Raw genomic sequence first — 72089 nt, 5'->3', positions numbered from 1 at the left:
ACTTTGTTAGTGTAGAAGAGCAAATAGTAGGTAAAAAAGATGATGTAACAAAGGATAGAGAAACTGTACTACCTCCAAATAAGAAGGATAAGAAAGATGGGTATGAACCACCTCTGAGGTGGTCTATGGAGAAATAAAAGGAAAGCAAAAAGAAAGAAAAGGTGGTTGATTCTAGTGTAAAGATTGCCAAATCATATTCTACTAGGGGGTCAAAAAAAGTAGTTAGCAGATGCTATGAAGTCTAGCAAGTCTTCTACTACTAAGAGAAGAAGACTCAAGATAGTTGATGTAGTGGAGGAAATATAGCATTTATTCTTTTTAGTGTTATAAGTTACTTTTGTTAGTCGTAATGTAATTTACTTTATTTTTTATTTTTATTTTGAATATATGATAATCAAAGTATTTACGACATAATGATTCAGAATAGTATCAATACTGTTACCTTCGACGGACATCTTGAGGATGAAAATCACTTAGGAGATGTTGGAAGGGATAGTGTAATCTGCATCCCACCCGTGGAAGAGAAAAATGTTAAAGTTATAGAGGTTGGAGAGGGTGATTACATTGATCCTAATATTGCTTTTGCAACTAAGAAAAGAAGAAAAGAAATCCATGTTGTAAGAAGGACCAGGTCCTCTCGTTGAAAGTTTGATAGCCCTTTAGGAATAAAACAGAAGCATATTGTTGTTAAGAAGGAGAAAGTATCTGAGGGACCTGATCCCAAGAAGAGAAATTCCATTGAAATAGAATCAAGCAATGATTCCAAGAGAAGAAGAAAGGATGAAGAAAAAAAGGATGGGTCTAGAGAGCAAAGGAATGAAATTTTGAAAACTCAGAAAGTATTATCTAGTAGACTGTTTGATCCTAAGATTTATAAGAAACCTGGCATGGTAGAGTTGGTGGAATATATCAAACACCAAGGATGGTTAAACCTCCTAGATAAACCATATCCCATTGTTTTTTAAGAGGGCATTAAAGAATTCTATTATATAATAAATTTCTCAGATGATGGGTTGAGCTTGCCTAGGTATAAGGAAAGGAAATAAAATCGAATAAAGAGGCACTGGGAAAGATTTTGGATGTGCCTATTATAGGTGTAAGGATTTTCGTTAAATAACAGGCATCAACTGAGTTCATAATTAACGTCTCAAAGGTGGGAGGTACATTAATGGCTGGTGTAAGAAAGAAGTTTCTCACAAGTGAGTTCCAATTAATGTTTGAATTTATGAACAAGGTCCTTTTTCCTTGGTCAAAGAAAAGAACCATTACTTTTGTTCTTGATTTGTTTTTGATTGGTATTTGAGCATATTTGAGTTTATAAGTTTGTCTACTCTAATGTTAGAGCATATGCATAAGGAAACCATAGAATGCTATATAGGTACTTCCTTAATAAGGTTTTTGATCACTTTGGAGTGATTTGGACTAATGGGACTCCTGGTCAAGTCAAACAAAAGTTTAGTCTAACAACATTGGTAAAAAATGAATGCATAGAAGAAAAGGTGGGAATTATGTCCCAAGTGTTAGAACTGTGTTAATTAAGGAAATGAAGGAGATGGGAATTAAGTTAGCTACTAAAGATGCTGAGATAGTGCACTTTAAGATGCAGAATCAGAAGTTATCCTTAAAGAAACCTGGTGCTATTAAGGAACTAACTACAGTAAATACAAAGCTCCAAACCAAGGTTGCAGAACTCGATAAGAAGGTTCAAGGGATGAATGCTGAAGTTAAAGAGCTCACTAAGCAATTGCTAAATGCTCATGCTGCAGAGAGTTCTAGAATGAAGTTGTTGCTTATATCTTTCTCCCCTAAGCCCCCCTCTACCTAAGTCCTGTCATCCTTGTATCAGTTTTAAGTTCTTATTTCTATTGTGTCTTTTGAAGATATTTGTTTTATGTTTATTTTAGTATGACTGTACTGGTAGTGATCCTACTTAACAATGAATGAATCTTTTGTTTGCGTGTCTCATCTGTCTCTTCTTTACTATAAAGTTGTTCTTTATGTTAGTGTTGCCCTAGTGGCCATGGGTTAAATAACTTGTGCTTATTTTACTCTTGGTTTACTATTAGTACTTTTTAATGATGCCAAAAGGGAAAAATAGTATTCATGTAGTAGGGACCAGGTTATGTGTGTGTTGCATGATATGTTAGGGACCAGGTACCAGGTTCATATATGGTGAAGTATGATGGCATATTAATAGGGGGAAATGTTTGGAGGATGGCATGCTGACATGGATAAGAATGTTGGTTCATGATGATAGGGGAATTATGGTGCATAATGATAGGGGAATATTCATCGATAGTAGTGGTGATCACTCTGAGTAAATGAGATAAAGAAAGATTAATGCTAAAAAATCTATGGTTACTTTATCATCATTAAAAATGGGGAAATTGCTATATCTTGATTTGGTGATGATCTGCTGACAACAAGGGACCAGGTCCTTGGATTTTCATGAATTCAGTACACCTGTCACTGTCCTGCATAATTTTTTTTATTAGTGTAACAACTGCGCAGGTGAGCTTGTACCTTTCAGGATACCTGGCCCAATCATATTTCTACCCTATTCATTATATAACTACAAATAGAAAATAATTCTCCTTAAATAACCAATTTTTGCAATCGCATTGTTCAAAGAAAGAAATCAACAAAAACTCTAATATTGCTCAAGTCTCAATCTTTATGTACTGAGAGAGTGTGGATTCTTGAGTCAAGTCTTGGTCTGTAATTGAATTACTCATGTTATAAGAGTAATGTCTTTTCTTTATGTTCTTGAGAGAGCTTAGGTAGAGTTGCCTGAATTTGATATTGGTTAGAGTTAATCAATATTGAGGTGAGTTCTTGGCAGAGTTGTCAAGTATGGTTTGTAATAGAGCTATTGCAAATTGGTAGAACTTAGAGTTAAGTTCTTATTGAGTCTGTAATCAAGAGTTTGATTATAGAGGATTGTTGAGTGCTTCTGAGGGCAAGACGTGGTTTTTCCTTCCTTGAGCAAGGGAGTTTCCACGTTAAATCCTTGTGTTTTTTAATTTCCTACAAAGTTTTAGTTTTCTACTGCTTTATTATTTGATTTCTTGTGTCTGACTCTAAGGGAAATGGTCCTTTATAGTGTATTACAACCCCTTACGTTTCAATAAGTCTCCTCTCAATTTGTTCACTCTTCTAACCCTAAAAAACAAACATCTTCTACCACCACCTCTTTCTGAAAGAAACCTAAATCACACTTTGTGGAAACACTTTCTCCAAAAGATATACATAACTTCTTGATCATCTACCTTCTAGAAATGACATTTTTGGAAACGCTCAATTGTGCTGGGGAGGGTTATAAATCTTTAACAGCTAAAAGAATCTTACTGCAACTTAAGCCTATTGTTTAAGGCTTAGGATTTGTACTTGGTATTGCGTCATTATGGAGTAAAAGTTTATGAGGATCTAGTACGAATGTTTTATGCTAATATTTTCCTTTCAAAAGACAGTAGTGAAGTTAAGACCATTGTATTAAGAACACGAATTATTCTTAAGGATTTTTTGTTTGAAAAGGTTTTTGATATTAAGTTGTCTTGAATGGTCCTTTTTTTAGTAGAACTTGGCCTAAAAATTTGAAGTCAGCTTTGAGAAGGCCAAAGCTGTTATTGTTGAACCTGAGGCAAACCTATCTAATTTTGGTCCCCTGTCTTTATGCTTTAAGCATAGGATTTTGTCCCACATCATTCCTACTACTTCCTCGAAAAAATCTTTGAGCAATGTCACTACTTGAGACGTGTTTGTTTTGTACTATTTTGTGTAAAGATACAAAATTAACTAGGTGTTGTGGTTTCGACAATACATGTTAGAAAGTGTGGCTAGCCCTCATGCATCAGTCAATTTTCCTTATAGTTTGTTAATTACTTGCATTTTGAAATTTTGCTCAATTGATCTCTTAGGTTTTCCTATTTTTGAAGTATCTTCCACTTATGACTCAAAAACCTTCGCTAGCATGGGCTATAATTTTGTTGGCAGTGAGTGGTGAAAAAAACTTTATTAAATCAAGTTCCTATTTCCCCAAAGTAAGTAAGTCTGTTTCTAACCATCCCTCTCTAGTATTAAAGGAAATAAAGGATCTAATGCAACGTCTGTATAGCATTGAGGAGATTTTGATGAGCCTCCAGGAGTCAATGTCCAAACTAGTACAACTTGGGAAGGATACGAGAATGGATGTTGGAAAAGTGCATGTTGTACTAGACAATCTGAAGCAGGAAGGTCAAAATCTACAAAAAAGTATTTAAGCAAATTGACTCCATAAATACTTAAGCCAACTCTTCCCACAATGAGATCATTATTTTAGTGTATAACCTATTCAAACTTCTTGTGTGCATGATTTTTATTATGCCATAGAGGGAGAAAATTTCCATCATTTAAGAAGCTAGCTACAAGACACGGGAGCTTTCTGCAAGTGCAAATGAGCTAGGTACAAGCCAGGGGGATCTTCCATAATAGGGAAGTTAACTGATGTTTATTTTGTTATTATCCAAAAAGGTAGATTATTTGCCTCCTACAATTACTTAATATTTTAATAATGACAAACTAGAATAAGTTCAACATGTAGGACCGAATCAAGAAGTCTTCGTGATGGAGAAAATCATGGACTAAACATGGAATGAATCAGTTAAGGCGACTCCAGATGATCTGGAATATCTCTCAAGTAAGGAACCGAAAGACATTCATATAAGAAAAAGACCTCTGCGAGTAATTATATAAGAAGATTTGGGTGATGTTATATTATGTGAAGACCAGATATAGAAAAGGGTCATATTCCTTACATGCACATATCTGACATGGACAGGTATGAATATGGAATACTAAGTCAGCAAAGGAAAAGCATAGCTCACTCACGAACATATCTGATATGGACGTGCCAAAAAATATGAATACGCAATCAAGTAATCCCTCCACATCATTGATTGAACGAGAATACCTTGAGTTTTAATTTTAGAGAAAGAAGGCAATCAAAGAAGAAGACTATGTAAAGGCATTGAAGACAGAAAAATTACTACACAACTTCACTGAAAACTATCCATCTGTCTTATCTTTTAGTTTTCACAAACCTTTGTAACTTTAGGTTTACAATATTTAAGAAAAGTAAAAGATATAGTCAGCTTAATTATACTAGTCGAGGTTTTGTCACAAGATGTGAATAAAAAAATAAAATTCAGAAACCGTTTCACTACTTTAACTCCTTTATCAACATTAAAGATCTAAAAGAAACCCTGAAACCCAAGGGAACTGGAGTCGGCACTTAACTGGTGATCGGAACTAGGATAAATCTTTGTGTTCTTCCCTACTATTTTATTTATGCTTTTGGTTAATTCTATTTTATTAAGTTTACTAACCTATAGGTGAGTTGACTGTCAAGGATGATCAGTCGGCTAAGGAAAAGTTTTCAATTCACCCTCCTCCTCTTGAATTTCACTAAGCATATAATACCACTGGAATTTGATTTATTGAGGCTTAAGTTTGTACAATACCGATAATCATCTATGTTTACTTATAAAGGGACCTTCTTCTCCCTCTTTCTCACGCTCTGCATCAATATAAATGATTGTTATTTAAGTTTCTCTTAACTGTGGTAGCTAATGGCTTTCTAGTTTTACTAAACCCTCACTAATAGGCCTGGGTCTTAGCTCTCGATAGCATTCTCAGAAGATTGTGGCTCACACAAACTTGTTCATTATTGTCTCATTTATATAGTTAGTTTTCCTCAATTAAAAAATACCCTAAATGCTAACAAATCTAACACCAAGCAAGGAATCAAAATATGTGCTCTTGCTCACCTACAAATTCAACTGTATGAAATCCACCATAAATAGTATGGCGCCCAATATGAGGCTAGAGCAATTGTGTGAGTTTAATCTTGCTTGTTATTTTTAAGCTTATTTACTTTATGTTTTACATATCCGGACCAATCCAATGGCCAATGATGGTAAGCAGACTAAAGGGGTACTTACAACACAAAATGCATGATGGACTTAACCCCTTGGCCCGACTGACTTTAGCAGAAAAACAACCCTTGATCATGAAGGGAGCCCACATATATGGATTGAAAACCCAAACACTTAAAAGAGGGGTCACAACCTACTCAACAAAGGAGAAGAAATAAAAATAGCAGTTGACAAAAAAAGCCTTCAATTGGTCCTTACAAGTTACAAGCCTCATGGTAGGCCAGAAGAAGCTGATGGAAAAGATGAAAAGCCAGGATCGACGGATGGATGATTTCCAACAAGATCCAGCTTAATGAAATCCAAACTCTTTTATAGAAAATAAGGAGCAAGATGATAATGAGGAATTTGAAGACAGGTTTGTAGGACACAAAGTACAAAAATCGGGATCAGATCTTGAAGCGTCAACCCCTTTACTAGCGCCTATGGTAAATATGTTAAGGGAAAAGATGAATCTGCAGGGCATAAATCCCACACCTGTAGGAACCACATTCGTAAAGTTCCTCCCACAGCCAAAATATCAGACCTAAAGAGCTATTCAAAGGTGCCTTACAAGTCTAGTGCATCATCCGGAATCATTCCAATAAGGTTCAGGATGCCGGACATCATCAAATATGATAGAACCACTGACCCTTAATAATATTTCTTATTTTTTGCATTATCTGTAAATAGAAATGACTTGATAATGGAGAAAAGTGAGTCGGTGATAATAGAGAAATTTAGTAAAACCCTCTCGGGCGATGCTCTGGTCAGGTATTCTCTCCTACTTCAAAATTCCATTAAATATTTTAATATACTGGAAGGTAGATTTCTCAAAGCCCGCACTAGAGCTTTGAAAGTGTGACCCCATAAAGTGGATTTCCTTAATATAGATCAAGGAGACACCTCCATGAGTTCATTGACAAGTTCTATAAGGAGCGTATGCAATTGTCGATGGTGTCAGATGAATGGGCTACAAGAACCTTCACTATGGGACTAAATTTTGATTGCTCGATTATTTCATTCAAATTAAAGTAGAACTTGGTTGAATTCAAGGACACAATATGGGTTGAAGTGCACAACTTATATGAATCCAAGATTCAGATTAAGGACGATTGTAGGTGAGTCAAAGGAAATAATCCCCTAGTGTGGAATGACACAAAGGTTGAAAAAAAACCTTTAGCATCAAGGGGATAAACCATCTCAGAATGGCTCATTTTTGGGTAATCCGAAGGACACAGCCCATGGAAGGTATATCCCATACAAATTAGGTTCAAAAGCTTATTTAAGTTAATACACCGTCCCTCACTCTACAGTTACATCTCATTCCAAAACAATTCATCAAATGGGCCTCTAGGCTGGGGAAACTTAAAGACCTATAGTATAACTATCGACAATGCTCCCCCACTTTCAAAATAATGTTTCATAATCAACCTAAGAAATCTATTGTTAATCATTCGAGACATTAAAGGGACCAAGCTCCCGAGACCTTTTCACTCTAACCTTGATCCTCACAATCAAAATGCATGGTGAATATTTCTTAGGACGTACATGAATGATATCAGGGACTGCCACCATTTAAGAGAATCGGTAGATGAGCTACTCAAGGATGGACACCTTAGGGAATTCCTAAGTGACCGAACTAAGGCCAACTATAGTAAATAAGCCAAAAGGAATAAACAAAGCTAACTGGTGGCCCTTTGGAAGATGATAAATTAAACAACCTTGACCGAAGCAATAGGTACATCCTTTTCCTTTTTTCAATTATTTGTAACTGTCTATATTTCATGTTTTTCATGGTTTGATAGCTTTTTAGAAATAAATTTCACTCTCAAAAGGGATGATAACCCCTTGATGGAAGCCTAAACTCAACGCCAATGACCTGGAGTAAACAAACCCCTCAAAGGCATTAAGAAAAAGGGAAACCATCAAATAATAAGCATGAAGGCTTAAAAGTACGAGCTTATTTTTTCTTTAAATCTAGCTTTTTATCCCCCAAGAAGTTTTTTACTGGGAAGATTTTTAATAAGGTAGAAGTAAGGGCTTGGGGAGGATACTAGGACCAAAATTTTCTTGAAATCATGTATTTGACATAACGGTCTCAAAAGCTCAAAGTTATGAATGATAAATATTTTTGGAATATCAACTAGTGTACGAAAATCTTAAACCAAACTTTCTATAACATTTGGTCAAGGGGAATAGATCCCCAAACTTAAGTTCATAACAGCATGAGAGCTCGGTCATGGGTATCTGAACTAACAAGATAAAATTGCTCTCAAGCACTCACTTACTCTCGAGCACTTATGGAAAAAATGGAACCATGTTAGGGACTCTCAGCCCCCACAATGCAGCACCCCAAGACCCTAAAAGTAATGGGTAAGTCACCACTTAAAACTTCTCTAAACAAGATTACTAGGGACTGCTGCAAAGGTCACAAGACAACAATAAAAAATATTATACTTGGGACACAATATTTAGTTGAGACGAAATCAATTTGTCACCTCACTAGAAGGTCTCAATTTACAATTAACACACAAACTGATCATCCAAATGTGAGAATTTGAGTTTGTGTCCTACACACCCTTGGGGAAGACTCATGCATACGAAAACCTTAAGTCATTAAAGAAATGAAAATCATCACTAGGAAAGACTCCAAAGTCAAAAACTGACTAAAATAAGAGAACTCATCTCACAATGCTAAGCTTTACAGCTCTCGAACACTTCTAGGCTTGGCAGCATAGACATAAAAAAAATGACTATCCCTCCTTGATCATGAGGTTTAAATAAGTTGACTTATAACAGTCTAGTTTGATTAAGATCCAAATATACCTTGACCTAATACATGATTTTACAAGATATGCTGAAAATAAAATACTAGTTAGACTTTATCTTTGATCATTGATAACAATAACTCAACACTTACTAACCCGACCACAAACTCTACTCAAAAAAATTTTATAATGAAACATGCTTAGGGTGTGACCTACTGGGGATGCTCATGAAAAAGGCAGCTACTACCACATCGCGTAGAAATCATCCTTTAGAAAAGTATACTAAAATGAGTGCTAGAGTTCACAAGTTTGAGTGTATTAATTACAAAAGGAACATACAAAAATTCTTTCGTACAAGAATATATCGAATTTACTCACCTAAATTATAAAAGCATAAAAAATATAGTAGTTGCACATCAAAGTGTAACACAAATTCCTTTTTCACTTGTACCTAAAAAGGGGGATACAAGCATTCAGGCAACTTCAATCACTGATGATCTCCTCAGTGGGAAAGCTATAACAAAACATCATTATATTCAACCATGGATTTCCACAGAAAAATAACTTTACTTGGAGTGAACATAGCCTCGTGAAGGAAGAACTACCAAGGAAGGAGACTCCAGGGAGAGAACTGATAACGCTCAACTTACACTATTATTTTGATGCAAGGTGATCGCTGTCGTTATAATTACCCAACTATGAGTCAGGGTTACAATATGAATGGTGATAGTAAGTTTGAAATGAAAGTTACTAGATAAATTCAAAGATGGGATACAAATATTTGGAGGTTTGTTTGAATGTTTTCCAAGATATAACAATTTCATAACTTTATGAATACTAACTCGAGGTTAAGAATAATTAGAGTGTAATCATTAGGAGTGGATCTTGGAGTTATGCCATTCTAGATGCGAACTCATGCATGAGTAATTGAGAATTTATCCAAATTTAGCTAGAGTCATGGGTAGGCTAAATTTTGAGGTATAAGTGTCAGTCTCCCAATTAAACACTAAATCTCATTCGTGGATTATTTTGAATACCTCACAAGCGTGTCAAATCTACCAATATACTATCTCAATGAACACCCATATATCTAAGATAGTGCTATCAAATGATCTACCTCAAATAACACCCTTATTTCTAAGATGATACTAAATAAGCTAACTCAAGTTATTGTTCACAAATACTCCTCACCCAATAACCCTCTTTCAAGGATGGTATAAGATCTAAAACAATTGGGGTTTTCACTTCAAACTTTTATTTTAACATGGAGTAAAAGCAAAACCTATAATAATTAGCTAATTAGGTAGATAAATAAACAACAGCCATCTACTAATCACAAACTATTGAAGCATAACAGCAAGAGAAAGAATTAGCTACTCATAAAGATAGAAGTAAAAATATACCAAAATTTTCACCAAATTAATCCATGAAAGTTAAAGAGAACGCAAATTCAAACTTTAAATTTCAATAAATCTTCAATGGAAATTGCTAATCCTTCACTTAGGAATTACTCTAATGTATTCTTTTCTCTAGAGTAGTATAATAGTGTTCCCCAAATGGAAGATAAATGATGAGAGGATAGATCCCCCAAACTATGAAAAGGTTTAGCCTTTTGTGATTTGGGATTCTGCTCTATGAATTTCCAATTTTCCCCTTGAAACTTTTCCGCACTATTGAGATCGCCATCTCTTGCCTTCAATCGCATATCGCGATCGCAGTTGCCATCTCATGTTGGCACTCCAGTTGACTTGTTGATTGTCGCAATCGCGACCTTCAGTCTGCGATCACAACTTCTAGGGTCGACCCCTAGGCTTGATTTCCAGCTTTAATTCTTCTTGCTCATATTTCTTCTCTTCCACCTTTGCCATAGCTCATTTTCATCAAGTTTCCTACACAAATCACAAATACTGGAAATTAATGCATGTTGATACCTTATTTACACAATTATTTCATCATATTGTTCTAGAATTTTGATATAAATGAGTGGAAAACTTGCCACTCATCAACACCCCCAACTTACAACTTTGTTTGTCCTCAAGCAACACTATTCTATACTTAATGAGACTATTCAACTTATGAGCCCACTCTCACAACCAAATGACCACCATGATTTCGAACATGATTAGCACTAACAATTAACCAACAGTCATGGGATGAACAATTTGCATAGCTTCCCTCAAAATCAATCACACTTTCAAGGATGCAAAAGACTTTAAAGAACAATCAAGAAATAACTACTAACTCTCTAGAATTGACTCTCTATCAATAGTGAGTCAACTACACTGCTCCGCCTCATTTTTGGAATATGACAACTTTACCAACCTTAATTAATTTATATACCTCCTCACGAAAGAAAGTCACAACATACCGTAATCTTTTATCATGCATTAAGTGACTAAAGTGCCAGCACTCACGCTCATAAAGAATTTCTCAATGCAAACAAGTATCATGTCATATGCTTACCCTTATTTTTGCAATCTCCACTAACTCAAAGACTCTTGGTTAGAGATCTCGAAGGACTTTTTCAAGCTTTTAATGCAGGCTCAGTGAAGGGTAGGATAGATATTTGGGATACAAGTGACTACACCCTCCTTGAACTCTACATAATACACTATTAAACCAAACTTTGGGTCATGGGCAACTTTATTCATTCTCAATCCACACAAGTGCCTAATTTTACCATATCGTCTCACCCATTTATTGAAAACTTTTTTTCATTTCTTTACATTGTTCATTCTCATGATTTTCTTTATTTTTTTGGCTCCTTTCTTTTTCTCAATCATTTTCCCTCATTACTAAACTTTTAGGCACCCGATTATAATACTATAACCGAAGATAACTTCTCTAAAGATTCACAACCCCCAACTTAGGATTTTAGCCTCAAGTTGCATTTTTAAGCACAAGGAGGATAGGGTTTAAAAGATGGATAAAGTTCATATGGTCCATGGCTTGTAATGTGGTTCCCATAGAAAAATTCAAAGGCTCAAGAGGGATGACTAGGAATAACATCTATGCACAGGTAAACTTTTTAGGCTAGAGTGGATTTTCATGTTCACAAAAAAGACTTAAGATCATTTCACTAACCATGCACAATTAAGATTAGCTTTCAAAGAACAATGGGGAAAGTTCTAGATGACACCAGTAAGCATGAGAATCAATCAACTAAGCCCACCACACATGGAATGCAAACTTTTAAAGGAGACTCAATTGCATTTCCTACAAGAGACAAAAGAAGTTATTTACCACACACTACCTACTAAAGAATTTAGAGTCACAAAAAGAGGTAAAGCATTGTCACAAAATTGTTCAAGTCCATTCCCTCAATTTATATAAAAAAAAAAATTGGGATGAAGGGGGATGTTTGTTTCATATTTCACCACGCAATATGACTATCTTTAGCACCAAATCAAGTTGTCATCTCATATTTTGACTCTCGCAATGGCAAACCATATGGCTACTCAAAGACAATCCCAAACCAATAAAGCCATGGGTGCTAAGGATTCCCCTGTATCTATAGCTCCAAACCCCAAACACAATAATTTTCCCTGAAGAATGTTGTCACTCAATCTATCATAGAAAAAGGCTTGTCCAACATCATTATTAAAATAACATAAAAATATAAAATGGAAAATAAAAGTAACTAATCCACAAAATATAGGCACCATAATGGTACCCAATATAAACAACAAAAACATCAAGTCATCAAAATAGTCCTACAACACAAATATCAAATAAAGGTCAAATTACAAACCAAATGTGAAATGGGTTTAGAGATAGGTACCCCAAATGAAAAAGATATAGTGTCCTTATTGCATAACATAAAAGCATAAAAAAGTTAAGAAGGGCTCCCTGAAACCACATCATTTTTTACCAGTATTACGATTGTTGTTACATTATCATAATTGCGATGTGCACGATCACGAAAGCCCTCAACGATTTTGATAACCTGGCACAACTTAAACCAGGGCCTGACTGTGTTGGGTATCTCAAGTCCAACTACGACCAGAAACCACCCCCAATACCCAAACCTTTGACCACCCTTCACCCGATGTCGGATGAATTCCGAACATATAACAAGATAAGACAACATCAAATTAAAGACATTGTAATGATTCTATAGACAAAATAAAAATCCATAACCAATTAATCATCAAATACCAATGCCAATACCAATACCAATGCTAATACCAATACCAATAGCGCCCATGTCCATTATAGTCCAACAAAGACTCTAGTCAGAACTAAAGAATATCCAGTCGGGACATGCCCCCGGCCATAGCCATAACCTAAAACAAAGAAACAATAATGACATAAAGAAATCCACAGTATGAAATGAGGTCTTCACGAGTATGGAAGTTCACCACTTCAGTCTGACTCAGAAAGTTATCCCCGAATCACTGAGTCACTGGGCAAGAAAGAGTGTAAGTATGGTTGGTTCCTATATCGCGTGGGGATACAAAGGTCGAAGATAGTTAGTGGAGTGACCATTAGCATGTAACTCAAGGATAAAGATAAAGTAATGCCATTAATTCAAAACTAAATCAAACCAATGCGAATAACCATACACTAGTACATATATACATATATATATATATATATATATATGTATCGTCCAGGGATAGAAAACAAGGTTTGGCATGCATTTTAAAAAATTAGCATGGGTTTCATAGTTTTACCATCATAAATCCACCCACGAGCTATATGGGTTCAGTGTTACCCCTTAAATGGGACCCAGTGCGTGCAACCGCACGAACCAGAGATATCATGGATAGATAGGGATTCCTTTGTACCCTTCGCCCTCTATGATACATATATACATGTATAGTATTAGGGGATTCCCTTGTACCCCACAAGCACATGGTCATCAAGACCAACCCTCATGTCAGCAAACATGAGTTTCCAGTGTCCATCCTTTGGACTCACACCTTCACGGCTAGCTATCACAACCCCCATTATTGCCCAATTAAAACATTTAACACATAACCAAACCACCGATTCCAGGAGTCAATGTTAAGGCATTATTAAGTGGAATTGTTACCGACTATAGCTTGCAAGAAATGTCATTAAACCAACACTTAGGGATTCCCGTGCACCCCGCAGACTTTATTATGAAAACCACTCGGGGGATTCCCATGAACCCCACAGGGTTTTCAAAACTATCCTTAACCATTTAACTATTTATTCCATGCATTAGTTTCAAGAAAGAAGTCAAACCAAAAAATTTACGGATTCAATTGTAACCCTAATTCAAATTCCCACCTTTCTCATAACTACAAACCAATTTTACAATACAAGGTTGGGGTCATTACCACTTCAAAAGTCATAAGTTTAGAGGAAATTACCATTCTCAAGTTCAAGCAGCATACCCATGCACTCACATGTTCAAAACCATGTTTAAAACATGGAAAACCATAATTAAACCATGGAAAAACATTATTCAATGATAAGCATTCAAAACCCCTAACCTTTATTTCTTAACCATAACAATACCATGAGAGCCATACATTAAATCATCTGATTTTAATAAAATAATAATGAGGGAGGAGCATCATGCCTAAAATATCAAGAAATTTGGAAGAGATAGAACCCTTAGAACCCTAGATGGTCACTTTATTTGAAACCCTAACCTTAGCCTGAACAAAAAGTTTGAGAGAGAATTTTGGGAGTATTTTAATGGGAATGATGTGATAACAAAGTCTTAAAGAAGGTTTTAAGTCATGGGGTCCAAGGGTTTAAAGTGGAAAATGTCCAAAGTGGCCCCAACTAAAGAGCTAAAAAAAAGTCACCTTTGACTACGAGTCAACCATTAACTTGTAACCACTCCTTATGACTCGTAACCACGAGTCTTAACCAAGACAGTGACCAAGACCTCTATACACTGTCAACCTTATGACTCGACCACCCAACTCGTAACCAGGCCTTACGACTCATAAGGTATAGTTATAAACAACATAGAACTCGAAGTGGTTAGACTCTAGACAACCTATAATTTCACCTCACGACTGGTAACCTATCCTCACGGCTCTTAGTGAGCCACTCGTACTCAAAGCAAAGTCAAGCCATAAACTTATAGATTTGGTTATGGCTCATCCTAACGACCTGTCACCAGTCCTTACGACTCATATCCCCAAAGTCGTAACCAAGGAAAAAACCCAAACACCATCCACTAGACTCCCTACAAATAGGGCCACCTGACTCATCAAGACATAATACAACTCGTATAGTCAAGTTGTAATCAAAGAAGTAAGCCCGAAGCTCAAGAAACTTGAAGGGCCAAAAATCTGGGGCATTACATTCTCCCTCACTTGGATCATTAATCCTTAAATTATAGGTCAAGGCAACACAAACACTATTAGCCTCTATATACCTCTACTCTTACCTTTAACTACGTTAAAAAACAACGATGTTAAGAATAGAACATAACTTAGGCACGATTATTCGAGGCGAAGAACAAGAATGGATACTTGGATTTCATGTCCTCTTCGTCTTACTAGGTAGCCTCTTCAACCTTGTGATTCCTCCATAGAACCTTTACCAAAAATACGTCCTTCGTCCATAACCGAAGAACTTGCCGATCCAAAATTTCAATGGGGATTTTCTCATAAGATAAGGAATCCAAAATACCAATATCCTTGATAGGCACAATCAGCGATGAATCACCCACACACTTTCTCAACATTGACAAATGGAACACCGGGTGAATGGAACTCAAACTAGGAGGAAATTTTAGCTCATAAGAAACACTACCAACCCTCTTCAAAACCAAGTATGGACCAACATAATAAGGACTGATCTTTCCCTTCTTACAAAATCGCATCACCCCCTTTATTGGAGACACCTTTAAGAACACCCAATCACCAACCCAAACTCTAACTCCTTATACCTCACATCTTCATAGGACTTTTGGTGAATTTGGGTGGTCTTAAGCCGAACCCAAATCACATTCACCTTCTCCGTGGCCTTGTAAACTAAGTCAAGACCAAAAAACTTATTTTTACCAACATCATTCCACCCAATAGGAGAACAACACCTCCTACCATACAGTGCCTCAAAAGTAGTCATACGAATGCCAGAGTGATAACTATTATTATACACAAACTCTATAAAAGGCAAATGATCAACCCAACTACCACTATAGTCAATCATGCTAGCCCAAAGCATATCTTCAAAGGCTTGAACTGTCCTTTCCACTTACCCATCCATCTGTGGTGAAAAGCAATACTAAGGCTCACCATAGTTGTCAAACCTCTCTAAAATGATTGCCAATAGTGAGATGAGAACTAAGTACCATGATCTAAAATGATAGAATCTGGAGCACTATGTAACTTCACGATATCTCCTAGAAATAACTTGGCATAATCTTCAGCTAAATAATTAGTCATCACTAGCAAGAAGTGAGCAAGCTTAGTTATCCTATCCACGATAACCCAAATTGAATCAAACTAATTTTGAGATCGGGGAAGACCAGTAAAGAAATCCATATTGATTTCCTCCTATTTTCCATACAGGCAACTCAATCTCTTAAGACAACCCTCCAGGACTCAAGTGTTCAATCTTTCCTTGTTGACACACCATGCATTTAGCCATAAAACTGGCCACATCTCACATTATATTATTCCACCGATAAATCTCCTTAAGATCATGATAATCTTTGTCAAACTAGGATGAATAGTATAACTCGACCCATAAGCCTCAGCAAAAATTCTTTCTTGCAATCCATCCACATTGGGAATACATAGTCTACCTTAGTACCTCAAGATACCATCTCCACCAATCTCAAAAGTCATTACCCTTTTTCAACCTACAACTCCCATAATCTTTATCAAGTTAAGATCCAATACTTATTGCTCTAATATTTTAGTACCAAGAGATAATTGTGCAACCTTTTGGACAAACACACCACTATCCTCAGAGTCCAAGAGGCTAACTCCAAGGTTACCCAAATGGTGAATATCTTTCACCATTTCTTTCTTCTCCTCATCCACATGAGCTAGACTTTCTATGGATAACCTGCTAAGAGCATTAACAACCACATTAGCTTTACCTGGGTGATAGTGAAGGCTTATTTCATAATCCTTAAGTAGCTCAAGCCATCTCCTCTACCTGAGATTAAACTCTTTCTGGGTGAAAATATATTGCAAGCTATTATGGTCTGAAAAGATATCCACATGAACTCTATATAAATAGTGATACCAAATTTTTAACCTAAACACCATAGCCAAAATCTCCAGTTTATGAGTCGGGTAATTCTTTCCATGCACCTTCAACTGCCTAGAGGCATAAGCTATAATCTTGCTATGCTGCATAAAAATGCAACAAAGCCCCACACGGGATGCATCACAATAGAACATAAATCCATCAATGCGTTTAGGCAAAGTCAAGACCGGGGTCGAAATCCGCTTATCCTTCAGCTTCTCAAAACTACTCTCACAAGCATCAGACCACAAGAACTTTACCTTCTTCTGAGTTAACTTAGTTAATGGGGTAGCTATAGTCAAAAAAACTTTCCACAAACCTCCTATAGTAATTGGATAGACATAAGAAGATCTGAATATCAATTAGAGTCATGGGCCTAGGCCACTTCTTAACCACTGCTACTTTCTACAAATCCACCATGATCCCTTCACTAGAAATTAAATAACCCAAAAAAGAAACAGCCTTCAACCAGAATTCGTATTTTGAGAATTTGACAATATAACAGCTGATCTTTCAGGGTTTGTAATACGATGCGAAGATGATCAACATAATCTACCTTGATCTTGGAGTACACCAGAATATCTTAAATGAATACAATGACAAACTAATCCAAAAACTAACAAAAGATCCTATTTATTAAATCCATACTACCGTTGGGGCATTAGTCAAACCAAAAGACATTACTAAGAACTCATAATGACCATACCAGGTTTGAGGGAAGTCTTAGGAATATCCACTTCCTTAATCTTTAATTGGTGATACCCAGACTGAAGATCGATCTTTGAGAAAAACTTAGCACCCTGAAGCTATTAAACAAATCATATATCCTTGGAAGGGGGTATTTATTCTTTACCATCACCTTATTCAATTATTTATAATCAATACACATCCCAAGAGAACCATCCTTCTTGCGCATGAATAAAACAGGCGCACCCAAGGAAGACACACTAGGACAGATGAAACCCTTATCTAAAAAATCCTTTCGTTGCTTCTTGAGCTTCTTTAACTTGGCTAGAGCCATTTTATATGGGGGAATACTAATAGAATGACTGTCCAAACCAAGATCAATCACAAAATGAATATCCCTATCAGGAGGGACACTAGGAAGTTCATTAGGTAAGACCTCAGGAAATTTATTCACCACCAGAATGGAATGTAAAGAAGGGCTCTCCGAGTTAGAATCTTTAACTTGGATATAAATCTCTAGGCTCTAAGATATAATATGAACCTGTCTTTTTGTGCTAGAGAAGCACCCTCCCACTCAATAACTAGATCATTAGGGAATTTAAAAATGATCTTATGGGTCCAACAGTCTAGAGAAGCATAGCACGAGTGCAATCAATCCATCCCTAATATGATATCAAAATCAACCATGTCTAATTCAAACAAATCCACCAAAGTCTCCCAACCACCCACAGATATCACACAATAGACACTTTTATCAACCATAGAGTCACCCATAGGGGAAGAAACAAAGAAGGGGTCCAAAACACACTCGGGACCAAAACCAAAATGCACAGCCACAAATGGGGTCACATACTAAAAAAGGGGCCCCAGATCAAGTAAGTAGTACACATCATGGGAAAAGAGTTTCAACATACCAGTAATGATATCAGGTGATGCCTCAGACTCCTGACAAGTAGTAAGAGCATAGAGTTGTTTCTGACCAGTGCCGAAGCCAAATGGTGCACCCTTTTGTGTAGGAGTTGATGAAGAGGCAACCGAAACCTTGTTTGTCCTAAAATTAATCTTACCAATAAGACAGTCTAAGAATATGCCCTAGCTGACCTCAGTCGAAGCACTTATCCCTTCTCTCATCATAGAAACCCTAATATAATCAACCATAAAATTTGTAGAGAGCATATAATGGAGCTTATTAGGCCCCACTAGCTTGATATTAGGCACCCTAGGCCTTAGAACTGTCGTCACCCTTAAAGTTCCTATCACTAGATGGCTTTGGGTAGGAAGAATTAGCCATCGAGTATGACCCGGAATTGCCCCACTTCTTCTTGGACCACTTTTCACCATCCCTACCACTCTGATGTTGACCTCCACCTTACTCGAAAAATCTAAACTTTTTACGCTACCTCTCCTCTATTTTTTTCTGCTTCTTCTTTTTCCCAACCTACTGCATGTACACAACCAACCTGGAGATATCCATGTCCTTATTTAACAAAGCAAATTTACTCTCCCAAATTAAGTCTTAGGATAATCTGAAAGCAAACTTTCATATTCTAACTCTCATGCTAGATATCAATTTCAGAGCATACCAAGATAACTGGTGAAACTTCAAGGCATACTCCTTGGCTAACATCTTCCCTTACTTCAGGTTAACAAACTCTTCCATCTTCACCTACCTCAGCTCTTGAGGAAAGAAGCAATCCAGGAAAGCATTAGAAAAATTATCCTACAGGGCTGACTCAGGATCATCACCCCTTAACGGGTCTCATTCATCGTGCCACTGATAAACCACATCTTTCAATTAGTAGGCGGAGAATTCAGTGCCCTCCACATTAGTGGCATATATTACATGGAAGATTTTTTCCATCTCATCAAGAAAACTTTGAGGATCCTTCTCGACCTTAACACTAGTAAAGGTTGGAAGGTTCAACCTCATAAACTAGCCAACCCTTATGGCCTCAGAAGGTGGAGTAGAAAAAGTACCACACTCAGTCTGAGAAGCTACCAATTGAGCCAACTTATCTAATAGATTAATGAAACTCAATATTCGTTATATCAGCCTGAGGATCTCGAGAAGGAATATAGGGTTTTGGTGGATCTCTAGAGGGAAAATCAGGAATTGAACCCCTAGATTGGGTTGGGACCCCATAAGCAGGGTGTGTCCCATCAATGTTATCCTTGGGTGGGATAGAAGAGTTTCCATGAGCTTCAAATTGTCTGAGAGGCATGATCTGAAAAAAAAACAAATGGGAACTAGAGAAGATTTCAGTACTTTAGCCTCTACATCTTAAAAATAGAACACAAGAAAGAGAAACATACCTAAATACCTTGTAGCGTCTTGCTTATGAGTGTTGCATATTACACACCCTTAAAAGAGACTCTACTCGACACAATTTTGTGGATACCCAATTGAACATGAACCCAGGCTCTGATACCAATCTGACACGACTCAAAACTAGGGCTTGTTCATGTTAGGTATCTTAAGTCCAACCAGGATCGACGACCGCCCCCAATACCCAAATTGGTTACCACCCTTCACCCGATGTCGGATGAATTCTGAATATATAACAAGATAAGATAACATTAAATTACACATATTATAATGAGTCTATAACCAAAACTAAAATCCATAACTAATTAAACATCCAATACCAATATCAATGTTAATACTAATACCGACACCATTAATGCCCATAGAATTCCAACAAGCCTCTAGTTAGATTTAAAGAATATCTAATCAGGATATGTCCCTGACCATAGCCAAAACCAAAACTAAAGAAATAATAATGACATAAAGAAATCCATAGCATAAAATGGGGTCTTTCATATTATGAAAGCCCACTACTTCAGTCTGACTCAACAAGCTGTCCCCGAATCACTAAGTCATTGAGTAGAAAAAGTGGAAGCATGGTTGGTCCCTACATTGCGTGGGGATACACCACTCGAAGACGATTAGTAGGGTGAACTCTAGCATGTAAAATACAGATAAAGATAAATTAATTCCATTAATTCAAAACCAAATCAAACCAATGTGAATAACCATATGCAAGTGTGTGTATATATATATATATATATATAATGATGTTTAGCATACATTTTAAAATATTATTCTAGGTTGTGTATCTTTACTATCATAAATCCACCCACGAGCTATATGGATCCAATGTTACCCCCTGAACTGGCCCTAGTGTGTGTAGCCACAGGAACCAAAGATATCATAAATGGTCTAGGATTCCCTTGTACCCTTCGCCCTCCATGATACATAGATACGTATATGGTGTTGGGGGATTCCCTTGTACCTCACAGGCACATATTCATAAAGAACAACCCTCATGTTGGCAAACATGAGTTTTCAGTGTCCTTGCTTCGGACTCACACCTTCATGGTTAGCTATCACAATACCCATTATTGCGCAATTAAAACATTTAACACATAGCCAAACCACTAATTATAGGAGTCAATTATTAAGGCATTATTAAGTCGTATCGTCATACTGAATATAGCTTATAAGCAATGTCATTAAGCCAAAACTTAGGTAATTCTCATGTACCCTGCAAACTCCACTATTAAACCCACTTAGGGGATTCCCGTATACCTCAGACCATTTATTCCATACAATAGTTTCAAGAAACAAGTCAAACCAAACACTTTGTGGATTCCATTGTACCCCTAATTCAAATTCCCATATTTTTCATAACTACAAACCAAGTTTACAATACAAGGTTGGGGTCATAATCACTTTGAAAGTCACAAGTTCAGAGAACATTACCATTCTTATGTTCAACTACATACCCATGCACCCACATGTTCAAAACTATATTTAAAACATGGAAAACCATAATTAAACCATGGGAAAATATTATTCAATGATAAGCATTAAGAAACCCCAACCTTTATCTCTAAACCATAACAATACCATGAAAGCCATACATTAAAACATGTGTTTATAATAAAATAACAATGAGGGAGGAACAACATGCCTGAAATGTCAAAAAATTTGGAAGAGATCCCTTAGAACCCTAGGTGATCACTTTCTTTGAAAACCTAGCCTTAGCTTGAACAGAGAGTTTGAGAGAGAACTTTGGGAGTGTTTTATTAGGAATGGTGTGATAATAAAGTCCCAAGGAAGGTTTTAAGTCATGGGGTCCAAGGGTTTAAAGTGGGAAATGTCCAAACCCCTAACTTAAAAGATGAAAAAGTGTCGCCTTTGACCACGAGTAAAACATTGACTCATAACCACTCCTTATGACTCATGACCACGAGTCATAACCAAGACCCCCACACACTATCAACCTTATAACTCTACCACCCATCTCGTAATCAGACCTACGACTTGTAAGGTCCAATCGTATGCAACACAAAACTCAAAGGGGTTAGATACTGGACAACCTACGATTTCACCTCATGACTCATAACCTATCCTTAAGTCTCTAGTGTCATGTTCTTAATTTTGGCATCCTTCATTATTTTTGGTTCGATTAGTTGGAAATTCACCAAGAATTCTTAAACATCAAACACACTCTCATCTTCATTGGAAACCTTTTTAACACAATCATGCATATTGATTTGACTTTGTCCATCACATGTTTCAATTCTTACATTCAATTCAGTTCTCAATTTTTGAGTGGCTATTTTAAATTTATTCATACTGGACATTACTCAATATGTAACTTTAGGTATTCATCCACCATTAGTAACACACTATCAAGTTAAACCTTATGGACTTTATGTTGTGTTTGGTTATTATCCATTATTGTCTCACAATTTCTTCTTTGTCAAGTTTTTATTTATTTTGGTGACTTTTATTTGAGTCTTCACACATTTTTGGATCAACCACATGGCTTGATATCTCTTTTTTATCAACCTCATTAAGAAGATTGGGCATGGTAATCGCACTTGAAAGATCGGCCTCCTCACCTACTTTTTCTTCCTTTTTACTTTTCTTTCTAAATGCCACCATGGATCGATGCAAGAGATGCATGTCCTCTCCCAATGTATTCACCCAATATACTATTAGTTAGAAGCATTGCTTCAACACCATTGTATCCGACATGTTGTTCTTTCTTTATCACATCATGAGACATATCAAACTAATAAAAAGAACCAGTACTTTTGTTAGCATAACTAGGGGAGAGGGCATAAAGAACAATCATACTCCTAATAGGATTGAGATAGTGCACACACCACTTTTTAGGGAGCATATTTATAATTTTGCTAAAAGTGGGATCTACCAGAATATAGACATAGATCATCGAGATTAGATTTGCAACCACCAAACTCATATTCATTCCAAGATGCCATAGTGAAAAGTAAGAAAAAAATAAAAAAATACCTAACACAAGAAAAAAAATAAAATCACAAACAAATATTCTTAAGTTTGAATCCAAGCAAGTAAGCTAAAATTTCAAACTAACACAATATGACAAAATGCTCTCCGGCAACGGCACCATTTTTTATAACACTCAACTTACACCATTATTTTGATGCAAGGCAGACATTGTTAATATAATTACCTAACTACGCGTTAGGGTTGAACCCATGAGGAACATTGTGAATGGTGAACGAGTAAGTTCAAAATGAGAGTTACTTGATAAATTCAAATGTGGGATAAAAATATTTGGGGTTTGTTTTAATGTATTCAAAGATATAATAATTTTTTAACATTATGAATACTAAGTAGTCAATTAGGAGTGGATCTTGGTGTTATGCCATTCTAGATGCGAACTCATGTATGGATAATTAAAAATTTATCCAAAATTAGCTAGGGTCATGGATAGGCTAGATTTAGAGGTATTAGTGTCAATATTTCAATAAAACACCAGATCTCACTCATGGATTTTTTTGAACACCTCATGAGAGTGTCAAATCTATCAATCTACTACCTCAACTAACACTCTTATTTCTAAGATAGTGCTATCAAATGAGCCACCTCAAATAACACCCTTATTTATGAGATGATGCTACTCAATAATCTAACTCAAGTTATTGTTCACAAACAATCCTTTCCCTATACCCCCTGTTAAGGATAGTATGGGATCCAAAATAATTGGGGTTTTCATTTTCAATTTTTAGTTCAACATGGAGTAAAACCAAAACCCACAATAATTAGCTATTTAGGTAGATAAATAAATGACACACATACACTAATCATAAACTATTCAAGAATGACCGCAAGAGCAAGAATTAGCTACTCAAAAAGATAGAAAGCAAAGATATACCAAAATTTCCACCAAATTGATCCATGAAAGTTAAACAGAACGCAAATTCAAACTTAAAATTTCAATTAATCTTTAATAGAAATTGCTAATAGTTCACTTAGGAATTACTCTAATGTATTCTTTTCTAAAGAGTAGGATAATAGTATTCCCCAAATGGAAGATAGATGATGGGTGGATAGATCCCAAAAATATGAAAGGGTTTAGCCTTTTGTGATTTGGGATTCAACTCTGTGAATTTCCAATTTTTACTTTGAAACTTTTCCACCCTATCATAATCGCTATCTCTTGCCTGCAATTGTGATACCACAATTGTGGTTATCATCTTGCATTCGCACTCCGGATGACTTGTTGACTGTTGCAACCGTGACCATCATGCTGCAATCGCAGCATTTGAGGGTCGATCCCTGGGCTTGATTTATAACTTCAAATCTTCTTTCTCACTTTTCTTCTCTTCCATCTTAACATTAGCTCATTTTCATTAAATTTCATGCACAAATCACAAATACTCGAAATCAATGCATTTTGATAAATAATTACCCTTATGTACATAATTATTTCATCATAATATGGTTAAATTTGGATATAAATGAGTTACAAACATACCACTCATCAAGAACTATCACTATAACATGCCATTATGAGATAGGTCCTGAAACTTAGTGAATTTGAATCAACTCCCTACTAGTCTATAAGGCATATTAGACGAGAGAGGCCTGAAATTTTAAAATGGTAAGGCAAAAAATGGCATAGTATGTTAACACAAGCTATCTCTATTCTTGGCCATGAATACAATTCTTATAATCTGAGTGTCTCGAGTAATCATGTCTATAATCTTGTCCCTAAGTCTGACTTTTATGACTAAAACCCTGATCTTTCTTGCAAGCACTAGATTTTATTTTGGGATGTCTCCTGGAAAGATGAAGCTGGAGACCAAAGATTAGGGTCAACCTTTGAAGATTTAATGTACTATTCTAATATAAATTTCTCCTTATGAGCCCCTCGATCACACCAGCTTGCTCAGTGTTCCCTTATTTTAATCTTTTGACCAATAAAGTTCATTGTGGTCATACTTTTCTTTCTCGATCAAAATCATCTCTCTCTCTCTCAGTTCATAACACCTTGATCTTGGAGGCTCATTGATTAATGACTTGTGCCAAAACAAAACTGTTTCCTATAATACTCAAAGTCTTTCTAAGGAGAGAGTACCATGATAAGAGATCTTTTCTCTTTTTCAATACCCATCGACAACTTTCTATAAAAAAGGATACTAGCCTGAAATAGATAATGAAGAAAATCCCTCCAATATTGATGTTAAACTAACCTTGCTAGCGATTTTCAAAAGCCCTATTTGATGATGCACTAAACCCTAGTCAAGGTAAGCATTAAGGAAAGTGCAAGGCATAACTAAAGCCGTTGGCATACAAACACTTAGTGCTAGCAAACCATTAGGTTCCAGAGTTTTGTGAGACACAAGGACTTAAGAAGGATATAGGGATGAATCTACATATTTTTTTCTCAGCCTTTGGAGACCTTATGACAAAAGGTATCACAAAGTTATAAGCTCTACTCTTTTCTCCTGCAAAAATTTTAAGCTTTTAAAATAAATGATTTGTATCAAATTCAATCCTTATAGGGTAATCCAATTTTCAATATAGTGGTAAACCTCCTATCCTTTCGACATCATAGTCTGACATGACATCCCTAAAATTATATCTATTGATAAAAGGCCTCAATCTTTTATCATTTTCTCTTAGAGAAATTAAGTTTGACTTCAGAGGAAGGTCCATTAGCGGTGCCTGCAAGATATGCAATCCCTCATAGGGCTCTCTTTTACCAAGTTAAGGGAAATGACCTAAGGTGGAAAAATCATAGGGATAAAGGAAAGACTTGTAAAAGAGAGGAATCAAAAATCGATTATGAACAAGGAATCACTATGATTATGGGATAATGAGATCAGCATGATTATTAGATTTCCAACAAAAGAAATTGGATAAATTAATACATGAATTCTTGTCAAAAGTGGATGCACTTAAAATCTTCTTAACCCACAAGCAAAATTTCCTACTTAAGTGGATAAATGACATCCCTGAGGGAGGAACCCATCGAGGATCTATAAAAAATAAAAACAATTAGCATCTAGCACAAATAAAAGATGTAAGTAATATAAAGGTGAAGTTTACATAACTTATGATTGGAATTCCATGCAATGATAGGAATATTCCTATACAAATCAAGAGAGGCCTACACCATAAATTGATTGGCTCAGACTCAATCTTTGGGATCGCCCAAACTACTAAAGAGATATTTCCAAACTTAACTAGATAGTTGAATTATCCATCCTCGAACCAAACAAAAAGAGTAACTAAAAAGAAGATGATCCTTATAAAACTCTTTGTCCATCGAAGAGGCCATCATTCCAAGGCATACGATGATTGTCCAAACCCATAAGCCTAGATGACTGAGTCACACCTTAAAGGTATTATAGATAAAGTAATCACTTCATCTACTAGGCTCTCAGATAGGTATAAACAAAGGCTCGATAGATTTAAAAAAGTGTGATGCTCTCTAAAGAATAAAGTGCTTCAACTTAAAATTCTTTAGCATGACAGCCACAATATTTATGAATAGTATCTAAGTCACTCTCATTCACAAGGAAGCCTAGTTTACTTACTAGCGTTTCCTCTTTCTTTATTTACTTTCTAATAAATAATCTGAAGTCCTTATCAAAAAGGTAAGAACTAAGAACTATCCCATCAATGCTTGGCATAGTGGAAGCTAACTCACTATCTTACCTTTAGACACAACCTCAAAATAATGAAGCAAAATGCAATAAAGTCAAAATAGACTTGATGAAAGTTTCATAAATCGATAAATAAAGATGAATATATAGAGATATAGAGCACAATAAGCTTTTAAAGAAAAGGAAAGAGTAGGCTACTAGCCCAAAAAGGCACCTTAAAAAGTTAACACATTCTTAGAACTCCAAGTGTCAAATGTTGATTTTCAATCAGATTTGGTATTCAAGAAATATGGTAAGATAACAATTGTAAGCTCAATTTCTATCTCTTGAGAACTAAATAAAGTATTTTATCAAAAGACAGAGAGACTATCTAGATAGGTTAAAATTAGCATAGAGTCACGTGGCGTGATTTGAGTAAGCAACTTAAGCATGTGAGCAACACGATAGATGTTAAAATTACAAAGAGATTCCTTTATACAATTAACAAGAAGGATATCCTCTCAAAGGTATAAGTAATTTTCCACTAATATGACTAATCGTGTGGTATAATAAGATAGGCAGTAGGTAGGAGGGTCAGCACTCAGAGACACAGATGAGCTCCTACAGGACAAAGTCAAAGGATACTAAGCCATCCACTAACAAATCTAGATAGGTGGAGGTTTCACATATGTGATGATCTTTTAGAACTTACCATTGGAATTTGATTGGATGAGGCCTATGTCTATTCATTATAAATAACTATCTATATTCACTTGTAAAGGGACCTACTTCTCCATCTTTCTCATACTTTGTAAGTATAATTTCTAAGTATCAAAGTTTCTCTTTACTGTGGTATCTAATTATTTTTATTTTTATTTAACCCTTGTTAATAGATGTAACACTCTACATTTTTACATGTATAAACTCAAATCCAATTATTTATATATAAATATAAGTTTCGTGATCATTTACCTAATGTGTAAACTGCTTTTGAGGGGAATAATGCTCATAGTAAACACTTAGAGTGAAGTGGAGTTAAAACTTTTGATTCAACCAAATTTTGAAATTCAATTCAATAAAGGTCAACTTTGAACATGTATAACTTCTATAATATATGTAATTTTGGATCCTAATACCCATAAAATAATAGATAATTGTGTCCTCTTTCCAACGCATCCAATTTCACCTTAATTTGATACCTAAGCAAAAAGTTATGAGTATTTTCATGAGGAACTGGTGAGGGTCCACAATTTTGACATGGCACCAACCTTGTGCTCCGTAATAACCAGCATGGTATAGACCTAAGTTTAGAAATTATAAAATCCATTTTTCTCCTTATAAAATCCATTTTTCTCCTTAGTTTTTTAGGGTAAACTAGTCATTTACGTTATAAAATATCCTATAATTGATAACAATGTAAATTCACCATCCCAAAACCCCAAAACAGGCCAAATACCCAATCCCTCTTCTCCCAAATCCTTAAGAATGCCAATTAAGGGTTCTTCTCCAAAAATTTAACTTCCAACGCTTCTAAGTCAAGTTTCTTCTCTATGTTTCCTCATTAAGGGTATGGAAAATAAATTCAAGTGTTCATATCAAATTCAACTTAGGGTTCAAGCTTTAAAGTCATGGATTCAAGTTTTTCTCTAAATTACTTTTGTCAAAAGGTATGTACCTTATTCCCTATACTTGTATTTCCTTAATGGCATGAAAATTAATTTATTATTCATGGTTTTGATGTTTGATTTTAAACTATGGGTTGAGGGTATTGGATGTAAATTGTTTGAATATTTTCTCATGATTACAATTGAACTACTATACTTTACATTATTGATTTATACACTCACTGGGGGTGCATGGGAATGGTGAATGGATTTAGGGGAACAAAGGATTTCCCAAATAATTGGTTTTGGAATGGAAATTGGTAATAACCTCAGCCCATTTGCATAATTGGTTTTGGAATGCAATTTATCAATTGGCTTGACTTATTTCTTTAAAACTAATGCATTCCATAAAAGGCAAAATAGTTAAGGATGGTTTTGAAAACTTTGTGGGGTATGAAGAAATCCCTGAAGTAATTTTATAATAGAGTAGGGGGTACGAAGGAATCCCCAAAGGGTTTCCTAATGACATTGCTTGCAAGTTGTAGTTGATATGATGATACCACTTAATGATGCTTTAATTATTGAATCCTTAATTTAATGGTTGGGTTTTATGTTAAATATTTTAATTATCTTAAAGGGTGTTCTGTAGCTCGTCATGGAAGGTAGAGGTCCCGAGGAGACTGATACTAGAAACTCATGTTTACCGACGTGAGGGTTAATCTTGATAATTGTGTACTTAAGTCACACTATATATATATATAATTTTGTCATGGTTTGATAAAGGTATGTTGGAATCCCCAATCTTCTGTGGTACCTCCAGTTCATGCGGCCAACACGCACTAGGGCCATTTTAGCAGAGGAAGCTAAACCCATATAGCCCGTGGGTGTCAGTTTATGATGGTTAAGCTACACGGTCCAAGTCAATGTTTTAACTTTCATGCTAAGCCTTATTCCCTAACTCAACTCGTTAATTATTTATATGTACATACATATGCTTATGTACATTTGTATTTTAGATTGATTTTGGATTATTTATCATGGCATTATTTTATCCTTTATCCCTGAGTTACACGCTAGTGCTCATCCCTCTAACCATATTTGGAAGTTGTATCCCTATGCGATGCAGACATCAAAAATACTTTTATTTTTCCTGTGCAGCGACTAGGTGATTGTGAGATAACACATGAATCAGATTAAAGTGGTGAGATTTTATACTTTAGAAGAACTCATTTCATGATTTGGGTCTCTTTATGTTATTGACTCTTTTCTTTGGACTTATTTTTGGCTATTGTCGACGGCATATCCCGACTATTATTGGTATTCGATTGTCTAGAGGCTTTATGGATACTATGAACTTGGGATTGGTTATAGAATTCCTAGACTTCTTTTTAGTCATACTTATATATTTTGTTTTATGTCTAGAATTCTGTTATATTATATTGTGTTCTGGTTGACTAGGCGAAAGGGGTAGTCTCTGGTCCTTAGTGGATTTAAGATACCCATTATGGCCAGGCCCTGGCTCAGGTCATGAAAAAGTTGGTATTAGAGCCTCGTTTTAGGTTCATTAGGTGTCCACAAAGTCTTGTCCAGTAGACTCTTGCTTATGGGTGTGTTGTACACCACACATATAATCAGAAGGCTATGAGGTATTTAGGTAATGTTTCTCATTCTTTCATACTCTAGATTGTGCAATTGTATTGTTCATATGAAAGTTATCCAACTTTCTTCCTTGCCCTAATTTGTGGGCTATGTTCCATTAATGAGGTGATATAAGTGCAAAGGGTTAGTTTTTTAACAGTGAGATCCTTTTTGAATGAGTCATCAAAAGCTATAAAAAGAATGGCGCAAGGACTTAAAAGGAGTCCATTAGTGCTTCAAGGTGCGTTGATTCAAGTGTATACCTTTAACTCCATAAATCGTGTTTTTCAGCCTGAGGTAAGATCTGTAAATTATCCCTTTCAAAAACCTTATTGGAAATGTCTCACTTAAGGATAGGATACGTATCTAAATATTGGGGTGGTATCTGGTACTCAGAATGCTACACGGTGCTCATGACCCTGACGGACCACAAGCTAACCCATGACTGACATCTGCACCTGAACACTACTTAATATATTGTATAAACACAGAAATAGTAGGCTGAATCATGACATAAGGTTCAAAAATAATAAAAATCTGATAAAACCAGATCTGAATAAGGTGGTACGACAATACCAAAACTAAAATAATGTCTAAAAACATCTAGTCTGAAAACACTATAGTCTGAAAACCTCTAAACTGTTTGAATAAGGAGTTGATGGGACATGTCCCCAACTAAATTCAACTGTTAAATTAAACTAAGTGATGAATAGATAAAGTAATGATCATGTCCTCAAAGGATGAGGACTCATTACAAACTCTGACTGCTGAAAACAGAATGCTACTAATGCTCTGGAGCTCGTGCTTCTGAGCCTATAGTATAGAATAAAACACCATAGCACAAATGCATCAATATGATGGAATGTACTGGTATGCATGTAAGGTAGGTTGAATGCAAAGGTTTCAAATGCATGAATAGTGCTAAATAATTGTATAACATGAATGTAAGAATACATGCATGAATAAGTGACTGTGATTGAATTCATGATGGTACTGACTACTGAGTCTGATTATTGATAACATGAGTCACTAATAACAAATATAACTGATACTAAGTGACTATATCTGATAGTCTAGGTTCTGATGGAACTAACTGAGTTTTGTACTATTCTAAGTTAACTGTATCTGACAGTCCTGGATTTTGAAGAACTATCTGAGTTCTTTACTGAGACTGAGACTGAGACTTTAAATATGGGAAGTATTTATCTAACCTACATTCCCTAAATAAAGCAATATATATAGGTTGGGGTCCAATCTGTAACACCAATTAGAAGGGTGTCAATACTGCGCCACTTGTAAAGACAAGCTGTGAGTGACCCTCATCTAACAGTGTCCCCAAAAGAGAACGGCGGGACTCTCATATGACAGTTTTTATCCACTTTATCAACCCTCATCTGTCAATGTTGATATCTCAACCTATGTTGTCTACAGAGTTCTGGAACGCAAGGATTGCTTCTAAGGATCACGCCTCCAACTGTCAGTGTGTGCCCTTATCCTTGGGTTCACTTAGTGCTAATTCCTACTCCCATATGAATAGACACTGAACATGATTAACTGAACTAAATTGAACTGAGTTTATTGAGTTCTGTTGACTGACAGAATACTACTGAGATTTGATGACTGACTGAGATTACTATGATTACTGGACTGATACTGAATTTACTTGATTTTCCTGAGTCACATGATTGATTGAGTTCTACTGATCTTGGCTTTAATGTGAGTATTGTGAAAATATGACATTGGCTCTAGGCACACATCTAAATTGTCAGGTACAAGTACCCCCAAGACTTGATAGCATGAAACTGACAAGACTTGACACTTCTTGAACACATGACCAATATAAACAATTCATCATACAATAAGTTGGGGATTTCATAAAGCACATAGTTATCATAATATTGTACATGGTAGGAATGCATATAATCAATGTCATAATTTCATACTCTAACATCATGAGCATTCCAACAAACATCTACATTGCACCACAATAGCATGGGAGTCATTTGAACATAAGGGTAAAACATATCTTTATCATATGGGTCACAATTGAGATATAATACACAATTTCTATCCTCTTAGGCATTTTAACAAACACCATACATGCAAAACTTAGGGCATAGGTGTAATCATCAAATTACACATCATAAACAACTCAAATCATGAATTTCAACTTCCATGCTAACGTAGTTTCATGAAAACACATAAAGATTCCAACTTAGGAATCATACAACAAGATAAATATGGTTACAAAATAACCTACAACATAAACATCATGATTTATAATTTGAAATAGGGGTCTTGAGCTTTATGGGTGAAAGGAATCCATAAATCAACACTATGCATACTTTAGTTCGTGATTCTACAAGATTGACGGTGGAATTTTCTTGAAATTGAATCCCCAATTGGAAACCCTAGGCTTATTCTTGATGGATTTTGAGAGAGATAAGTATATTTAGGTTGAATTGGGGCTTAATTCCATGATTTAGGCTTATATAAGGGTGGGAAATTAACCCTTTTGCCCTTGAGGATGTGGTTATTTAAATACTAAAAACTAGGTACCACGCTACAAGCGACGTGGTGCATTGATGCTACGACACAATACTCGATGCGTTACACCATGATTGCGTCGAGTCTCAAAAGTTTTGGCTCTACCAACCTGCACAAGTATTGACCAACGCGATTGGCGATGCGGCACGCCATGATCGCATTGGTCCATTATTTTAGGACTCCAAACATGATCTAAATATGTTTTGAAAAATCTGAAACTTGTCCGGGAACACCTATTGACCTTCCTGATTATGAATTAATAAAAAATACGGACTATTAAAGGACGTTAAGATGGAGAAATGAGATTTCCAACTTTTGAAGGCCAGTAATAGGCTAAGTCTAGGAACCTAGCTAGAATTTTCAAAGTCTGGGACCCCTTGACAAGCTTACAGGACTGAATTAAGATTTAGAATTTTATTGGGTCTTACAATATCTCCCCTTTGAGAAAATTTGTCCTCGAATGAGACTGACTAAGAGGGGAGAATAGATAAACCGACGTACATACTGAACATGAACAGCTGAAACATGATTCCATGACTGATAACTGATGTCCACTTGGTACGCATGTCCGCTTCTGTTTCCCAAGTAGCTCCCTCAACGGACTGATTCCTCTAAAGAACTTTGACTAGAGGGAGTTCTTTATTCCTCAGTCTGTGAGTCTAATAGTCAAGGATTTTGACTGGAATCTCCTCATAAGAGAGGTTGTTCTAAACATCTATGCTCTAAATAGGGACTATAACATCTGGGTCACCTATGCACTTCTTGAGAAAAGAGATATGGAAAACGGGATGAACTGAGGCTAGATATGAGGGAAACTCGAGCTCATGAGCTACCTTACCGAAACGACTTAGAATTTTGAAGGGACCAACATAACAGGGACTGAGTTTTTCCGTCTTGCAGAATCTCTTCACTCCCTTCATGGAAGAGATCTTAAGATAGACATAGTTACCAATCTCAAACTCAAGATCCTTTCTACACATATCTGCATAAGACTTTTGTCGGCTCTGAGCAGCCCAAAGTCTTTCTCTAATCAACTAGACTTTTTCTAAGGCATCGAATACTAAGTCAGACCCTATGACTGAGGCCTCACTAATTTCGAACCAACCAACTGGAGATCTGCACCTCCTACTATAGAGAGCTTTGAATGGAGCCATCCGAATACTGGAATGATAGCTATTGTTGTCTCCAAACTCAATCAAAGGCAAATGGTCATCCCAACTACCCTTGAAATGAATTGCACACGCCCTTAGCATATCTTCTAAAGTCTGAATGGTCATGTATGCTTAACCATCTGTTTAAGGATGAAAGGTTATACTAAGATGAACTGGGTACCAAGACCTTTTAAAAATGCTTTCCAAAAATGAGAGGTGAACTGGGTACCTCTGTTTGAGATAATAGATAACGGAACATCGTCCAATCTGACCAACTCTACAATATAGAGTTTGGCATAATCCTCGGCTGAATAAGAGGTATGGAATAGAAGGAATAAACTAAATTGGTCATCCTGTATATAATGACCCATATTGAATCATATTGGTGACGAGTACGAGGCAAACCCATCTCAAAGTCCATGTTCACTTCTCCTACTTCTAAGTAGGAATATTGAACTCTTGCATGGACCCACTAGGATTCTGATTCTCTATCTTAACTTGCTGACATGTAGAGTACTTTGCCATAAACTCTGCAATATCTCTCTTCATCCCACTCCAGCAATAGATCTCCTGCAAGTTGCGGTACATCTTTGTGGCCCCTGGATGAATAGAGTAATATGCCTCATGTATTTTTGCAAGAATTCATTGCCTCAAATCATCTACACCGGGAACACACAAACAACCTTAACAATGTAATACACCATCTCCCCCTTGGGAGAAAACATCTACTTTTTTATCCTTGACTAACTCTTTCAACCTGACTAGACTGGGATCTTTATTCTTTTTTTCTTTCACCTTGGAAATTAGAGATGATTTTGAACTGTTCTGAACCCATATACTACCCTCTGAAGAATCGACCAAATGGACACCTATTCTGGCAAGCTGATGAACTTCCTGAGCTAACTTCTTCTTACTGTCCTCAACATGAGAAACACTACCCATAGACATTCTATTAAGAGCATTAGCCACTATATTGGCTTTCCCGAGTGATAAAGGATACTCGTGTCATAATATTTCAAAAGCTCTAACCATTTTCTTTTATGGAGGTTGAGATCTTTCTGAGAGAATACATACTGAATGCTCTTATGATCTGTGAAGACATCTACATGAACTCCGTATAGATAATTCCTCCAAATCTTTAAGGCAAAAACTACAGCTGCTAACTCAAGATCATAAGTAGGATAATTCTTATTATGGGGTTTAAGCTGTCTGGAGGTGTAGGCTATGACCTTACCATGCTGCATGAGGACACAACCCAAACCTACTCTAGATATATCACAATATACTACGAACCCATCTAGACCATCTGGTAATGCTAGAACTGGAGCTGTGGTGAGTCGAGTCTTCAACTCCTGAAAACTCTTCTCGCATGGATCTAACCATTAAAACTTGACTTTGTTCTGAGTCAATCTGTACATAGGGGATGCTATAGACAAAAATCCCTTAACAAACCATCTGTAATAGCCAGCCAGACCCAAGAAACTCCTAATATCTGATAGAGAGACAGGGCGAGGCCAATTTCTTAATGCTTCAGTCTTTTTAGGATCAACTCTAATATTATCACCGAAAATGATATGACCAAGGAATTATACTAACCTTAGTCAAAACTCGCACTTACTGAATTTGGTGAATAGCTGATGATCTCTGAGAGTTTGAAGTACTGTTCTGAGATATTCTGCATGATCATGCTCACTACGAGAATAGATGAGGATATCATCTATGAAGACTATGACGAACATCTCCAAGTACTACTTGAACACACGGTTCATCAAGTTCATGAAATCTGATGGGGCATTGGTAAGACCAAAGGACATGACTAAGAATTCAAAGTGACCATACCAAGTATGAAAAGTTTTTTTCAGAATGACATATTCTCTAACTTTGAGCTGATGATAGCCTGATCTGAGGTCTATCTTAGAGAAATAAGTGGCACCCTGAAGTTGGTCAAATAAATCATCGATCCTGGGAAGTGGATATTTGTTCTTGACTATCACTTTATTTAGTTAACAGTAATCAATGCACATTTAGAGAGAACCATCTTTCTTTTGCATGAATAAGACTGGTGCAACCTATAGGGACACACTGGGTCTAATTAATACCTTATCTAAGAGATTCTTCAACTGCTCTTTTAATTCTCTGAGTTTTGCTAGTTCCATTCTATAGGGAAGAATAGATATAGGCTGAGTATCTGGAAAAAGGTAAATGGCGAAGTCTATTTCCCTTTTGGGAGGAATTCCTGGAAAATCTTTGGGAAAGATATCTGAATATTCACTCATGATTGGGACTGATTCAAGACTGGGAGTCTCAAAACTAGAATCCTTAACATGAACAAAATGATAGACACATCCCTCAGATATCATTTTTTATGCCTGAAGGTAGAAAATAAGCTAACCTATGAAAGCTGAAGTACTACCCCTACACTCTAGGACAGGTTCATTTGGAAACTAGAACTGGACTATTCTATTTTTGTAGTCGATTGTGGCATAGCAAGAATAAAGCCAATCTATATTGAGAATGATATCAAAATTAGTCATCTCTAATTCGACTAAGTCTGCTGAAGTGACTTTCTAAAATATCATAATTGCGAAGTTCCTGTATACCTACCGATCTATGATGGTTTTACCCACTAGGGTAGATACTGAGAAGGGCTCTGCTAGAATTTTGGGACTGACTCCGAAATCAACTGCTAAATAAGTAGTAACAAAAGACAAAAAAGCTCTTGGATCTAGCAAAGAGTAAATATGCAAGTGAAAGATCTATAGCATACCAGTAACCACATCAGGAGAATTTTCTTGATCTTGCCGGGACTAGAGAGCATAAAGTCTGTTTAGGCATTGCCCACTAGTAGTACTAGAAATGGCACCCTGCTGATTTGGGAAACCGGACTGAGCTGAGAAATGGTTTTCCTGACCCTGATAACCTGACTGAGGACAATCTCTAACTCTGTGGCCTGGCTTTCCACATCTAAAATAGACATCACTCAGCTCTGCAAGTACCCTTGTGGTTCTTACCACAAGTATAACAAAGAGGATTAGTTTGGGCATTACTGACACTGTCCTGAGACTTAGAACCTGGAACCCTATCTCTATTACTATCCCTGAACTTAGGAGCTAGGGCACTATCTGAAGAAAGAGCTGGAATGGATGACTTAAGACGGAACTGAGAATGGTTTTCTCCCTCTAACTTAGGCTGAGCAAAGTTGAAACTACCTGTCCTTGCTCTTTTATTCTGCTTCTCTCTCATATTAATCTTTTGCTCTTCTATCTGCTAAGCATGGGTCATAAGCTTGACTATGTTCATGTTACTATTTAACATCGCGAACCTGCACTCATTGACCACACTATCATTCACCCTAGAAATAAACTTACTCATCTTGGCCCTGCTATCTGATACCACATGAGGAGCATATCTGGTTACTTGGGTAAACTTTAAAAAAATACTATTTTACCGTCATGTTGCTCTGCCTTAGGTTGATAAACTCTAACACCTTAGCTTCTCTCAGCTCTAGGGAAAATAATCTATCTAAGAAGGCAGTGGCCAACTCCTCTTACTTAATAGGCCTTGGATCAATTGACCACTCTGACTTTCATTAGTTGAACTAAGTATGAGCAACATCCTGTAACTGATATGCAGCTAGATCAGCACTCTCACTAGAAGTAACCCATGATGTCTGTAACCTTCTAAACCTGTTCTAGGAACTCCTAAGGATCCTCTTCTAACTTAGACCCAAAAAAGAATGGAGAATTTATTCGAGTGAAGTCCTGAATCCTGGCTGCAGCTGAATTGGCCACTGGGTTGGCTGAAATAACAGCTGGTCATTTATTTTGAGCAGCTACTGAATTAGTAAAAGCGGTGAATACAGCTCTAAACTCGGTATGAGAAACGTGCTCATCTAAGGGATCTGCTTGAACGGGCTACGGGGATGACTGATTTTAATTTCTTCTTTTGGAGGCATGTTCTATAGAAAAAGGAGAGAAACGAATTAGACTGAGATTTAAATTTGAGCTCACGCTCACTAGCACGACATGAATACTGAAAAAAGGAAAATTATTCCTAAAATATCTCATAACCTTCTGCACATAAATGTGGTACGCAACACACCCATGTACAAGACTCTACTAGATGCGGCTTTCAGACTTCTTAGGACTCTATTGAACCTTACACTGTTATCCAAGTTTGTAACACCCTGAATCTGGTACCCAAAATGCTACACGATGCTCATGACCCTGAAGGACCACAAGCTAACCCATGACTGATATTTGTACCTGAACACTGCATAATATACTATATAAATACAGAAATAGTAGGTTGAATTATGCCATAAGGTTCAAAACTGATAAATATCTAATAAAACCATATCTAAATAATGCGGTATGACAATACCAAAACTGAAACAATGTCTGAAAACATCAAGTCTGAAAACCACTAAACTGTTTGAATAAGGAGTTGATGGGACATGTCCCCAACTAAGAAATAAAGTAATGATCATGTCCTCAAAGGATAAGGACTCACTGCTAACTCTAACTGCTAAAACTGGAATGCTACTGATGCTTTGGAGCTCGTACTTCTAAACCTATGGTATAGAATAAAATACTATAGTGTAAATACGTCAGTACAATGGAATGTACTTGTATGCATGTGAGGTAGGTTGAATGCAAAGGGTTCAAATGCATAAATAATGCTAACTAATTGTATAACATGAACCTGAGAATACATGTTTGAATAAGTAACTGTGACTAAATTTGTGATGGCACTGACTACTGAGTCTGATTACTGATAACATGAGTCACTGATAACGGATATAATTGATACTGAGCGACTGTATCTAACAGTCTAGGTTCTAATGGAATAAATTGAGTTTCATACTATTCTGAGTTGATTGTATCTGACAATCCTGGATTCTGAAGAACTATTCGAGTTCTTTTATTGAGACTGAAACTGAGACTATAACTGTGGAAAGTATTCATCTAACCAATATGCCCCAAATAAAGCAATATTGCTATGTTGGGGTCTAATCTATAACCCCAATTGGAAGGGTGTCAATATCGCGCCACTGGTAAAGACAAGCTGTGAGTGAGCCTCATCTAACAGTGTCGCCAAAAGAAAATAGTGGGACCCTCATCTAACAGTGTTTATCTACCTCATCAACCCTCATTTGTCAATGTTGATGTCTCAACCTATGTTGACTACATAGTTCTAGAATGTAAGGATTGCTTCTAAGGATCATACCCTCAACTGCCAGTGTGTGCCCTCATCCTTGGGTTCACTCGGTGCTAATTTCTACTTCCATCTTAATAGACACTGAACATGATTAACTGAATTGAAATGTACTGAGTTCATTGAGTTTTGTTGACTGACAAAATACTACTGAGATCTGATGACTGACTGAGAGTACTGAGATTACTGGACTGATATTGAATTTATCAAATTTTCCTGAGTCATATGACTGACAGAGTTCTACTGATACTGGCTTGACTGTAAGTATTATGAAAACATAACACTGGCTCTAGGCATACAGCTAAATTATTAGGTACAAGTACCCCCAGGACTCGATAGCATGAAACTGACAAGACTTGATACTTCTTGAACACATGACCAATATCAACAATTCATCATACAATAAGTTAGGGATTTCATGAAGCACATGGTTATCATAATATTGTACATGGTAGGAATGCATATAATCAACATCATAATTTCATACTCTAACATCATGAGCATTCCAACAAACATCTACATTGCACCATAATAGCATGGGAGTCATTTAAACATAAGGGCAAAATATACATTTATCATATCGATCACAATTGAGCTATAATACATAATTTCTATCCTGTTAGGCATTTTATCAAACACCATATATTCACAACTTAGGGCATAGGTGTAATCATCAAATTACACATCATAAATAACTCAAATCATGGATTTCAACTTGAATGCTAACGTAGTTTCATGAACAACACATAAAGATTCCAACTTTGGAATTGTACAATAAGATAAACATGGTTACAAAACAACCCATAACATAAACATCATGATTTATAATTTGAAATAGAATTCTTGAGCTTTATGGATGAAAGGAATCCGTAAATCAACACTATGCATACCTTAGTTTGTGATTCTACGAAGATTGATGGTGGAATTTTCTTGAAATTGAATCCCCAATTGAAAACCCTAGGCTTGTTCTTGATGGATTTTGAGAGAGATAAGTATATTTAGGTTGAATTAGGGCTTAATCTTGTGATTTAGACTTATATAGGGGTGGTAAATTGACCCTTTTGCCCTTGAGGACGCAGTTATTTAATGACTAAAAATTGAGTCCTGACGCTATAATCAACGTGATACATTGATGATTGCTATGTGATACTCGACACATTGCACCATGATCGCATCGAGTCTCATAAGTTTTAAGTCTGGCAGCCTGGATAAATGTTGACCAATGTGATTGGCGATGCAGCGCACCATGATCGCATTGGTCCACTGTTTTGAGACTCCGAACATGATCTAAATGTGTTCCAAAAAATTCAAAACTTATTCAGGAACACCTATTGACCTTCCTGGCCATAAATTAATAAAAATACAAACCATTAAAGGATGTTAATGAGGAAAATAAGATTTTCAACTTTTAAAGGCCAATAATAGGCTAAGTCTGGGAACCTAGCTAGAATTTTCTAAGTCTGGAATCCCTTGATAAGCTTAAAGGATCGAATTAAGTTTTAGGATTTTATGGGGTCTTACAATTTAAATCCTAAGAGGTAGTATAAATTGGGGTGTTATGACCTATGTGTAGTAAGGTGATCCTGGGGTTAGTGATATGAATCTTATATTTAGAAATCAGAGTGAGGGTAACTTCTTAGTGAAAAAAGGAGAGCTGTGTTTCCATGACCTTTATGTGAGTGTTGGGGGTAGTATGCTTTTATGGTGTTGGTTAAGGCACACCAAAGATTAGCAAACTTATGGTAGTTGGTAAAAGAGAGTGGTTAGTTGTACTTTTTACATCTTTAGTTGAAATAATAAATTAGCTCATGAGGACTAATATGGTAGTAGTGAAATAAATTATAGGTTGTGAATGGAAGGATTGGTCAGCTAATAATTTATAAACTTAGCATTCAATTGGGGAGGTCATAGAAAGTAGGGACTCAGTGGTGTTTATAGAATCTTAAAGATAGTTGGGGTGTATAAATGGGTAAGCAGATGTGATGTGTGGAGGTGAATATTCCACAAACCATAAGGGGTTGGGTAATAAGATTAAGATTGACTATCCTTATTAGGTGGTTTTAATACACTAAGGGTCCCTTGATTCTTACCTAATATTGTAAGTTGGTTTGGTATGTTAGAAGATGTATAAGGAATATTAAGGTGTAGTAGTAAGGTGGTGAGGAAGAATGTGCTTGTGGGCCGTAGTTAAGTTAAATAAGGAATTTAGGTAGATTTATATATTTGGTGAACTAGTATATTATGTAGGATATTTCATTGGTGGTACATGATTGTTGCTAGACACTAAGTTTGAACTTTATATGCTAATTATGGTGATAAGAATGTTAGCTCGAAGATAGTGATGTAAGATTTGTGGGAGTGAATTAGTAGGTTTGATGTAATGTGTGACAGAGATTAGGGTAATGACTTAGAAATATTGGAGTGTGTAATTGTGATATATATATATATATATATATATATATATATGCAGTCTAGTGTTGAAATAAAAATGGTGGCTAAATTAATAGATGGATAAGAGCCTTAGGTTATAAGAATAAAGTGTGCTCGATCTTGAGTTATGAGTTCCATGTATGCGTAGCTTACATTCTTAAATTTCTTAGTTAGGAGAAGTCTAGGGAGTTGTTATATGGTGTTATGTAGCACTGAATTGAGGGAGAAGTCGATAGACTATATGAACCCTTGGTGTAGTTTTAAAAGTTTTATGAAGTTACGAGGTTATAATATTAGAGGTTAACTGCTGGCATTCTAAGGAGTCGATAATGGACTGTTAAGTGTTTAGAAACATAGATGTCTATGCCTATGAAAATGTTACTTATAAGCCAATGACCTTGGACGTTGGAGCAAGTTATAATTAGTATCCCTGAAGGGGATGTCCTAGAAAGAATTTAGTATTTTTCATATTAAAGTTGTCGAGGGGAGTTTGTGTTCTTGTGTATAGTGATACCCCCTCCCACTGTATGGAGTGTTGTGCATATAGATTTAATAAGGGGGTACACTTTTAAGATTAGGATAGTGCCCTTTGAGATAAGGGGGAGATGGTGCAAAACTTAAATTTTCTCATGGTGGTGAGTTTCAGGGGAGAGTCATGATAAATCTATTCTTACTCTAGCAAATTCCTCCTATTTTGATTTAAGAGGACATTCTACCAATATCCCCATATTCAAATGGTGTTTATGCCTAAGTTTGTAGTTTTTTATAAAACCTATGCTCATGTTTCAATCCTTTAATTATGATCTAGGTGTTTTGATGTGTGAAGTTCCTCGTGATTATTGGATCATATCTTACATCACAAACTACACCTTGAGTAGTATAACAAATATATAATGTAATTGAATACTATCACTCTATCTCCGAAGATCGTACTCTATTCCCTTGGTTACTCTCTTTATTTTAGGGTGGTAGTTATTATAAAAGAATAGTAATGTTCTAGATTAGAGAGTGGTTGATCTTTACTATAAAATTTTGGTGTGGCTACTCAAACTAAGGTTGTAGATGAAGCGGGGAGAGTGAGATGAAACTTTTATTATGTGAAATAGTTATGAGGGGAATATGCGGTGAAAATCCTCGTGAAAGTGATTAAGGTTACTGGGTTTTTGGTAGGGAGATCTGTAAAGTGGGTGTAGTAAAGATAGGCTTGAATGTTGTGATTTATAGATACATAAACCATTATGTTATGTGGCTAGTACTCTAAATAAGACATGATGTTGTTTGACTATAGTAATAGGATGAAGTAGTATTCTTGGATGGATGTATGGTATAGATTCCTACATCTTAAATTAGCACCTTTTAACTCTGGAGTAGACTTCAATATCAAAGCAATGTGTAGTTAGGCTCTTGTGGTGATGTTCCTTATGGGGAAATTGCATTGAATTCATAGTTGAGAATTATTGTAATATTTAAGGACTATTAGTATAATGCCCTCAAAATTTCAAACATTTTATTTTTGACCCTCTAGTGTTTAAAATATTGATTTTTGACTTAAATAGTATTTAGGTATGTTAATAGGATCATCCGTGGGAGTTTCAGAATTTTTAGAAGGGGTTCGGGGTGATTTTGGAATATGGAGGCAGGAAACCTCCGCGATATTAATGTGTCACAGAGGCTACTCTCCGCGATAAGCGGCATGGCACGGAGGTTATCCTCCGCGATAGGCAGTGTGCCACGCTAAGGTGTAAAATCTCATCCAGTTTTGATTTTCTCACTTGGGGTGAGGGGCTTTGGGTCTTTTACCCCTTGTACGACCTTAGTCTCGTTGTCTCATGATTCGTGTATACATAATTTACTTGGTGATGCTAAGAAGCCCTTTTCTTTTGATTTATATACGTGTTTTTAGGGAGAATTCTTAATGTGAAGTTACATACCTTGTTACATACTTCTAAAGCTTTAAAATATTCTTATCCATTATTCGAGGACGAATGATTCCAAGGGGGAAATAATATAACACCTCACATTTTTGGGCTAGAATTCAAACCATTATTCTGATGCGTATAAGCTCGAATCCAAGTATTTGTATATAAATATAAGTGTCATGATCATTTACCTAGTATGTAAAGTCCTTTTTATGGGAAGAATGTTCATAGTAAACACTTAGAGTGAAGTGGAGTTAAGAACTTTTGATTCGATGAAATTTTAGAATTTGATTCTACAAGGGTCAACTTTGAATGTGTATAACTTCTCGAATATATGGAACTTAAAGCTTAAGACCCACCAAATTATAGATAATTGTGTCCTCTTTCCAACAAATCTAATTTTGCCTTTATTTGATATCCGAGCAAAAAGTTATGAGCCTTTTCATGAGGAACCAGTGAGGGTCTGCGATTTTGATGTGGTATGGACCTTGCTCCGTGATAGACAGTGTGGCACAGACCTATGTTTAGAAATGCTAAAATCTGCTTTTCTTTTCAGTTCTTAAGGGTAAACTAGTCATTTACGTCCTAAACTATCTTATAATTGATAACAATATGAATTCATCATCCCATAACCACAAAACAAACCAAATACCCAATTCCTCTTCTCCCAAATCCTCAAAAACATCAATCAAGGGTTCTTGTCCAAAAATTCAACTTCCAAGGCTTCTAATTCAAGTCTCTTATCCTTGTTTCCTTATCAATTTCATCATCAAGGGTATGGAAAATAAATTCAAGTATTCATATCAATTCCAAGCTAGGGTTCAAGCTTTTATGTCATGGATTCAAGGTTTTCTCCGAATTACTTTCGTCAAAAGGCATTTACTTTTTTCCCTATACTTGTATATTCTTAATGGCATGAAAATTGATTTATTATTCATGGTTTTGATGTTGGGTTTTGAACTATGGGTTGAGGATTTTATATAAACTATTTTAATGTTTTCTTATGATTATCATTGACTACTATGCTTTACATTGTTGATTTATACACTCATTGGGGTTCATGGAAACGGTGAATGGATTTAGGGGTACATTGATTCCCCAAATAATTAATTTTGGTATGAAAATGGTAATAACCTCAGCCCACTTGCATAGTTGGTTTAGGAATGCGATTTATCAATTGGCTTGACTTATTTATTTAAAATTAATGCATTACATAAATGGAAAATGGTTAAGGATGGTTTTGAAAACCTTGGGGGTACGAAAGAATCCCCCAAGTAATTTTTGTAATGGAGTCGAGGATACGAAGGAATCCTCAAAGGGTTGGCTAATGACATTTCTTGCAAGCTATAGTTAGTATGACGATACGGCTTAATGATGCCTTTATTATTGACTCCTTAATATAATGGTTGGGTTATATATGAAATATTTTAATTGGGCTTAAAGGGGGTTGCATAGCTCGCCGTAGAAGGTGGAGGTTTCAGAGGGACTAATACTGGAAACTCACGTTTGCCGATGTACGGGTTGGCCTTGATGACCGTGTGCTTATGTCACACTATATATATAATTTTATTATGGTTGGCGAAGGACACGCCAGAATCCCCGGCCTTCTATGGTACCTCCAGTTCGTGTGGCTAACACGCACTGGAGCCCTTTCAGCAGGGGAAGCTGAACCCATAGAGCCTATGGGTATCGGTTTATGACAGTCAAGATACACAGTCTAAGTTAATATTTTAACTCTCATGCTAAGCCCTGTTTCCTACTTCGGCACGTTATATATGCTTGTGTGCATTTGGATTTTTGACTTATTTGGGATTATTAATCATGGAATTATTTTATCTCTTATTCCTAAGTTACATTCTAGTGCTCATCCCACTAACCGTCTCCGAATATTATATCCCCACGCGATGCAGGCATTCTATTTTTTTTCTACGCAGTGACTAGATGACCATGGAATAGCTCGTGAGTCAGATTGAAGTGGTGAGATTCCATACTTTGAAAGACCTCATTTCATGATTTGGCTCTCTTTATGTTATTAACTCTTTCCTTTGAACTTAATTTTTGGCTATTGTCGGGGGCATGTCCCGACTATTATTGACATTCAATTATCTAGAGGCTTTGTGATTACTGTGAACTTGGGATTGGTTGTTGAATTCTTAGACTTCTTTTGAGTCATACTTATCTATCTTGTTTTATGTTTGAAATTCTGCTATCATATTATATTGTGTTCTGATCGACTAGGCGAAGGGGGTTGTCTCCGGTCCTTGGTGGACTTGAGATACCCGTCACGGCCAGACCCTGATTCGTATCATGACAATAGATGTCGGACTTAGCTCTTGTGGCTCACTCAAACTTATTTTCTTTAAATAACTATTAGGGGTCGTTTGGTGTGAGGTATAAGGAATAAATAGTCCCGAAATAAAATGAAAGATTATTTTATCCCATGTTTGATTGGAGGTATTAGTTAATACCGGGATAACTTATCCCACCATTTACACCATAGTGATGGAATAAGTTATCCCATATGCATAATAATGGGATAAGTTATTCCAGATAATCCCGGGATAACTAATTTCGAGATTAATTATCTCAGGATAACTATTTTCCAACCAAACGACCTCTTATTGTTTTGATATAATTAGTTTTCTTAGTTGTAAAATACTCTAATCACTAACAAATCAAACCCCCGAGCCAAATTAATTCGTATTATGTACTTTTGATTCACGTACAAATTTAACTGTATGAAAATCATATAAAAATGTTGTGTTCACATTTTATAATATTATTAGCCACATTTGATCACTTTCAAAAAGGAGTTGATTGTTTAGGTAAAAAGATGAAAAGACTTCATAACTAATGAATTAAATTTGTGATAGTTTAATTGTATCAGTTTCAAATGTGTAACTCCTTTGATACTGTCAGATTTTTAAACTATTAATGGAATAGACTTGAGATTTTAATTGTGTATTAATGCTGAATAACATGCTTTTTCAATGAGATTAGATTGTTCAAGCAAAAAACTGAAGAGAAAAACATAGGATAATACCTATTTAATTTTTGACTCCTATTATGTAGAATATTTAATTTTTTGGAGCAAAATAAGGGGATAATATTGATTTGGATGTAGGAGTGTAAAGGGAATGTAATTAGTTCCAAAATGGTTGGTATTTATGTTATTTATAAAAAAAAAAAAATATCATGTTGAATCCGTTAGAAGTGTGATTCGTTAAAAAATATGTAGATTCCTATTAGGGAAGAAGATAGTAAACTAGGGATTTTATTGAGTTTTGATTTTGATTAGGGAGAAAAAATTTAGCTATATAATATGGAAGAAGATAGCTGATCTTCAACTACAATTAGAATTTTCTAGGGTTTATAAGAAATTTATATATTACTATGAATTGTAAAAGAAATTCACTTGCTATCTTTTATAATTATGGATCTTATTTTGTATATAGAGAAGAAAAGTTAGAGAAAATGTCTGTCGAGTCAAAATTTTTTTACTCAAAATTAAAAATATCCATTCACTACTTTTATATTACAAGTGAAATGCAATTTTTTGCCTTCTCTTACTTTTTCTGTTCGTTCATTCTTCTTCTTCTTTCTTCCGTTTTCTTCTTCGCTTGTTTGTGCAATTCACCACTTTTCCTTTCTTCTATTCATTCGTTCTCTTCTTTTCTTCGAATTGATTTATGTTGGTGATATTGATTCTCCGTTCCTACGCTTCTATCTTTTTCAACTTGATTGGATCTTAGTGTCATCATTTTTTTAAATTCACACAATTAGTGATCCTCTTCATTTAACTTATTTTTAGAGTGTGTTATTTTGAATTTGTGAGACGAACTTTAGCAATTCTTTCAGGAAAATTCATTAAATCTCTTATGCAAATATAAATGAAGTTATTGTTTCTTGATCTTATATATTCACCTTTTCAAAATAATTAACTACAAACATTTCTATCCTATTTTAGAAAACTTAATTAACTAAACTCAAAATTTTGTTATTAACTACATTTTTTCTTCTTCTTCATTGTTTTTCTTTTTCTCTTCCTTCTTCGTTGTGGTTTGATTTGAGGATCGTGGAGTTTTAAAATTATTTAATGATACTTTTTCAAAGTTGTTTACATAATTGAACAGAAACCAGTGGTCTAAAAACATGAAAAACATAGATGCTGTGTCATTGTTGGTCGTGTTTGGGCTTTCAAAAGGTATTGTATAAATATTACTCCAATGGATATGAATTTACAGAGGCGGATCTAGAATTTAGAGGTTGTGGGTTCCTAATTTATAATTTTTACCACTAGATCAATAATACACTTTGTTTATGGGTTCCCAACTTATAATTCTTATATATTTACTAATTTTTTTCAATATAAATTCAAGAACCGTACGAAAGTTATAGATTTCCGAAAACCCGCACGTAAAACTGTGCATCCGCCCCTATGAATTTACATGCATCTCTAATTACAATAATATATCATACATAGATGTTTATACACTATTTCTAATCATTTTATATTGGAATGTCTCGTTCGAACATGTTAAAGTATATTATTTTTAGAAAAAAGTTCAACTATCATATTATTTTTCAAAAAAATATGAAAAAAAAAAAAAATACGCCCCCACCACTTTTCACTCCTACCCCCACCTCCACGTCCATATCCATCCCCCGCCCCCACCCCTCGATTTTCTTTTAAAAAAAAACTTTCCCTCCCCCACCCCCCACTCCCCATCCCCCACCCACCTACACAAAGCTTTTCCACCCCACCCCAATCTCCCTACCACTGAGAAAATCTATTAAAAAAAAATCATTAATTGTAAAAACAAGTATATATATTTCATAGTTTTATTTATTGTATTATTTATAATTTAAATCTATAACACCTTCAACCCCATACACTATGAATATTTTTAAATTATTGTGTTTCACGCATAAACAATTGAGTTTTGTTATCTCTTATCTCAAAATATAAAAATTAAAATAGTAATTTGTTATGCATAATAAAAAATGAAATAAAGATTAGAAGATGACTCCAAAATAATCTAATTTGTTAGATTTTATCTCCATTTAAAATTAGCTACACTTTCACATCTATCGACATATTAGTTTATTTCATATTTAATTTTAATTTTTTTACTCAAATTCAAATAAAAATTATTGACTTTCCCTAAGAATTAAAAGAAATTTCATAATGCATCTAATATTTCTTGAATATTAATTTTAAAGGAAATAGTAAAATCATAAACTCATTAAAATATAAGATTTTACTCATTATAGTTGAAAAAGCACTTTTAAAAATTTATTTTATTTCTTAACGTTTATTTAGTTGCCCATGATTTTTTCATTGTTTAGATTTATCTATTATATTTATGTTAAATTATAACTTTATATTAATATAAAATGTATAAATAAAGATGTTAGTTGAGTATTTATCTACTTACATTTTATAATAAAAATATTATTGCTAATCTTTTTGGACCTTAAATAGAATCTAATCATCATATTGTTCCTTATTGAAATAAACTCCAACCCCAAATCATCCCCCACCCCCTTCTCCCACTCCCGCCATTCCATAGCAAAAGCTATACATATAGTGACAATGAATCATAAAATATTGAAAACTTTTATATTTCATATTTTATTTATTATGTTGCTCACTTTTTAAATTTATAATTAACTTATTAATATTAATTTTTAATAGCTTATCACTTGGCATAATATAGTTATTAAGTGTCCTTTCCATTAATTATGAAATAGATATATAAATTTTGTTTACTTGTGACTTTTTTCATTTTTAAATTTTTATTCTATTATTACATCTTTTCAATTTAAAATTTATAGATAGTAATATATGTATAATCTAATTACTACATTATATTCTCAAAATTAGTTCAAAATATTACCCCACTCTACCCCCACTCCCCCATCTTTATAATTTTTTTTCTATTGTATTTAATTATTTTCTCTTGTATATTTTGATATTTATGTTCTTGCTTATTTCAAACCATACAATGCTAATTTAAAATTTAAGTTACTTAAATTTTTATATATTGATATTCCTTTAATTCATTATTTATCAAAATTTTAGTTAACAATAATAATAATAATAATAATAATAATAATAATAATATATTTATCATTATATTTAATATAGATAAGCTTATGAAATATAAGATTATATTTTTAACTATATTTTGTAGCATTTAAATTTTAAATAGATAAGTTTAAAGTAGCAAATATCTATTAGAACTTTTCAATTATGAGTTTCTATTTTTAAGATAATGAAAATATTTTTATTTAAAGGATAATAACATCAAATTCAAATACTTAATTTTTCATTTCAAAACTTGATAAGAGTCCAGTTAGAGCTCTCTAATGTGATAATTAAACATTTTTAATAAATAATTTTATTTTATAATTATTTTTAATATAAAATTAATAATTATTAGTCTTAATTATCTATTTAGTTTATCTTCTTCCTTTTTTGGCACGTTTTTTTTTAATTTTATTTTCTCTTGTTTTCTTTTCTTTCCTTTCTTTCTTTTGTTTGTTTTTTAATGTTTTTTTATTAAAAAATTGAAAACTTAGATATAATGGTATTTCAAGTAGATATATTCGTTGAATTTAATTATTAAATTTTAGTTTATATTTACAATGTTAAAATAATCGCGAGTAAGGATAAATTTTAGATACACACACAAATATATATTATTTATCTTTATCAATAATAATAATAATTATAATTATAATAATATATTTATCATTATTTTTTATAAAGATACGTTTATGAAATATAATATTATATTTAACTACATTTTATAGCATTTAAATTTTAAATAGATAATTTTGAAATAGCAAATATCCGTTAGAACTCTCCAATTATGAGTTTCTATTTTTAAGATAATGAAAATATTTTTATTTAAAGGATAATGACTTCAAATTCAAATACTTAATTTTTCAATTCAAAACTTGATAAGAGTCCAATTAGAACTCTTAATGTGATAATTAGCCATTTTTAATAAGTAACTTTAATTTATCATTTTTAATTTTAAATTAATAATTTATTAGTCCTTTTCTTTTCTTTCCTTTCTTTCTTTCTTTCTTTCTTTTGTTTGTTAAATTTTTTTTATAAAAATAAATTGACAACTTAGACTTATAAAGGTATTTCAAGCAGATATATTCATTAAATTTAATTATTAAATTTTGATTTCTATTTAAAATGTTAAAGTAATCGCGAGTAAGGATAAATTTTAGATACACACACAAATATTTATTATTTATATTTATCAATTATTAGAATAATAATATATTTATCACTATATTTGATAAACATTAGTTTATGAAATATAATGTTATATTTAACTATATTTTATAGCATTTAAATTTTAAATAGATAAGTTTGAAATAGAAAATATCTATTAGAGTTCTCCAATTATGAGTTTCTATTTTTAAGATGATGAAAATCTTTTATTTAAAGGATAATGGCTGGAAATTCAAATACTTAATTTTTCAATTCAAAACTTGATAAGAATTTAATTAAAACTCTCTAATGTGATAACTAACCAATTTTAATAAGCAATTTTATTTTATAATTATTTTTAATTTAAAATTAATAATTTATTAGTCTTGATTATCGTTTGATAGTTTATCTTCTTTTTTTTTGGCACATTTTTTTCTTTTCTTTTCTTTCTTTTGTTTGTTTGTTAAATTTTTTTTATAAAAATAAATTGACAAACTTAGATATATAAAGGTAGATATATACGTTGAATTTAATTATTAAATTTTAATTTATATTTACAATGTTGAAATAATCGCGAGTAAGAATAAATTTTAGATACACACACAAATATATATTATTTATATTTATCAATAATAATAATAATAATAATAATAATAATAATAATATATTTATCATTACGTTGAATTTAATTATTAAATTTTAATTTATATTTACAATGTCAAAATAATCCGAGTAAGGAAAAATTTTAGATACACACATAAATATATATTATTTTATTTATCAATTATAATAATAATAATAATAACATATTTATCATTATATTTGATATAAATAAGTTTATGAAATATAATATTATATTTAACTATATTTTATGGCATTTAAATTTTAAATAAATAAGTTTGAAATAGCAAATATCTATTAGAACTCTCCAATTATGAGTTTCTATTTTTAAGATAATGAAAATCTTTTTATTTAGAGGATAATGACTTCAAATTCAAATACTTAATTTTTCTATTCAAAACTTGATAAGAGTCCAATTAAAACTCTCTAATGTGATAGCTAATCATTTTCAATAAGTAATTTTATTTTATCATTATTTTTAATTTAAAATTAATAATTTATTAGTCTTAATTATCTTTTGATAGTTTATCTTATCTTTTTGGCACGTTATTTTTGTTTATTTTCTTTTGTTTTCTTTTCTTTCCTTTCTTTATTTTTTTTGCTTGTTTGTTAGATTATTTTATAAAAATAAATTGACAACTTAGCTTGATAAAGGTATTTCAAGTAGATATATACTTTGAATTTAATTATTAAATTTTAATTTATATTTAAAATATTAAAATAATTGCGAGTAAGGATAAATTTTAGATACACAAACAAATATTTATTATTTGCATTTATCAATAATAATAATAATAATAATAATAATAATAATAATAATAATAACAACAACAACACTAACAGAGAAGATGAACACAAAAATTTCACATTCCTGCATATGAAAAGAAAAATATTAAATAAAAAAATAATTTTAAGAAATTGAAGAATATAAAAATTGCAATAAATATATTTACCAAACTTATGATATGAGTACATATAAGAGACTAAGAAGCTAGAGAAAATTGAAGAATAGGTGTCTTTTAAATCTTGAATGAAGGATTGGTGACATTGATCAACAGATAGGGTCAAACATTATTAGGAAACTTGATCAAGTTAATTGTGGACTTGATTAATATTTTCAAAACTTTCTAATCTTTTCAAAAATACAAATCAACCCAACCCACACCTTCTTTAATCGAAATCAACCACTCTCTCCTCTCTCTCAACAGCTTCTCTCAACTCTCTCCCAGCCAACTGTTCTGTAAAATTTCTCCCTTTAACCCCAAACGATAAATAGTTGGGCTTCGAGTTCCCCTCTTCAATTTAATCAACCTGTCTCTTATCGCTCTATCGACAGTTTCTCTCAATTCTCTCACAACCAACTGTTCTACAAATTTCTTATTTCAATCCTTGGCAACTTCAACATCTGACTATAAATAGTTGGGATTCCAGTTCCTTTTCGACTTCAATCGACGTGACAGCCTTGCTCTCCGACCACAACAGCTTTAAATTTTTCATCGGTCCGTTTCTTTTTTCATAGGTAAAAATTTATGGCCTTTTTAGTTTTGAAGAAAACGAGAAACTTGAGCCAACTTCTCTTATAGTATTGGTTAACAATTTCAATATTTGTTGCACTAATTTGAAATATGGTCTGAATAAAATCCTAATTTCTGACATTTCTTCTCTTCTCTTCTCTTCTCTTTTCAAAGTGAATTATGATATTTTGTTGTTTGTTGCATCTTTTTAAAGTTTGATTTTTATTGTTTGTGTTTATAAAAATAAAAGTACAATTTCGTTTGATTTGTTCTGTTCTTGTTCTTGGTAAAAATGGTGAAATTACTGTTTTTTGTTTAACAAAATCGTGCTACTATTTACTCTAATAGATTACCCATCTGGTGCAACTTATTAGCCATCTAATGCAACAGATCAACCATCTAATGAACTAGAGAAACCATTAGATTACAATTCTGATACAACAGATTAATAATCTGATGCAACAGCTTTACCATATGTTGCAAGAGATTAAGCTTCGAATAAAAAATCTAATGCAACTAATTAACCATCTGGTGCAATGGAAGAACCATCAGATTAATGATCTGATGCAACAGATGAACCTCCTGTTGGATAAAATCCTACCAACTCTTCCTACAGGAAAAGTCAAAGACTTGATTTTTCCAACTGATCATTCATCTGCCGCGATAGACGACCCTATATTGGAAGAAATCTAAATAATATTGACCGTTTATAACTATTCCAACAGATCACTCATGTGTTACAATAGATATGTGACCTGTTGCACAGACCATTCATCTTTCTCAACAGATAAGTGATATATTTTGTATTATCATAACAGATTACTCAGCCATTGCTATGGATTATTTAACTGTTTCAACAGATCACTCATATGTTGCAACAGATGATGTCACAACAGTTGTATGATCTGTTGAACAGACTATTCATCTATCTTAAAAGATGAGTGGTATCTTTTGTATTATTTCAACACATTACGCATCTGCTGCAACAGTTTGGTTATATGCTGCAACAGATATACTACCTGGTGCAACATATCGGTGATCTGTTGTAACTGTTATTTTACTGTTTTGCTTATTTGATTTACTGTTATCCTTTTTTAATAATGCATTAATCAACAACAATATATTATTTTATGTTCCTGTTAATTTTAGATAATATGATTCCTAAAGGAACAAAAACTGAATCAAGTCCAAGTAAAGGAACAAGTGAAGCAGCTAGGTTACATCCACCACTCTATGAGTTTGCTTTACAAGTGTTATCTCAATCGAGAGCAGAATATGATTAACACGGGAAGGAGGAATGTTTCAAAAGAGACGATGCAGATGCTAATAGCCGTTCCACCGAAGAGCTGGTCAAAGCCTTCAGCATTGATCGTTATCCTATGAGAATGTAGTGCGATGGTTCCGCAGATTTAACGAATGATTTTGTGGTTAAGTCAGCCATGGAAAAATCTTTCGACGCCTTCAGAAAAATACTTCGAGAAAAAAAATTGGATGCTTATTTTAGGGACAGTTGCTTTGGGAAATATCTTGATTTTTCGGAGGACAACAATGTTTCCAAATAAAAATGGTATATAAACTTCTCAAGCGTAGGTTTATATATGAAAACAAAGATAAGATGGATGAGGTGTGGATAAATTACTGTGGCATGCCTTTTTGTTTTGGTTGGAAGGAGTTTACCATAGTTACTGGACTAAAATATTATCCTCCTTCTCAAGTTTTACCTATTCTAACCCAAAAAAGCACCCCCCACACCTAAAAAAGGAAAAGACAAGTCATGTGATAGTGATGACCTGGTGTCCATTGTTGGTCCAAGCTTCAAAAACAAAAATTTAATAGAAGCGTTGGAAGGTAAAGGACTTTCAAAGAAGTACAAGCAGTCATTGTGCTTGGTTTAGTTTGTACATAATATTCTTTGGGCGAGAGACGTTAACAACAACATAAGCCTCGTTTTAATAAAGCTCTCCGAGGATCTTGAGGCATTTAACAGCTATCCATGGGGGTATGAAAGCTTCAAAATGACTGTCAGATATTTGTTGACTCCGTTAGCGCCAAAGACAGTCAACTTATATGGCTTCCCATGGGCTTTCATGGTAAATTTTTCTTTCTTCTATTATGATATCATTCATTTTTTTCGCTCAATAATGGTTTTGATTTATTGGCGTTATTTTATAGGCTTAGGCGTTTGAAGACATTTCTTATTTGAACTACCAGGAAGGAGTTTTCTGTCCAAGAATCTTGAGATGGTTGTCGGCCAAAAATCATAAAAATGTAAAATTTCTTGATCACTTCAACCCCTCGAAGGATGCAGTAAGTATAATTATAATTAATTTTTTCTTTTAATTAATATTTTTTTTGAATGATCTAATCATCATTCTAATATATGTAATGATTTATGTTAGAATGTGCATTCATCGCTAGTTCCGACCAATCAAGAGTTGAAGATGCCATTTTTTCTTACTTTACGGTCGTGCAAACTTTATCGGACCCTATGGTCATCGACAGAATAAAAATGAAATTGTTTGGAGCAACAGTCATTACAAGAAAAATAATTTTGGAGGGTGGGCTTATTTTTGTTGATGGAGCTGTTAGTGGTGGTAGTGGTGCTGTTGTTGATGCTAATGATGCTCCTCTTACAATATTTAAGGCAAACCATTATGAGTATGATCATACTGGTTATACAGATTTTGCCTCTCCCAGCGAATGTTCTGCATGCAAATGTCAAGACTACAGGGCGAAACATAATGTAGTGATTAATGTTATTAATGAATTAACTATTTCTATACAGGAATTAACATCTAAGAGGAGTCTCATTCCATCAAAGAGGATTTTATTTCCATCCGTTCTATTAGAGATTAGGGCTAAGAGGAGAAGGAGAGTGATTTTCAAGGCATTATTAGGCATCCAAAAAAGCAAAATTGCAACTCCTCTGTCCGTATGTTGTACTGAGCAACGTACAATGTCCAAAGAAGAGCAGCACGAGCTGAAGAAGGTGGATATATTATGTCTTTCAACTGACAAAACAAACAAACACATATCTGTTTCAACAGATGACACATCTGTTGAAAATTATCAAACAGAAATATATATATATCTGTTGCAACAATTGACTAACCTGTTGCACCAGATAAAGTCTCATCTGTTTTAGCAAATCAAACAGCTCTTCCTACAACTTTTATTTGTACCAACAGACGACCTATCTGCTGTAACAGATGATTTATATGTTGCAACGGATGGTTCATCCATTGGAAATTATCACACAGGATCTTCCACATGTAGAAGTTTATCCCAACAGTTGATTCATTGTTGCAACAAAAATATAATATGTTTGAAATAATTTAAAATGGGAGAAAGACCTATTTGATTTGATAGAAGAGATGAGTTATCCTTTTCCATTTTGTTGTATCTCCGTGATTAGCATTGACCAATTCTGGCTATCCAGGTGGATGTAGAAGAAGCTACTGCTGAACAGCATTGACAATATGCTACTCTTTTTATGGAAATACGGAGAACAGAAAGCGCAAAAACGGTACACAAGCGACAATGAAGATCCACGACGAGCAAATTCGAATTCTATAGCACCGGATGAAGAACAACTTGTCCATACTGAGTAGATCTTTATAGCTTGAGCCTATCAAAGCAATCCTTGACAGTATACTTAAAGTGTTGTTGATGTATTTGTTGAGATCTATACCCATAACAATTTTTTTACATTTCATTTACTCGTTGACTTATTTCAACTAATTTATGAAGGCTTCAATTTATTTTATTTTGTCTACGAATTTTATTTATTCCTTAGATTTGAACTTATTAATTGAAAAGGAATACTAGATTCAAATATTGCAATATTTAATGTATCTGTTGTATTAGACGACACATCTATTAGAAAATTCAAACAGATTTAGACATATATTGCAACAATTAGGTGATCTGTTGGAATTTATCAAATAGGTCTTTCCACTGTTGCAACATATGAACTTTAGATAAAAACATCAAGATAATGAAACAGATGACACATTTATTGAAAAAAAAAACAGATTTAGACATATATTGCAACAGATAGACTGTTGCAACAGACGACATATCTATTGAAATAATCAAACAGATTTATACATATGTTGCAACAGGTAGGTTATCTGTTGGAATTTATCAAACAGGTCTTCCCACTATTACAACAGATGGACTTAAGATAAAAACATCGAGATAATGCAACAAATGACCAACCTATTGCAACAGATAAACTATATGTCAAAATAGGTAGGATAACTGTTACAACGGATGAAGAATCTGTTGCATTATAAAAATTCAACTTTCGCTGAACATAAAAAAATTTCACTACGTGTAAAAAGGTTAAAGTGAATTGAAATAAAAAAGAGATAATCCATCGACGGTGTTCAATTCAAACACCTAAAATAAAATAGGCATCAAGTAGACATGTTCATTTTAAACACGTAAAATAAAATAGGCATCAAATGTGTTAGTGTCAGTCCTGGCACATTTCGCTGACTTGCCATCATTTGGCCCCCAACGGTCATTTTTTTCCCCCATTGTCTTATATATTCATCTTCCTCCTAAAATTTAATCCTAAATTCCCAAATCTTCTTCTTCATCATCATCTTCTTTTATCTATCCAAATTCTTCAAATTATTACTTTTATTTTTTTCAACTGACCTTGACAATGTCGAGCGTATCTTCCACTATTTTTTGTGATAAATATTTTTGATATTGTAAGTGCGGTCATGAAGCTCTGTTAAAGACTTCTTGGACTCAACAAAATCCGAGTTGTAGGTTTTTTACTTGTAAGATTTCAAAAGTAATATTTTTTTTATTTAATTAATTAATTAATTATTAACTTGTAATTATTTTGTAATTGTGTTCTCTTTTTTATAGAAATTGGGTGGATACAATTACTTTGATTGGTATGAAGAACGACACCCTTCACAAGAAAATCGTGTAATCTGGAGTTTGTTGAACAAAGTCAAGGCTTATGAAGAAAAATAAAATCGAGCAAGAAGATACTACATTGTTTTTGTTATTGCTACTGGTTTGATGTTGTTGGGCACAAGGATATTGAAGCCTAATTGCTGAAATTTTCATGGTGGTGTGTGTATTTGCTACTGATTTATTATCGACGAGCACATAGATATTCAAGCGTAACTTTTGGGTAATATCAAAAAGATTTAGGCATATATTGTAAATTTAGGTCATCTGTGGAAATTATCAAACAGGTCTTCCCACTTAGATTATTAGATTATTCATAGAAATAACATCGGCGTAATGCAATAGATGACTAACCTATTGCAACAGATAAACTATCTGCCAGAACGGATTAAAGATATTTTATAACAGATTGACAATCTAATCTATTGCATTATAAAAAAACTCAACTTTCATCAGAAAAAAATTATTGTCACTACATGTACATGTAATAAAGTGAAGGGTGACTTGAAAATAAAAATTTCTATTTCACAGGCTCTTCTATATACACAGGCTTCAAGCATCCAGTTAGTACCCCATAAGCCCATACCTCTTACAGATTTGCCACAACGTTGTCGCACATAAAAGTCATTGGCTCGGCTATTTCTGTGCCGGTCAGCAAATATTCGATGTGTGCAAGAGCGTGCGAGCCACTCGCTTTAGCGGCATCATCTTTTGGAAGGATCATTCCCCTGTTTCGACCTTTAAAATCCCATGATTTCTTCATCAATACTTTCTATGAAAAATAATTCATCAGTTTACTCTCCCTCAAAAAGATGGGCAACAGTACCATCAGTGGCTTCACGAGGAGAAAAAGATCGAAATCGTCGATGAGAGGTACGTTGGAGTCATAAACATTGATCTTTCCCTCCTTGAGTAGTATCTCAACAACCCAATAATACATGCCGTTCATGCTAATGACTACAAGAATCTTTTTTTCCTTGGTCCAGCTCTTGCCGTGTGGATTTGGCCTGTGCCCTCTAACATATCTTAACGTTTCTTCTTCATCCAAGACTAATGTAGGAACTAGGAAATCAAGTCCCACGCCAAGGGATGATGCCTCTCCATTGAGTTAATCGTACCTATCCTTAATCTTCTTGCAGAAGTCGAGGTCCATTATCCTATCGGCAGCATCATAAGCTTCCCGGTACGTTAATTGTTTTTTCCTAATGAGATAGAGAATTATGTCAACATGCTGTGAGATAAGAAGTTAATTTTTAAATAGGTTAGCAATTGTAAAGATGCAACGGATGGTCCATCTGTTGTATAGGGTTCTCTGAATCAATAATCCAACGTAACTTATGCAACAGATGGATAATAAGTTACAACAGAACCACAACCAGTTGCACCAGTATACCCAGCTGTTGCAACAGATATGAAATCTGTTGCGTAGCTTCTTCTTCATGGGGTAGATTAGAAGGGCTAGGTTAGGAAAAGTAAACTTGCCTTGTCCTCATACGGCATACGCATATCAGTCATAGTTTAGAAGTCTTAGGGGAAAAAGGGAGGCCTGGGGTAATCTGGTGCCCCTGGCTTGGCATTCTTGGCCTGTCGCAGATACCTCTTCTCTCGGCACCAAGTTCCGCATATATATCCACCTTCTTGACTGGCCCTGGAACTTTAACAACTTTTGTAGAGGGAGGAATCGCAATTTCTTTTGATTTTCGAGCGGAGAGTACATCTCTAATTGCTTTTTTCTTTCTCCTAACCAATGTTATAGGAGTGTGTCGCTCCCTCACCTTCTTGGATGGTATGACACATCTCTTAGATTTGAATTCCTCAATATCTTTAGAGATAGCCTCTACTTTTTCAAAGAGTTTATCTTTTCTGTCCTTGCACTCATCGCATTCGCAACGAGAACACGAGGGTGAAGAGGGGTGAGAGTGACCTGTGTAAGGGATAAAAGGGGTGTTTTCAAAAATATTTATTCTTTCTTGAGCATCAACATGCTCATCATCACGAGTGGTAGCAGCATCAGTATGCCTGTCAACAACACCAACAACTCCACCAAAAGAAGCACCCAGATCTGCCTTAGTAAAAGGTTGGTCATGAAGAGCCTCAACATTAGGCTGACCTTGCCTAACTGCTCTTCTTATGGTTGTTGCTCCAGCCAATTCCTTCTTTATTAAATCCATTGTTGGGTCTGCAATAGTATTAACATTACCTAGAGTAATATAAGAAGTCATCACCGACTCCTCCTCAGTAGGCACGATCCATGGATGCACAACCTATAAAAAAGAAAAAAATAGATGCATTTAAATTATATAATACAATAATTTTCACAGTTGGGCTACATTTAAAAAAAACCATTTGTTGCATAGTTTCCACTATGTGGTTAAAATCCATTTGAGTTTGGTTCAGAGAAATAGAGCAACACATGGATAATTTGATGCAAAATATCAATCATCTGTTGTAACAGCTGTACAAGACGGGTAATCTATTATCCAACAGATGATCTGTATGTTGCAACAGATGAATGATATATTATTATATTAAACATCTGTTGCATAATTTGCAGTAGATGGTTAATCTTTTAAGAGTCGGGTTCAGAGAACCAAAGCCACAGATGGGTAATCTGATACAAGATATACCCCATCGCAACACATGTCCCATCTGGTGCATCAGATATAACATCTCATGCACCAGATATAATATCTGTTCAATATCTTTCTTATCTTTGAGTAGAATTATTTTACTTGAAGAAGATGTATTGCATCATCCGGAAGGTTAAAAAGATCAGCCTCCTTAATATTGGTGTTGCTCTTTGCAGCCAACCACTTAAACATCCTTGGATGAGAAACCTCATCCGGGTAATCCATTAACTGCTTTTGGAGGGAAGGAATGACTTTAAATACCCAAGCCCAAAAAGTGTAAACAGGAAGCAAGCAAAAAAAATCATAATAACTATATTCAATATAAATTAATGGATGAGTAAAATTAGTGATTAATTTTATCATGAAATCCCAAGGAAAATCGTATAATGTGGTCGTCCCTGAGGATAGATTTGTCAGTAAATATTGGACAGTCAAGTAGAAGCTATTATATCCCCAGGGATAATTGTTGAATTTATCAAAATCCTCAGCACACACCAACAAATCATCTTCTATGACCTTGTTGATGTCTCTTTCCAATATAACCAAATGGGCAAACCAAACTAAGCATAATTTCTCCCTGTACTGCTCTGGTATGGTTTTATCCTCGAGATCTGTCAACAAATTCGATGCTTTGTAGCCACGTCGAGCAATTTCAAATAACCTATCTATTTTTCCCTTGCATTTTCTTGCCTTGGATCTTTTGCAGGGTGGTGGTCCTTCTGGATGATGACATCTCAGTCCAGTCACTATGAAAAACTCTTGTAAGCTAAAACAAACAAGCATGACACAGTAGTTGATCCAGATTTCATCCATTTTCTTTTTGCCCCTCTCCTCCGGATCTTTATCATCTCTCGTGTACTTGATCCTGCGCTTGAGAAGACCATATACCATCATCATAGGGAAACAGATACGGGCAGAGGGGTCCTCAGGTAGCTCAAGAAAGCGTCCAAAGCAACTCTTCTTAAAAAGTCCGCCTATGTTTTCGTTCTTCATAATTTTCATAAAATGTTCAAAATTTTTCCCCATCTGACATTTAAGTACAATTTGACCAGTTAGTTGTTTTCCTTCTGGGTCATTTATCAGTATCGCAACTTCAAACCTGTCAATACTAAAAGTTTTGGTAGGATCATGCTGGGATGTCGATATTAACTCACGCCCCGTCGGTGATCCATTATCATCATGTTGATGATCATCCTCTTTCTCTTTCTAACTCTCCAGGTCCTCCTCTTTCTCACTTTCATTTTCTTCATCACCATCTACGGAACCTTGTCCACCTCTCTCAATGTTGTTTTCACATCTCTCCTCATCTTTACTTTTTTCTAACTGAGATTATTCAGGAAGCTCCTCCGAATCCCTCTGTACTGTAACCTTTTTTTGAGTGGTCAAACATTAATCCACTTTCAATTTCTTTTCTTTTGGGAGACATCTTTTACCTATAGACAAAGAAAAACAAAAATTATATTACAGTTGATGTATGCATAGATTTTAAAATATACATTACAAACACCACGAATACCGACACACCAACAGCCACCACCACAAACACCACCAACTAATGCCAACAAACAACCAAACACCATGAATACCGACACCACCGCAAACACCACCAACCAATGCCACCACCGGTGCCACCACAACGACTACAAATACCACCACCACCACCACCACCAATACTATCTAACTATACTACTACAATCAACGGAACACTGCAACGGAAACTAGGGATTTCTCGAGTTCTTCCTATGATTTTACCATCAAAACTCAAAATTGTAAACCCATTCTCGAAGATAATACAACTAAAAATTTTATTTTTCATCATTAACTTAAAAGCCCTTATTTTTTAGAAAAAAAACAAATATAGAGCTCTTCTTGAACTCTGTTGCCTACGAAGACAAAGAAAATGACTGATATAAGCAAGAATGATGTCGAAAATAACACCTATGTGATTGAAAATGAGAAAAAAGTGATCTGTTATGGAGGGTTGAGCAAATTTGTTGAGTAGTTGTTGTCTGTACTGTATTATTGAGTGAGAATGAGAGAGAAAGAGTCATACCTCGAGATTTGAAATGATGAAACATTTTGTATGGGTTGATTTGTATTTTGGAAAAGAATGACAAGTAGTTTTAAAAATGTTAATTTGGTCCGAAATGTTCTTAATTATTTTTAAAATCATAAAATATATGCATAATTTTTAAAATCATATAAAAATAATTGAAGTTGTAGTTGACCGAGTACTCTAGGAGGTGACCCTGTGAAAACTCACCCCTGGTCCTAGATCAATCAATTTAGGAGTCTAACATATGAACTCAATTAAAATTGTAAAAAATAAATGTTCAACATATTGCGTCAGATTTCTCATCTGTTGTAAATTATTAATAAGATTAGGTAACAACAAATTACGAATCTGATGTAAATTATCAAACAAATTAAGTCATCTGTTGCGACAGATTACCCATCTATTGAAAATTATCAAATGGATTGTCATATGTCACAACAGATTACCCATATATTGTAAATTATCAAATATGGCTGACCCTATGAGAACTCACCCCTAGTCCTAGATTAATCAATAGTTTACCCTGTGAGAACTCATCCCTAGTCCCAGATTATTCAATCAAGGTATTAGTACCCTAGTCCTAGATTAATCAATTAAGGTATTAGTCTAACATATGAGGTAGTAAGAATTCATTCAGCTCAGAGTGATCGATCGCCGATTCTGGTCGGAAGGAACGCAGTACCGTTTCATCATGCATTCGATAAAAAACTCAATTGAAGTTGTAGTTGATCCTATGAGAACTCACATTCAATTAAGGTATTAGTCTAACATATGAACACAATTGAATTATATATAAACAAATGTTCAACCTGTTGCAACAGATGTCTTTTCTGTTGGATCAAACAGATTATGTAATCTGTTGTAACATATTACACATCTATTGTAAACTATCATACAGATTAAGCCATTTGTTACAACAGATCACAAATATATTGTAAACTATCAAACATATTAAGTCATCTATTTAACAGATTACCCATCTGTTGTAAATTATCAAATGGATTAAGTCATACGTTGCAATAGATTACCCATCTGTTGTAAATTATCAAATAGGCATTGTCATCTATTGTAGTTGACATTATGAGAACTCACCCGTAGTCCTAGATCAATCAATTATGGTATTAGTATAACATATGAGGTAGTAAGAATCTGTTCGGCTCAGAGTAATTGATCGCCGACTCTGGTCGGGAGAAATGCAGTATCGTCTCATCATGCAATTGACAAAAGACTTAATTGAAGTTATAGTTGACCCTATATTCAATTAGGGTATTAGTACCCTAGTCCTAGATTAATTAATTAAGGTATTAGTCTAACATATGAGGTAGTAAGAATTGGTTCGACTCAGAGTCATCGATCGAAGACTCTAGTCGGGAGGAACGCAGTATCGTCTCTTTATGCAATTTCTAAAAGACTCAATTGAAGTTGTAGTTGACCTTATGAGAACTCACCCCTAGTCCCAGATTATTCAATCAAGGTATTAGTACCCTAGTCTTAGATTAATCAATTAAGGTATTAGTCTAATATATAAGCTAGTAAGAATCGTTTCGGCTTAGAGTGATCGATCGACGACTCTGGTCGGAGAAACGCAGTACCGTCTCATCATGAAATTGCCAAAAAACTCAATTAAAGTTGTATTTGAACCTATGAGAACTCATATTCAATTAAGGTTTTAGTCTAACACATGAACTCAATTGAAATTATATATAAATAAATGTTCAACATGTTGCAACATATGTCTTTTTTGTTGGATCAAATCAAACAGATTAGGTAATATGTTTCAACATATTATGCATCTGTTGTAAACTATCAAACAGATTACCTCATTTGTTGTGACAAATCACAAATCTGTTGTAAACTATCAAACAGATTAAGTCATCTGTTGCACTTAAATATTTTTTAATCTTTTTTTTATAAAGTAATTTAGGTATTTTCTATCTGAGATAAAATAGTTAAATACTAAGGTGGTAAAAAATATTACTCGGTACAACTTTGATAACTCAAAAATCTCCTGAATGAGTAGTCTTATTTGGTCTTTTCAATGTCACCGTCTCCTTGTGCCCCTCAAAAGTTATTAATAAATATTTAAAAAAACCCATATCTAGAACTTTCTCTCCTTCAGCCATAAAGTAATCTAGACTAGACTCAACTCATAACTCTTCTTTATTCTTTATTCTCAATTATCTTTGTTGTTTTATTTTTTTCTCTCTCTTTTCTCTCTTCTTTTGGATGAGGATCCTTTGGGATCTCAACAAATCAATATCTTTTCTTGACTGAACTGGATGTTCTGATCCATTTGCTTTTTTGACATTGCAGGTATGGTTCAAAGTTGCTCTTTTTATCTCGCATTCTTCTTTGTATGTCATTTAAATTATTTATTTACATCTGTTGCTATCAATGATTTACCCATTACCAGTTTGCTATTTATTAAAAAAGTTGAAAGAAAGGTGATTTTTAAGTCTTGAATGAATGAACCATTGTTTTTATTAAAATATGTGAAAAAAGTCATCTGTTGGGAGAACTTAAAAAGCCTTGTTATCAGTATAGTGTTTTTTATGTCTTTTATTTGGTACTTTGGTGGTGCTGTTGTTGGAGGTGGTAGTTGTGTTGGAACATGTGATGTTTGTGTTGTAGATGGTGTTGGAACATTTGGTGTGGTTTTGTTTGTTTCTTTGTTGTTGATGCTGTTGGAACAGACGGAGCAACTTTTTGAAGAAATCAAACCAGCCAATAAATGGCCCATCTGTTGCAACATGTCATCCATCCTTTGTAAGTGATGCCTCATCGATTGAACATATGGGTAATCTATTGCATCATATTGGCCATCTATTAATTCACTTAATTTTGTGTTACCCTTTTGTAATGTTCTTTTTGTTCTTCTCTTGTTTGGCATCAAATGTATTTCTCTTGTTTACAGACATAAGGAAGTGAAATTGGATCCACTTTTGCCCAGCCAGCATTAAAAGATAGAGTAAAGATAGGTTCGGAGGAATAAGCTGCTTGCATATGGAACCACTTCATATGTGGGAGGTATGTATTACTGATCAACCTATCACGAAAATACACATCCAGTGTAATGATTTTATGAATGCAGTTTTTTATCAATGATTAGACATTGATCCTTCAAACAAGATCATGAATTATACAGTTTAGTTTGATAGGTACGAACTGATAAGGCCGAAGGGTTCCAAGACAGTGGTGTCGATATCCCATTATAATTTAATGACAGTTTATGCTCATGTTTTTGTGTCAAGTTTGGGGAAGGGTTTAAGTTTTTGGCGGCAATGTAAATATCCAATAGTGATTGGACCGGTTTTAATGGCACAATGGACTTCTTGAAAGGCCTTTGAAGCCTTGCAATGCAACAAACAATGATAGAACCAATAGAAATTTTCCTGGTCTAAATTTATATAGATGGGTTATTGGAGGAGACTATTATACAGCAGAAGGTGTTTGGGAGAAAACTTGTGCGGGAAGAGGGAGTTTGATAAGGTCATATATCATCTTAGTACTTGTTTAAGAGGATACAAAGGGTCGGAAGGAAAGTGTAGCGAAATTAGCTTTGAGATTAACATGAAAAATGAAAAGCTGGATGAGATGCGAATGTGAAAGTGTATCCAAAAATGAAAATCCATCAGTCGTTGAAGAAAAAGAAGAATGTTCAAGAGGAATTGACCCTGTGTATCCTCTTAAACAAGTACTAAGATGATATATGGCCTTCTCAACCTCCCTCTTCTCGCACAAGTTTTCTTCCAGACACCTTCTGCTCTATAATAGTCTCCTCCACCAATCTATCCATATAAATTTCGACCAGGGGAATTTCTATTGGTTCTATCGTTGTTTGCTGCATTGCGAGGCTTTGGAGGCCTTTCAAGAAGTCCATTGTGCCATTAAAACCGGTCCAATCACTATTAGATATTTACACTGCCACCAAAAATTTGAACCCTTCCCCAAACTTGACACAAAAACATGTGCATGAATCATGTCATTAAAATGTAATGGGGTATCGACACCACCGTCTTGGAACCCTTCGGCCTTATCAGTTTTCACCTATCAAACTAAACTGTACAATTCAGGATCTTGTTTGAAGGATCAGTGTCTAATCATCGATAAAAAATTACATTCACAAAATAATTGCACTTTATGTGTCTTCACGATAGCTTGATCAATAATATACATAACTCGCATGCATAAAAATGGGATCTATTGCACGCATCTTATTCTTCCTACCCCATCAGGACATGTCAGTGTTGTTTATTCATCTGCACAAATGTGATGACTATTAAAATAGAGGTGTAAAGAGTCGTGACTATTTATCTTAACACATTCAAAACAGCTGATGAATCAAAATCTCCATCTATTGCAACTGACGAATCAGCTATGGGAAGAAATCAAAATATCTCCTCCAAACATATGAGCCATCTATCACAACAGATAATCTATATGTTACAACAGATGGTAAATCTGTTGCGATAGAACTGACTTTTTTTTAATTAATCTGCACGCATGTGATTACTTCTTTCTAAATATGTTTGTTTTAATTTAGTTTTCCTATTTATAAAATCAAGAGAATTTTATTATATTCTTTCAAGATTACCCCTATTATTAAATGACTACATAAAGTATATTATTCATATTTATACTTTCTAATCATAATTAATAAGGCCAATTTGGTAAAACAATCACCTCATTTATATTTTTATTAATTGGTGTGCCAAACCCATGGGGCCCAACTAATACGTAACGGAGGGACTATTAAAAAGAGGTGAAGACTTTTTATCTCACACATTCAAAATAGCTAATGAATCGAATACTCCATCTATTGAAACTGAAACTAATGAATCAACTGTCAGAAGATATCAAAACTTCTCCTCCAACTTATACATACTATCCATCTGTTGCAACAGATAATACATAAGTTGCATCAGATGTTTTATTTGTTGTATATACAAACCATATATTGCAACAGATGGTAAATTTGTTTTGACAGCTGTCTGTTGCACATTCAATTCGTCTATCTGTTGCAACAGATGCTAAATCTGTTAAAAATACTGGATGATCTATTGCAACAGCTCAATAATAATGGCTTTTATCAAGTCTCAAACCACTATGAAAAGGTAAGAAGTAATTAGTGTAAAAGAAAAAGTTGCGACTTTTCACAAAAATCAAAATACCACCAGTTTGAATGTAATTAATACAATGGAGCTGAACAGTCCTGCCTTTTGGCCTGACACATCCAGATTATATTATAGGTCCCTCAATCTTCATTCAACTCTATTTATTTCTTGCATTTTTTCTTTCGTGTGACATCTTCAACCACTTCTCTTCAAAGAGCATATTCCTTTCTCGTTGAGTTAAGTTTTTTCTGGCGTAAATTTACTAGTTGGTCGTATAAGTTGTATTACATTATGAACATTTTTCTTTACATTTGTTAATTCATGCGTGTTCTAGATATGGCTGATCCTTTTTCGGATATTGTTATTCTACATGACACAGTGCGGGAACTTCAAAGGTAGGTTAATGACCTGCAGAGCGAGTTGGTCGCTGTGAGAGCGACAATATTTAGAGAGATGCAGAGGCTGATGAGAGCCCTTCTGCTGTGAGTTGATTAGCCAGCTGTCATTAATGATGATGATGATAATAATAATTAGAATGTGTTTTTCTTTTAGCATATATATTTTAATTTTTCTATATTGGATTTATACCTAATGTATTTTATTTTTCATTTAATGAAAAATTTACTTTTAGTCAGACTTTGGCGTTTTAATTCCTATTCAGTTTTCATTTTGTTTTCTTCTAATCTAATACATGTTAACATGTCGTCGGTTGGAGGCAATGTTCAATCCAGTAGCACTAGTAATTTTGGCTTTTGAGTTCTTTCAACAGTTGGAACCGATTGGTCATCTGTTGGGTTTCAACAGATTATCCATCTATTTTGATAGATTTTTATCTGTTGGAGGAAAGCATTCCAGTTGTTTGTGCAACTGTTGAGAATAATTGTGGTCTGCTGTACTATTTAAGTTCATGTTTTACCTCATTTTATTGATGCATAAGTTATTTAAAAAAAAAGCATTTTATATATAATAAATGATAACATTAGGTTCACAACAATGAGTTAAATATATAAAAGTCCACAACAAACAAACAAATAAACAAACAATAACACAAGTTTCTGCAATTACAACTATCATGGTGGATTATGATTTGGGCAAGTAGTTCTTTTGTGGCCAGCGCACTTACATATGGAGCACTTGTTTCTTCTTGATGAAAATGATTCTCCAACTCCATGCCTCTTTTTATATGAATTTCTTCCCGGTTTGATAGTGCGCGGGTCAATCTATGGAGGAGGTATTAATCTCCCCATAAGCTCTACTGGAAAAACCCAAGATTCTTCAAGAGTCACCGAAGTAATATGCCCACTATATGCCATTTCATATTTTTCCACCGAATAATATTGAGAGGAGTGCTCATAAACTTTAGGTCCATATTTATGGCCATATTGAGCTCGAAGGGATGCCATAGCATATGGACAAGGTATTTTGTCCAATTCAAAAACTCTACACGTACAAGATCTTGTTTGAAGATCGACCATGGCAGTATCGCCATGACCGATGATACGGAATTTATAATATGTTATTTTATGAGAGAATAATCTATTCCCTAAACTGATGTTCGTTGATATTTTCTTTTCGATTTTGAGAACAAATCGGGTTCTTTTTTTAGGGCACTTGAACTGCACACGACTTTAGTTAAAAAAATCGCTATATTTCTTGCTTATTTTTTCAAACATAGCCTTGATGGGAAATTCTCTTTCATCGCCAAACAATGAACTCACCGATTCAGCTATGTTTGATGTCATAATATTGTACCTATGGAAAAGAATCACTTAGTACGATATCAAACTAAACTTGTAAATCAAACAAGACATTAAATTCATAAGAATGTACCTATTTGCTGGATAGAATGCCCGACTCCATCTCTCAAAACTGACACGTGAAAGGAATTCTGCTACCTTGGGATTCACATTCGTTATTTGATTGAAATGGTCTAAAAACTCCTATCTACTATATGCTTTAGCTGCTTTATAAAAAAGGGTGACGACCCTTTCGTTGTGATAGTTGTTTCGAATGTCCTCTCCAAGATGCCTGATGCAACAACCAAAGTAAGCTGAAGTGAAGAAAAGTGAACCCATCTTTGGAATACTTGGATGCCTATCTAATACAAAATACAAATCTTCGGTATCTTCGATGCAGCATCGCAGTTGTTCAAAACAAAATCCATAAGAGGCATCACATTTCTTGTCTGCTACACAAAAAGCGACAGGAAAGATGTGATTCTCCGCATCCTGTGCCACCGCCGCTAGCAGAACTCCATTTACCTGCTCCTCAAGAAGGTACCGTCGACGGCTATGCCTTTTCTCAAATGTCGAAAATCTTGAATCCAAGCACCATAGGATACAAAAAAGTACTTGAACCTTTCATTTTCATCCAGATACAATGCCGTCTTACTTCCGGGATTTGTGGACTCAATCATGTAACGGAAAGCATCCAAGACTTAATATCCATGCTCGAGTGTCTCCCGAACCAGGTCCTTAGCAATCCTCATGGCCGTATCTACCTTCCAATAACTGACTAGGACACCCAAATCCATAAGGAGTTTATTAACCATAAGCCTTGTTGAAGGTCCTTTGCCATCGAGGAAACTACTCCTAAAATATTCATCGAGGACCTTTGCCATGGCGTGAGGATTTTGGCCCGAGATGTGCTCCGAACCACATGTGTGATGCTTTTCATGTTTATGAATGAAGAATCTGTCAGAACTTGCGTACTTCACCGCTCTCAACCACCACTTGCAGTTCGAATTAGCATATTTGAAGCAAAAGATACTACTCAAATTAAGCACCTTCTTTATTCTGAAATCTTTTTTCACGCAAGAAATAAACAAAACATTATATAGTTCATTCTTGTCCTTGAATGACATTCCAATAAAAAAGCCGATTCCATCGTCTTAAAGATTTCCAGATTATGTCGATTGAGAAAAACTGCACATCGTATTGGTCACATCAACAGGTGTAGGTTTTTGATCATTATCTGGAATATTCATGTCTAGATCATCCAACCTATCATCAAAGAAGTCATCTTTTTCTTCTTCTTCTTCTTCTTCTTCTTCTTCTATGTTCTGATTCTCATTCTCTCTCATCTTTTCAACCATGTACACCCTTAACACCGGCCTGGTTGAATTACTTAGATAAGAACGCAACCAAACTTGATCGGTTATCTTGAAAGGCAGTACCCTCTGATTTTCAAAGGAGCTGTGCATGTAGCTGATGGCGAATTCTTCCGGTTGACAATTCAGTCCACAAAAGTTGATGATTAAATTCACAAAATCATCATATGAAATATCACTTTAGACTGTCATAGCTGTCGTCTCTAGCATTTCACCCTCCTTCCAATGCCATACATATCGATTGCTCTTCTCGACCCAATGACCATGACAATCCACCCCTATTGTTATTAATCCCTCCATTAGTGGTACCTAAATAAAGTTATTTGTTGAAAAAAGTTGATAGTGATTTCATAGTGCCATGAATGAATCTCAATAGATGTGTTATCTGTTACAATAAGTAAGTGATGAGTCATAACAGATTCTTACCTGTTGGGATTCATGTTACGGGTCTGAATATCTGTTGCAAAAGATGAATCGCCTGTTAGAATTGATGTTATAACTAAATCACCTTTGAAGCTAATTCCAACAGATGAGTGACAATTGCAACAAATAATTAACCTATTGTGACAGATGTAACAGGTTATTAATCTGTTGTAACCTATATTGGAATCGTGTTCAGGTTCTGTTGCAACAGGTAACTAATCTGTTACAACATATATGTCAAATGTTGCAATAGATGAGCCATCTGTTTAAACATAAATCCAACATATCAGTCTTCCTTTGAAACAGATGTTTCATCTGTCGCAACAGATGATTTATCTGTTTAAACAGATGGATTTTATGTTGGATTCATGATTGGGTTCTATCCATTATTGAAAAACAACAACACAATAGTAGTTACCCAGATGATAAATTCAACTAAAAATCATAATTTGACTTACCAACGTCTCCTATGAAGTAATGCCAAAGTGGAAAGTGATGTTAGAAACAAAATTTGATCTAAGAAATTGGTCAAATAGCAACAGTAGCAGTAACAACAACAACAATAAATGGTCAACAAGAACAAGATGAAGATGATAATGAAGTAAAAGATGGTGATAATGAAGCAGAAGATGATGAATGAAGCAGCAACAACAATGAACAACAAAAATTGCTAAGAGAGAGAAATCAACAAAGGGTGAGAAGAGAGAGAAAGACGCTTTTTTTTCCTCCGTTTTTCCATTTTATAGGCTAACATTTGGATCAAAGTGTAAATTTAAAAACTTGTGGGTTATTTTCAAACCTCCCCAACTTTCTTAATCCATAATAAAGTAATTGTCACCTCCACCTAATAATTAAGACTTGTGTCACCTACACCTCATTTAAAAACTCTTTTGTCACCTGTGGCCCAAACCCCCAAGAAGCTAGAACTCCATTTCATTTAAACTCAAATTTAAATTTTGTATTAATTATTTCATTATTCTTTCTTATCATTACTTTTTCAAATATAATATATATTTATATAATAATCTATATATTTAAATTGAGATAAATATTTAAAATTAATGAAATAATATAATACTAATATACTAATACTAATACTAATATCAACAACAACAACAACAACAATAATAATAATAATATATTATTATTATTAGTATTATCAACATCATTATTATTATTATTACAAAAACAATAAACAAATAAAAAACCATGAACCAATTAAATCAAAGTTAAAACAGAGAACGTCAACATATAGTCAAGCATAGATAGTCATTAGCCATGATAATTAAATGATGCTATAATACTATATTTACTTGGAAGAAAATATATTTTGGTTGAACAATTGTCACCTTATCTAAATAGTCTGTCAACTTCTTAATGCGAAGCATGTAGTCCTAATCTTCATTGT

Source organism: Capsicum annuum, chromosome 11, assembly GCF_002878395.1.
Source record: "Capsicum annuum cultivar UCD-10X-F1 chromosome 11, UCD10Xv1.1, whole genome shotgun sequence".
NCBI lineage: Eukaryota > Viridiplantae > Streptophyta > Magnoliopsida > Solanales > Solanaceae > Capsicum > Capsicum annuum.
Note: the sequence above shows the minus strand (reverse complement) of the source record.